At 36.7% G+C, this 57,522-nt stretch overlaps 8 protein-coding genes and 1 long non-coding RNA gene across 13 annotated transcripts; 4 read left to right on the forward strand and 5 right to left on the reverse strand.

Annotated features, from left to right (window-relative positions):
* Window positions 1–5,348: 5,348 nt before the first annotated feature.
* LOC125213804 (mitoferrin-like) lies at window positions 5,349–6,776 on the forward strand. Its single transcript, XM_048114547.1, has 2 exons — window positions 5,349–6,062; window positions 6,674–6,776. Exons 1-2 carry the CDS (start codon window positions 5,454–5,456, stop codon window positions 6,695–6,697), a joined length of 633 nt encoding a protein of 210 aa, XP_047970504.1. The 5' UTR covers window positions 5,349–5,453; the 3' UTR covers window positions 6,698–6,776.
* Window positions 6,777–7,076: 300 nt separating this feature from the next.
* On the forward strand, window positions 7,077–7,815 carry LOC125200960. Its single transcript, XM_048098816.1, has one exon. It carries the CDS (start codon window positions 7,121–7,123, stop codon window positions 7,619–7,621), a length of 501 nt encoding a protein of 166 aa, XP_047954773.1. The 5' UTR covers window positions 7,077–7,120; the 3' UTR covers window positions 7,622–7,815.
* Window positions 7,816–7,861: 46 nt separating this feature from the next.
* Window positions 7,862–10,701, reverse strand: LOC125195086 (malonyl CoA-acyl carrier protein transacylase-like). Its single transcript, XM_048093287.1, has 7 exons — window positions 10,306–10,701; window positions 9,701–9,786; window positions 8,976–8,979; window positions 8,698–8,832; window positions 8,455–8,631; window positions 8,294–8,380; window positions 7,862–8,197 (listed from the first exon to the last, which is right to left on the reverse strand). The coding sequence occupies exons 1-7, from the start codon at window positions 10,603–10,605 to the stop codon at window positions 8,135–8,137; spliced, it is 852 nt and encodes a 283-aa protein (XP_047949244.1). The 5' UTR covers window positions 10,606–10,701; the 3' UTR covers window positions 7,862–8,134.
* Window positions 10,702–15,683: 4,982 nt separating this feature from the next.
* Window positions 15,684–16,129, forward strand: LOC125207477. Its single transcript, XR_007174016.1, has 2 exons — window positions 15,684–15,904; window positions 15,979–16,129. It is a non-coding gene; the product is annotated as an uncharacterized LOC125207477 (long non-coding RNA).
* A 3,935-nt stretch (window positions 16,130–20,064) lies between these two features.
* Window positions 20,065–22,394, reverse strand: LOC125203260 (laccase-3-like). Its single transcript, XM_048101571.1, has 6 exons — window positions 22,278–22,394; window positions 22,043–22,194; window positions 21,701–21,945; window positions 21,505–21,633; window positions 20,471–21,412; window positions 20,065–20,397 (listed from the first exon to the last, which is right to left on the reverse strand). Exons 1-6 carry the CDS (start codon window positions 22,368–22,370, stop codon window positions 20,267–20,269), a joined length of 1,692 nt encoding a protein of 563 aa, XP_047957528.1. The 5' UTR covers window positions 22,371–22,394; the 3' UTR covers window positions 20,065–20,266.
* Window positions 22,395–23,684: 1,290 nt separating this feature from the next.
* On the reverse strand, window positions 23,685–24,323 carry LOC125195094. Its single transcript, XM_048093294.1, has one exon. The coding sequence runs from the start codon at window positions 24,321–24,323 to the stop codon at window positions 23,685–23,687; it is 639 nt and encodes a 212-aa protein (XP_047949251.1).
* Window positions 24,324–25,763: 1,440 nt separating this feature from the next.
* Window positions 25,764–28,152, reverse strand: LOC125200649 (laccase-3-like). Its single transcript, XM_048098349.1, has 6 exons — window positions 28,013–28,152; window positions 27,768–27,919; window positions 27,424–27,668; window positions 27,225–27,353; window positions 26,192–27,127; window positions 25,764–26,113 (listed from the first exon to the last, which is right to left on the reverse strand). Exons 1-6 carry the CDS (start codon window positions 28,091–28,093, stop codon window positions 25,983–25,985), a joined length of 1,674 nt encoding a protein of 557 aa, XP_047954306.1. The 5' UTR covers window positions 28,094–28,152; the 3' UTR covers window positions 25,764–25,982.
* A 2,676-nt stretch (window positions 28,153–30,828) lies between these two features.
* Window positions 30,829–39,796, reverse strand: LOC125200648 (N-terminal acetyltransferase B complex auxiliary subunit NAA25). Of its 5 annotated transcripts, none has more exons than XM_048098344.1 (20): window positions 39,524–39,796; window positions 39,256–39,415; window positions 39,064–39,182; window positions 38,912–38,986; window positions 38,459–38,552; window positions 38,229–38,347; window positions 37,440–37,510; window positions 36,738–36,873; window positions 36,491–36,663; window positions 35,829–36,031; window positions 35,322–35,452; window positions 34,676–34,752; window positions 34,032–34,106; window positions 33,643–33,835; window positions 33,407–33,526; window positions 33,196–33,334; window positions 33,018–33,058; window positions 32,539–32,802; window positions 31,452–32,179; window positions 30,829–31,161 (listed from the first exon to the last, which is right to left on the reverse strand). In XM_048098344.1, exons 1-19 carry the CDS (start codon window positions 39,668–39,670, stop codon window positions 31,493–31,495), a joined length of 3,024 nt encoding a protein of 1,007 aa, XP_047954301.1. In that variant the 5' UTR covers window positions 39,671–39,796; the 3' UTR covers window positions 30,829–31,161; window positions 31,452–31,492. The 5 variants fall into 5 exon arrangements, with proteins under 5 accessions (XP_047954301.1, XP_047954302.1, XP_047954304.1 ...); XM_048098345.1 differs by having other exon boundaries at window positions 30,829–31,178; XM_048098347.1 differs by lacking the exon at window positions 30,829–31,161 and adding an exon at window positions 31,205–31,321.
* Window positions 39,797–46,849: 7,053 nt separating this feature from the next.
* Window positions 46,850–51,071, forward strand: LOC125201200 (sorting nexin 2B-like). The gene is made up of 5 exons (XM_048099218.1): window positions 46,850–48,056; window positions 48,232–48,441; window positions 48,667–48,927; window positions 50,376–50,462; window positions 50,738–51,071. The coding sequence occupies exons 1-5, from the start codon at window positions 46,980–46,982 to the stop codon at window positions 50,813–50,815; spliced, it is 1,713 nt and encodes a 570-aa protein (XP_047955175.1). The 5' UTR covers window positions 46,850–46,979; the 3' UTR covers window positions 50,816–51,071.
* The last annotated feature ends 6,451 nt before the right edge of the window (window positions 51,072–57,522 follow it).

The following is a 57,522-nucleotide window of genomic DNA, read 5'->3' on the forward strand; positions in this document are numbered from 1 at the left end:
CGTGGTAGAATCATCGGTCATCTCCAAATCGAGGGCTCTATCCGCTGAAGTAATGCAATCGTCCGTTAAAAATCATCGGTCATCTCCAAAAAGAGGGTTTCGTCCGCCAAAGTAAGGTAATCGTCGCAGTCGACAACAAGGAGTGTTTCTAAAGTTCTGATTTTTGGAAAGATCCACTTCTGTACTGTCGATTTTCGGCTTTAAAACACTACATAGTCGACGATTCACAGTTTTGTAGCAACCAATTTCATGTTTTGCACAAATATTTGTTCGATTTTTTCTGTAAATCATGAATTGGTGTTCATTTGTTTTAGATTTTTGACCATTAATGAAGTTTTTAGTTGATTACTGATTTAGATTTGTGTTTTGTTCGATTTTGTTGAGGAAACCTTACTGATATTAGGTTGTGGTTGACTCTACTAAACGATTTTGCATCGAATTGTGTTTTGTAATAAACGATTTCACAATTTGTTTTATAATTCTGTCCATGATTGAATTTTTTAGTTGATTACTGTTTTATATTAGTGTTTTGGTCGATTTTGTTGACAACATCTTACTGCATTATATATACAGTTTGGTACATTATTAATCATTTACGGTTTGATATACATATCTGTCTTTCTTGTTGCATCAATTGATGGAACGTATACATTATTGTATGAAGATTTGTGCATTATATTTTTACTGACCTTTGGTTTCTGCATTACACAATACTCATCTGATACAACTCTGTTTCCTATTCTGGACAGCATCTAAGCAGCGCCGGTTTGAGTTTGACGAAGCGGTTGATGATTTTATTCCAATCGCATTAGCCAGAAGCTTCGGCAAAGATTAGCCGTGGACAAAGCTGAGACTAGTACAGCCCGTGAAGGCGCAGAGAAGAGGAAGCCGAGGGGAAAGAAAATCGACCACCTGTACTGTCGATAGACATCCACCGAGTTCATTTCATGTATATTGTGTTTGCTGTAATACAAGCATTATATATAAAGTTTGGTACATTATTAGTCAGTTACTACTCATTATATGAACTTCTTGGCACATTACTGCGTTGCATGGGAAATTTAAATATCTTTTGATACATTATTAATATATTGTCTTGCATTATGTGTTATTTATCTTACATTACTGACCTGTTATATTAACCATTACTGTTGTTGCTATTGTTAGGTTTGGTATACTGAAAAGCATGTTTCGAGCAAGTTTCGCTCGAATAGAATCTTGTTTGTATACATAAAACTCTATAATCCATTTTTAACCCGATTCAGTATTATTCGAGCAGTTTCGCACGAATAGAATCAGTATATTATTACATTGTGTTTGCTTGTGCATTTATAAGATGTTTTATAAACATTTAAATGTATAAGAAGCAAACAAAGTCTAAGTCTTTTGCTTAGTAGACTGGTTGTGGGTGTCGTCCACTTTAAGGTAACACAGTCGGTTCTATGCAAAGCTTTGCAAAAGAAAAAGAAGAATTTCACAACCCGGATAGGCTTAGACTACCTATCGTGAAAGGTTGCAATGTCAGTCCGATTATTTCTAAGCCTTACTAAAATAAGATGACGTTAGTGTGGTATAGCACTGAATGGATCTAACAGCAAGACGTGTCTTTATGCTATCTACTGAAAGACTAAGTCTTGATAAATAACTATTTCTTAATCTACATACGTTAGCATTGAGCATACGGTATTGATTATGCACTACTTTGACTTATCAAATGGTGCGGGTTTTTCACAACCCAATAATCCTGATATATTGGGTAGTGGTGATTAATATCTAGCGGTGCTAGGATTGCTATTATGTTGAATCGTGCGCGAGGTGAGTCTCGTTTGATAATGTCCACAAGAGGAGCTTGAACAAGGTTTTATTATTCGGAAACTAGCCAGTTGGAGTTTTATTACTCTATGAATAATAAATAAGTGTTTCTTGCTAAGTCCACTCTTGGAATTGATAAGATGTTAATTAATTAAGTTCATAGCAGACATTAATTAATTAATGGAAATTTATATCTTAAGCGCGGGAAATAAATAATTTAAATAATGGAAACCCGGATTACTTGTAATTTCAGATTTGGATGGGGAGTGCAATATTACTTCTGTAGTGGTTGCTCGTAATATTCCAATTAAAAGCTTATATTAAATTGGGGTTCAATTTAATTAGTAAAAAGCTAATTGGAGGAGCCCATATCCAAAACCTTCCATAGATCCCTGACTGGGCTCAATATGAACTTAATATAAATAGGAGAATAAAGGAAAGACAGAAACACAATTATTAGTAGAGGAAATTTTCGCCCCCCTCTCTAATTAGTAGAGGAGTTCGAAAATTCTTCAGCTCTTCTCCGTGAGGAATTTTCTGTCTTCTTTATTCGAGTCCTAGTATTTTGATAAGATCAGCCCACCCCGATATCGAGATACAGTTCGGGAACCAGTCAGAAGATCCGTGGTCTAGTATTGAAGATCATCACGTGGAGAAGGCGCGAGCAATCGACGATTCTTTGGAGAATCAAATCGGTAACTCTAAACCGTAGAAATCATGTTTAGGATTTATATTTTCTAAGCATGAATTATTTGCGTTCTAGCATGTAATTATCTGTTTAACATGTGAATTGATTAATCGCATAATCGGTCAAATAGATCCGTGTCTGATTTATTTGTTTTGTACAAGTCTTCCGCTGTGCAAGGGGCTCCAAACCCCAGCAGCTATTACACATGCATTATACATATATTTTTGTACATTATTGATCTGTTACATCATTGATACATATAATTAGTTTTGCTATACCAGAAGGTGTTGGGGGAACTTGGCAGCAATGACAATCTCAATTCACCAAACTAGGAAGTGTTGGAGGAAGATGAACCAAGTAGGCTTGTTTGGAAATGCTCATGCCCATGGATCAAACTTCATTCCTTGTGCGCTGCGGCGGCAGCGGCGGCTCTGTGGCGGTCCCAGTGAGAGAGGATTTTGCAGCACCTAGTCGAAACAAGAAAGACAATAACATGTATTTCAGGAGGTGTCCAACTGATTTAAAATAGATTTGTAGGGTATTTCGTCTAGATTTATGATGATGTAAAGCACTTGGGATGGTTTGAATTCAATTTCCTTTCAACGTTATTCTCTTCAAGTTGTACATCTGATACGAATGTGCTTCATTATATACTATTTGTACATTATTTACTGTACCAAATCTTAAACGTATTAAAAAATAAAATTTAATTCATATGGTGGTACTATACTCTAGCCTTATGGGTTGTTAAACCCAAGGGGAATGATTCAAACTCTCTGCCCTTTTGCCCTTTGATATGGTTCCGTTTGTGAGTGGGTACTACAACCTAGCCCCATAGATTGTTAAATCCAAAAGGCATGAATTCAATTTCCTTTCAACATTATTTTCTTCAATCTGAAATTGAAGGCGTGAATTATGGAAATGCATTAACTGCCGCCTATTTACTACTCCCCTAAATGCCCTTTTTGAATTTTTTTTATTAATTCATTAAATTCATGTGGCATAAAAATCAGCCATTAGATTTTGAAAATGAAGGGCCGAGATTGAGAAGGAAAAAGAACAAAAGATGCAAAAAGGATGTGAATACATCCCTGAGACATTATAATGAAATTTAAGATTTATCCGATTCTAGATCCGCCATTTATAGCCTATGAGTTGGGCTGAAATTGAATATATATTGGAATAAACACTCCCTCAGTCCACCCCACTTACGGTGTAGTCTAGCAAGCTGCAACGTGAGCGTTGGCCGCACCAAACTACCAATCAAGCGGGCGCACTGTCCACGCAGCCTCGTACTTGGTGATGCCCACTTTGCCCTCTCTTGCAATGCGTGGAGCTGGACTATACCACCATATTCGTGGCCTAGTTCCATTTTCCTCCCAAGATAAGGATGATTTGACATAAAATTAATTAAGATACTGATGTTAATGTGCTCGGGACTTGTTCAAAGTACACATCCACGTGCCCAGTGCCTAAGTGCGACATTATGACTGTCATGACCACGCGTCGTTTCTCTCCCATGCTTGCAAAAGCACGTGAATGCGTCGACCTGTGGGTGGCTTACACGTGGACATCCATTAATATTTTGCCCAAAAATTAACTTTAAAAAAAATGTGTGACTAGTCAAACAACTAATTTTTTAGTTTATCATTCACAATTTTTTCTTTTTTTATTATGTGAATGTCTATGCACTCCGAATATATTCTACACAACTTATGATCTACTTATTGCCATTCTCCATTCCCATCACACAGTTTATTTCACTTTCATTTTGTCGACTCAATGGATCCATTCACCAATGACGATGCTTCCTAGACATCAACTATAACCAATTTTTCTAGATGACCTATAATGCAGGTGTGGGAGCGATGCATGATTTGCGCAAGAAGCCAATGAAAGTCGATGTAAGACATACACACATCAGGAAAGAGAAACGACGGATCAACAAATAATTTATTAGCGAATCCACAACGGGACCTAGAATATTTCAGCACGACAACACTCCTCATGAGTTGACGTGTAATAAAAAGCAACATGACCAATTGTGACAAGATCTAGTTAATGAAATGTAGGCACACTTTTGCCATGTCGATGATGAGTAGAATTACGTAATTTTAATCATATTATATATATATTTTTATTATAGTTGTCTAATAAAATCATTATTTTATTAAGTTAATAAATTATATTTCAATATAATAATAATAATAATAATAATAATTAAAAAAATATATAACATAATCGCCCTTAGTTATTTCACAAATTATGTGATATACTTTTTAAAAAAAAACATAATTTAAAAATAAAATTACATAATACCCTCGGCTCTCACTCCTCTTCCTCGTCCTCGTCCCCCGCCCGTGCCGCTGCCGCCTCCGACGTCCCCGCCCCCGATCTCGACGCCATAATCATCAATGGGTGGCATCCCTAAATCGCGTCGACATTGGTCGACCACTTCCTCCAATCCGGTGGGAATCGAGGGTGTGTTTCCTCCGCTCGTGGTGGGGGAGTTCCTATTGTATTCCATTGTAATAGAAATAAAATTTGTAGATTTAGAGAGAGAAACTTGTCAACACAAGTGGTGTGAATGAAATGAAGTTGGGGGAGCCCTATTTATAGAGTTTATTAAAAAAAATTAAAAAATCTCGGACGTCCGACCTTCGCTAGTGTGGCGGACGTCCGGTCGGATGTGCGCGCGAGGGGCGAAGCCATGGGAGGGGCACTCGGGACGGGCGTGGGCGGACGTGCGGTCAGACGTCGCCGACATCCTACCGGGACATCCGCCGGTGGAGACGCTCTAATGGGATAGAGGGAGTATTAATTTTAGTTAAAGTGGTTGGCATTCGAATTGGAATCCAATTGTTGACTCCTTCCAAGTTTCGTTCAATCACGACTCTCCTTCTCTTCTCTATATGGCCAAATCCCAATCCCTTCTCCCCAATTCCCACCGCCAATGGCCGCCGACACCTCCGCCCTGCCTCACGACGGCCTCAAATTCTGGCAATTCATGATCGCCGGCTCCGTCGCCGGCATGGCGGAGCACATGGCCATGTTCCCCGTCGACACCATCAAAACGCAGATGCAAGCCCTAAGTTCCTGCCCGCTCAATTCCGCCACCGTCAATCAAGCCATCCGATCCATCCTCAAATCCGAAGGCGCCACCGGCTTCTACCGCGGCATCGCCGCCATGGGGATCGGCGCCGGCCCCGCCCATGCCGTCTACGACTACGAGGCGTGCAAGTGGAGCTTCTCCGGCGGAAACCCTAGCAGCCACGCCGCGGCGGGGGTGTGCGCCACCGTGGCCAGCGATGGATATGGTGAAGCAGCGCCTCCAGCTGAGGGGATTGGGGCTTTTTTCGTCTCTTATAGAACTACTGTGGTGATGAATGCGCCCTTCACGGCGGTGCATTTTGCGACGTACGAGGCGGCCAAGAGAGGGTTGATGAATGTGTCGCCGGAGAGCGCCGGGGAGGAGAAGTTTGTGGTTCATGCTACGGCGGGGGCTCTGGCTGCTGCCGTGACGACGCCGTTAGATGTGGTCAAGACTCAATTGCAATGCCAGGTATTTTCGTTGAAACTTGAAACTTGAAAGAGATTAATATAGGAATAGTATTTAGCTGGAAAGCAATTTATGTGAAAAGCAAGGCTCTTTGAAAATTTGACTGATTTGTCTTTTGATTGAAGAATGTTTTTAATGCTGCGCTTTAAATTGTTGAAACAAAAGGAAAACTAGCATTGTACCTTTTGCTTTTGTCATTATGTGGCTAGTGGAAGGATTGAATTAGTTGGAATAAGAAAAAGTTTCTTAATTTGATGTCAATACTAGGAGTATTTGGCAGGGAAAAGAAAAATTACAAAGTAGTTTCAAATATATATGAAATCTGATTCCCTGTTGACATGAGTACGTTTTTGAAGTCTAGCAAAAGGTAAGAGTATTTTTCTGTTTTGAGCTAAAAGTCTTGAGCCCAAGTGCAAACAATATCCAATCTCAGATGTATGTAGCAGACAGAGTTATTAGAAAATTGAAATGAATAATGTGATGATACTTAGTATTGTAGATAAGAAGTAGTTGGATTGGCATTTGGCACATTTAGTTGTCAAATGTAAAGCAGAAACATGTACTAGTAAAAATGTAAACTTTGGAATGACTATTTCCTGTGTTTTTGTTGGCAGGGGCCAGGGGGTATGCGGGTGTGATAGATTCGAGAGTGGTTCGATACAAGATGTTTGTGGAACAATAGTAAAGAAGGATGGGTACGTGGGCCTCATGAGGGGAATGATAACCTAATAATCATCATTTTATGGACGAAAAATATCATTTTATGCATACTGAAAAAATAATATTTTATTGTGTATAAATATCATTTTTAATGAGTATATACTTTTGACCCATAAAATGATAGGATTATTAGATTATCACATAAATATAAGTTATGATATGATCGAACCCCTGAATGTAAATACGTAAGTTTTACTATCTAGTATATACTCAATTCACTCTCATTAACAATTTTTTTTAAAATATCTCAATCTAACACATTTCCTTTTTTATTTTCAAGTGGGGTATATTAATTAGAGTGTTTTACCGATTTGGGGGTTTTTGGTTGTGGAGCTGCAGCGATGAACGCATCAGCTGATTCGCACGAGGATAACGGCGTCTGCGGAAGCGACTCGGACTCCAATGCCGACGATTCAAGCGACTACTACCAGCCTATTTCCTCCGTCGATAACGGCGCCGAAGACTCAGACGACACCGCCGGCGAAGGAGATCTATCCGATCGAGATCCGAATTCTACTTTCCATCAACTACCAAATGGCTGGCTGGAAAACGGAGTATCGTCGCTTGACATAAGCGATGACGATGACGATGCAGAGAAGGAAGTCGAGGAGGCGACCGAATCTGAGAGGGCGATTGAGCGAGCTTTCAGAGAGGACGAGGCGCGTCGGAACGCTCCTCTCACGGCGGAGAACACCGGCAGGGTGATGGATGCGATGCGTCAGATCTCCTTCGGCGGCGGCGCTCCGGACTGGGCAGGCCAGATCCCCGAGGATCAGTGGATTGACCGGCTCCGGAGGTTGCGGCCGCCGTCCTCCGCCGCCTCTGCACCGATTGATCACTGATTTTACCGATCGTGTATATTGTTTGCTAAAAATTGAAGCCCCTAATTGATCAATTTTCATTTATTGCTTTTTGATGAAATTGAATGCCTTTGTTAGACTATTCTAATGTAGAATTCATGATCGGCTGAAAGTGTTTGCAATTGCAGGAATTCTGATTTGAATCCATCATTTTCACCACTTGTGTGATTGTGTTTTCTTCTCTGTTGCAATATACTAGTAACATTAAACAAAAATAAAAACTTGGTGCCAAAAATTGCCAATAATGAAAAAGGGTGGGTAAAGTTAATCATCCACAAATAACTGTCATGAATTTCAAAATATCAGTACCATCTATTGCTTCTAGGTTCTAGCTAAATTTTCAAATTTGAAACTACAGATAAATCTGGTTGGGTCTCTGAAATCACAACGTTGGACGTTGGTCTCAAGATCCTATCTGCTGTACGAAGTCTTGTTTGTATACGCAGAGAGATTTTGGCAAAAATCGTCTTGAAGAAGTAGCATGGGATATTATGATTAGGCACCAATGTTCTCAATGTCAGCACCTCTGTCCATCCTTTTCACAATGCCAGCAATGACCTAAAACGTACATCAAGATTGGCTCAATATCGAAAATCAAGTTCGTAGTATGTTTCTTATCTTGAGACCTATAAATTCTACAGTGTTGAGTTCTACCTTCCCAGGTCCTAATTCATAGCCTTTTTTCAAGCCTCTGCTCAACAATGTCTTCACGGTTGTCTCCCATTGGACAGGAGAAGTCACCTAGAATTGTCAATAGACATGAATGATTGAATGTAATCTGGTTCCTGAAGATAATTAATGGAAGCCATGTTTACCTGGCGAGTAAGTATTTTCTTGATCGTCTCTGGGTCTGCATGTGGTTCTGCGTCAACATTGGATATGACTGGTATTCTGGGTTTTCTGATTACAGTCGATGCCAAAGCGGCTTCTAATCTTGATACGGCAGGCTCCATGAAACCTGTGTGGAAAGCTCCAGCAACTGCTAACCGGACCTAAGTTCATATCTGAGGTCAAAAATCTGGTGACCAAGAGCAATTCCAAGAGAAGGAGAGTATTACTGTCATTCGAGCTTTAAATGCTTTCGCCTTTGCTTCAACTGCTTCAATTCCTTTAAGGCCTCCAGAGACAGCATAGTTTCCCTGTGAGAACAAGTAATTTGTGAGTATGACCAAGGTAAGGACTAAGCAGAGTGACTACAGTAGAGATGGCAGTTTCCCCATCCGAATGGAGGGCAGCTAGGAATTCTTTTCGGTCCAATTATGGGTAAAAGGGAATGGGATAGCAATGGGTATCCACACCAACACTTGAACCCAATTGACTTATAGTGAGTACATACATATCTATATTTAAAGACTAAATTCAGAAAAAACAATACAGAAATAATTATTTTTCTTTAGGATGAATTAATTCTAAGACATTTACTGTATTACTAACTTTAGTTGTTTAACATTTTTTTAATTCTGACTTTTCTTTGCTTATTATTATAACAACATATAGGTTGTGGGTGGTCATAGGGAATTTGGGTAGGATAAGAATAACAGACCCTCTGTCTGGACTGTGGATGGGGACTTTGGAGTGTGAAATACTACGTGAATCTAACCTATTGCCATCTCTATTTAAATATGAATCCGCCATATAAAAACTTACTGTGCATAAGGTATCAACAATTAACACATTTTAAGGGAGCACCATGTGGGAACATTGTCAAGTTTCAACTTCTTAGATGCAGGGGTTTCGCTGATGCACTGTCACATAGACTCTCACACAGTCACATTTCAACTATGGCAAGAAGATCTATTGGTAACGGAAGATTGGACCAAGATAAGTAAGGTATCAACAGTTAACACATTTAAAGGGAGCACCATGTGGGAACATTGTCAAGTTTCAACTTCTTAAATTATTCAACAATATAATAGTTGTCTAAGAGTAATTTATGTAATTCCTGGACATAAAATGAAAAAATACGACAGCAGATTAGTGTAGCCAATTTAGGAAAAACTTAGAGCAGGGATATAACATTTGGAAAAACAAAGAACTACTACTTCATAGTGTTGAGCTTACCCTAAAATATCATTAGCTTTCTTGTACAATTCAGCTGCAGCAGGCACCTTTTGAGCTTCCAACCCCATTCCAACGGCTTGCGCACCCTTCAAAGAAGTACAAATATGAGAAATAACACAAATACGACCCAAACAGCTAGCATATCATTTCAATGAAGCATCAACAGATACACAAGAACAAATGTCCTAAAAGCATTTCTACAAAACAGTGACATTTTTAATCTATACACATTTATTTATAAGTAAACCTGAGCATAACTTTTTGTGTCTTTTGTCATTCTTCTTTCACAGACATATTACTCAATTCCAATATACATATTACTCAATTGAACTATTCAATCACACAGTTATAACTTTGATTGTAGCACTTGCAAGGAAATACTTATTGAAGGTCCAGTAACAATAAAGGAAACTAACAAGCAACTTGATCATCAAATAAACACTTTTTGCAGTTCATCGTGCAACATTAAACTAGCCATTGTAAATCAAACAACAATGGAGCTATAAATTGAAGTACTAATCCAAAACTTAATCAGCGAATCTAATCTGTAAGACATTAACCGCAGAACTAAAACCAAACTGCAAAAGCTTAAATCAAACACTGACCTGGCCGGGGAAGAGGAAAGCAGTAGAAGGCGTGTAGTCCTTGAAGAGTGCGTCATCAACGACCGCCGCATCCGATCCGACGGCGACGCTCATGAAAACCCTATATTTCCCCAAATTCGACCGCGAAACCCTCCTAGTCTCATTTCTGAAGCTCAGAGAGACGGAGCTCCTGAAGGAATTGGGGTCTCGGAGAGAAATCGAGGATAGCGCGATTGCGGAACTCATTGCGGCGGAGCGAGGAGTAAAGCGAATGAGGTGAAGGGGGAAGCGGTTGTTGTGGTGGTGGAGAAGAGCATGCATCAAAATAAGGGAGTGTTTGGCGGAGTAAACGAAGCAGCAGCTTCAGAAATGCCGTCGGCTCCAACGGCTATCCTTCTGCACACTTTACCACCTAAGGTAGTTTTCTTTTTTTTCCACCGTGCGGTTATTAATTTTAAAAAGCATTAATAGTTTATAATTCACAAATAAATCACTAAAGAAGATCAAACAATGGTCCGTCCTGTACTTTTTACACATTAAATTATAAAATCACAAACTTTTCTACGTGTACCCGAGTATAAGCATGTGGCTATGTTAGCTATCGTCGTTAGGATGATACATGTTTATATGGTGGGTGATATACATAATATCGACTATTAAATTCTGGCGTATTTCATCGGAAATAAGATGGATGGATGAATTGCAAGCTTCGTTTGTTATAATTCATTTTGTGAAAAATCAGTACGAACCAAAATTTAACATATCTTCACTATTTATATTCTTGCCTTATCTATCTCTCTTACATTGAGCTAATTTTATTTTTTGGTCAATATAGTGTACATAAATCTAATTTTTTTGAAATTTAATCGTGAGTGTAAATTTTGTTCACAAAGTTTAGTAGTACTATGAAATTTGAAATTAATGTGTAAAAAATCGTTAGATGCATATTTATTTCGGAATAAATCGTGTTATATGACCTATTTATGATTAAAACTATTAAATATTGATTAAAACTAAGGCGTCATCGTACCTTATTGATTAAATATTAGATATTATCAAATATTGATTAAAACTATTAATTTGTTATTTAATACTAGTAATTTTAATAATTAAAAAAAATTATTGATATTTAAAAATTGAAATTTAAAATTTAATTTTATAAAATTAAATCTAATATTGAAATAAAGAAACAAAGTGAAGGATAACAAAAGGAAAAAGAATGATAATTTTGAAATAATATCAAATTTAGTATATCACTGAAACAATATCAGATTTAAAATGTAAAAAGAACAAACTGCCCAAAACTCCCAAAAGGGTATTTTCGTCACGAAATTGTGAAAAAGGACCATTTTTGAGATAAACGCTTAGTCCAGAGTTGTCTGAGGATATTTTTAAAGTCCAGGATTTATTGACGAGATAAACGCATAGTCCAAGGACTATTTTTATAGTTCACTCTTTAGTTTATTTATTGCTTGATACAGTTTAATGGAATGTAACTAAAAATAGTATAAAAATTTTAAGAAAATTATTACTATTCTTATCTTCATTCAATCTCATCTTCGTTCTATTCTACTCCTATATATGAAGAAGGACCTTAATGTTACAGCCACAAATTCTATACTATATTTAGATTTATTGAAATAAGAGTACTATTTGTTAGAAACTGAATGCTTCAAAAATACGGATTCGATTTTAAAATCGAACATAAAATGAGATGAATCATTGATTTACATTTATGATGGGCATTTCATCCTTTTACATCAAGAGGGTAATGGTCAAAATAATGTAATGCTTAAAATGGAAAAAATGGCATAAATTGTGGAAAAGCCCACGCCTCGATGGAATCATGGCTAGACCATTTTTGGTCAAGCTTCCAAACATGAAGTCCAATTATCAGCTTCATATAATCACGTTTTACAGCTCTATATATTTTATTTATGTTGCAAGAACTAGGATGGGGACAAAATGATATGCTGACAGCTAATACAAACTGATGAATACAAATCGATCAACTTGTGTCGACAGGTTCTAATTTATTTATTTCTTTGCCTAATTTTTGCTTAATCTCAATTTTGAGGTGAAGATTTGTCTATCAAGTTCAAGATTCAAGATTTCAAGTAAACAATGCACAGAGTTAATTGTAACAAAGAATACAATTACTTGCTTTGTAATTGTATACTAGTCTCTTCGTACACAATTTAAAGACTCATTTTGACATTGTTTAACTGTGTAAAGAAAAGTGATGGGAAAAATTATAGGACTATTAATGAGAGTGTGTATTGAGATTGAATATGAAGGAACTAACTCGTAGAGAATGAGCAAACAATCGTCGTTGTCTCAATTGTAGATTTTTCTAATGTGTGTCTCTAGTAAATTTCATTTTTTGTACTTAATCAAAACATATGTACGACACCTTAGATAAATTTTTGGTGTTAGAATATTCTTCGATGAACACTTTCCTTCAATTTGTTCCGGTTCAATGTTTTTATAAGACAAAATCAAGTAAATGCCTCGAACGTTGAGATAAAATTAAGTAAAAAGCCCCTAAACGACATGACATAATTAAGTAAAACTAAAAATTTTTCATAGTACACCACAAATGTGTATTGTCACATGTATAATGATATCTAACTTCGGCTACTATATTAATATTTCGATCGTTGAAATTTTTTTCTATTGATATTTTATTCTCAACATTTAAACTACTATATTAGATATGTAATGAGGATTACCATAATGATGAGACATTTATAAGTGAACACCACAAACAATAGGACAAAATCTACTTTCAGCCTATATATCAAGATTAGTGTTTCAGTAGTGTACGTGTGCTGGCTTAATGGTTAATATCTAATTAGATCAAATGTGTCACGTGCGAATCACTGTTACACGAGCTTTAAAATTATATTCATTTATCGCACTGTTACACGAGCTTTAAAATTATATTCATTTATTAGAAAAAAGAATAGGTACTTCAGCATTGTGCAACATAAATTTAATTCTCAATGTATTAGGAGTTGGAAACCACGTAATTCAGGAGTAATAAGGTTAGCATGATTACTCTTGAAGTAATATTCGATTTTTACAATAAACGATACTATGTTGGGATAGTGACAAACAAGATTAGTATGATTAGTTCAAATAATTTGTGTCTAGCATCCGAAATCGTAATTTTCTAATTGCTCAATATATTTAATATGGACATTCCATAACAAAAAAATAAAATAAAATATAAAAAAGTAATGCCAACATAAACTATATACTATTACGATTTACATGGCAACTGTGTGGTGGCTATACAAAGTCTTTCGCTACTGTTTTATCTTTATTTGTTTGCTTTTTATTACTTAATATGGTAAATCAGATTCACTTATATCATCATTATTGGTAATGGTTAACTCTTGATTAAATAGTGGAGTAATTCTAACAACCAATCTTCTTGAAGATTAAAGTAGACAAATTTCAAAGAAGTGATATAAACTATTCTCATTAACTTCTAATATCAGACAAGACAACAATATAAATATAATAATAATTAACCTAACAAACATGTTAACATGATAGGTGGGACTTAAATAAGAAGCTTCTCAAATCCCTACTTTCAATTGGTTGAGCTAAAAAGAATGCCTTACCATCATCATGAAAGTAGAATAATTCATACAACTCCAACAATAAAGATAATATAACCCACTCCGAATACTTTAATTTATAGTTCAATATGTTCAACTTTATAATATAGAATATATAAAAAATGTTTTAATGAAGTCAATTAAGTCATTTCAATATATGACACGCACGCTATATTTCACATGTATATCCACCACTGAGCCAAAAATTGTCACTAGAATCCAAAAAGAGTTTCAAATTAAAATTATGGAGTGTATATATTTTATCATTTTCAAAAGTAGAGGTCATAACTTTTGTGCCTTTCATAAATGTTCCATTCAATTAAAGTTCTGTAATTTTGTCATTTAAATCATAAAATTTGATTAATTTCTGAATTAATTTGCTATCATTCTAAATTATGGTAGTTAAATAATTATATATGTGGTGGCAACATAATAACAAAAGATATAAAAATCACAACAAATTTCATCATAATTTAATCGTATGAGACATTTGTAAAATATTTGAAAACTGGAGTATAGTTTAATATGCTACTCAGTACTTATTAATTAACTATAAGTAAATCAAAAATTACAATTTAAATTATAAGGTTTAAAAGTACTCCTAATATTTACTACTTTAAATCTTAATGTTTAAAAGACAAAAGTCAAATATAAGCACGTTAAAATACTTGTCGGTACATACATCTTATATATAAAAAAAAATCAATGATATTATAAAAGAAATAACGTCATCATATAAGATACGATGATGGTCACGTATACGTATAGGATTGTATTCATTGTCGAATTAATTTTAAAAATCGAACAAGAGACCAAATCTTAACTATCCATTTTTATAATGCAGTGGATAAAATAAATCAAGCAAATGATACACTTCTTTTAGATCATTTTACTTCATTTTAATTTGTACGAACTTTATTATTTAATCGTTTTACTTCATTACAGGAAAATAAAATTAGAATGGTCTTAAAATAAATTATGTGTTTTCTTATATGAATCATATTTTAGTTCGACATTTGGCATTAAGAATAAAATGTGCTTATATCACAACCCTTTTCTTGAAAATATCAGGAAATTCATGTGACCAAGGGCTGTCCATCCATCTATGCTACGAGCACATTCCAAATATCTATAGTTTCTTTTAGTTTGTTTTGAATTAAAATGTTACCTTTATTTTTTTTGAAATAAAACATGCATGTCTTTTTACTGATTAAAAAAATTCAATTATTATTTTTTCTGCACTTTGCTATCCAATAATTCTACCTAATGTTCCATATCATTTACTAAACCATTAAACTTATACTATGATAGTAATGTACACTTGAATATATGCTACTTTATTAATTACAATTAATCACATCACTACCTAATTAAATTGTGATCTGTAGTTAGCATATCTATACATATTTTTTATCCCGTTTAATTGTAAGACTATGAAGTCGTCCTATTCAAAATTACTTTTCCTCTAGTCCATAATAGCATGCAAGGGGTAGATTGAAATAAAAATTCAAACACAACTTAGATCAACTAAAATTTCTCATGCATTGGTTGATAATTCTAGAATTTAATTTAGCATTGATCAAATCAAGTCGGCAATGCACGTTAAAGTAACATGTTCTTTTTTTTTCTCAAAATAAAAGGAGATTGTAACAATTGCAAAGGTGCATGTGATGAAGATAATACCCAATTAAATATACTCTATATAAAAAAGTAGTGGTGTATTGAAATAAAAAGTTTTCCACCTATAAATACACACCCTTTCTACTACACTACACCATTCATGTAAATGCTTGAAAACGACCAAAACTCATGAGAGAGAGAGAGTAGAGAAGTAGAGAAGGAAACTGTAAAGCTCAGGAGGGATAGCGCCATGGCTAACTAGCTAGCTAGCTAACGAGCATTTCTTCGAGTATGTCATAGCGCTATCCATCCTGAGTTTCACGGTTCCTTCTACCTACAAGCTTCGTTGTCTTCGTCGTCGTCTGATCCAAGTTATTTTTTTACAGTGTAAATTTTCTTTGTTGGATGAAATTAATAATTCTTGTTTTATATATTTTGTGTGTAGTTTGTTTAATTGCAGGCTTTTAGTGATGATTGTGGGAGTGGCCATGTTGACAACTTGAGTCCAGACAAGAGAGGAGAGCCCTTTTCCACGTTTCTCGCACTTTCCTTTTCTCTTTCGATTAATTTCCCAAAAATCAAACAAAAATTAGCCTCTCTCTCTTCTTTTTCTTACCTATGTCTACACGAATGCGTGTGTTTTTTATAGTACGGACGACCAAGATTCAACCATCGATATATTTATTTGCAAGAATGAGATTACAGATCAAAAAAAATAAATGATTTAATTAGTTAATTTATGCTTTCATTATATATAATGTTGGAATTAAATTGTTTGAGAAAGTTCTTATCAATTTTTTTTGTCCTAATAGATCTCCGTTTATGTTGATTTTTCTTCTCTAGTTTGATGAATAATTAATTACCATTTACCAACACATTGATACAACCATATAATTGTCCCCAATTTTTGTATTTATTTTTGTTTTTCTAAATTGTAAAGAGTCACAGATCCGCATAAGCCACGGATTTGAAATTGTAAATTTAATAATTTTTACATCCGCAACTATTGTGATAATCTTACAAATATATGGTGTAGTACTCCTATATATTGATAAAAAGTATAATGCGACAAAAGAATCCTATTGTACATGTATAAAAATAACTATATACAAAAATGTGTAGATAGCAAGAAACTCATGATTGCCATTGTTTTATGATTTATCACAACCTCTTGTACTATCTACTAACTGAGATATGCATGTTCTTGATCATCATGAGTTGGGGATTTTTGTACATGTATCCATAAATTCCTTGCAGAGAAATTAAATTTCTCCTTTCCTTTTTATAGACAAGTGCATTAATTGTAATGCAGAAATCTGAGGAATATATGATGAGGAAGAAAATGATTTTGCTGGTGAGGCATTCATTTGATGAGAGTTAATGCAGTGGTCAGCCATTTCTTTCTGTACAGAGAGAGAATTTAAAGAGTTATGGGCTAGGGTTTATATTGTTACGCCTTTTGACTTAAATTCTTTGCAGGCTTTTTACAATGGCCCCATCAATTTCTATAGCTGTGGATGTTGACTCCCTTCTCTTATTTATTTTGCACCACCAACCTCTATTTTAATTTAATTACTTATGTTTTTTTTTTCATTTTTAATACAATTGTGTTTATTCATATTAATTATCAATTCAAGACTACTTTTTTTTTAAAATTGTACTTGTATATAGTTGTATGTATTTTAAGATATTGTTACACTTGATCTTGATGCGTGCATGTGGGAGATAGGAGACCAGGAAGAATGGGGGGACGCCTAAAATTAAAATGCCACTTGTAACATGGAGATTGGTTATGGATATAGTATATTTTAGAGAAAAGACAACACTTTAGGGCACAACTAAACCAATACTACTGTATTAATTTGCCGGCGACATCTAAAATTTGTGTTACTATAATGAGGATTGATTTTGCAAATCTTACTAGTTAGTGTACAACGTGATTCCACATACAAATACTCACTATACAAATGGGTATATGTATGATAAAAGGCTACCAGTATTTGAATGCATAACTAGAGAATACGAATATGGTTAATTATAAGAGCGATTTAGTTCATAACACGACTTTGATGAAAACACGGAGTAAACAAAACGCTATTATAGTGAACTTAATATTTCACGGAGTATATAAATACTTCACTATAAATCATAGTGAATTTGTGTTATTTAATTTTGCATTTAAGATTAGCCATACTTTGATCATTCCGTATGTACAGTGGCCGCATCGTGTAATTAAGAATGATTAACTAATACGGAATACTACTTACTTTAATGAATTTTAAATTTGAATTTGTTTGGCCATTTTATACTTTAATACTCATCAAAATGAACAGCCCCTTAAAGTCTAGTTATCTAACTGTGGTATACAAATTCTTCTAGAGTAAGATTTAATCGAATTATAAAGGGTGATCGCATGGTACAACCTGTGACACGGTAGTGCGACTACATCAGCAAAAAGTGTATCTTTATCCTCTAAGATTTAATCTATACATTTCGGTTGAAATTCATAATTAATTGGTCAGTCGTACGCATATTATATTGTGCGATTTTAATTTAAAACAGATTATAATATAAAAAAAAATCAATAATATAAGAGCATAAGGCATCTGCAGTGTTGTTTCTATCAAATCTATACGTAGTTATAACTACAGTTATGCTTTCTGAAAAAATCAAACGCAACTCTGCATTTAATAAGAGCATATATAAGGCCAGTAGTGGTATATAACCTGATTTTTTGGCAATTCATTTATAGTTAATTTATCATGTCATGTAATCTCATTTCAATCTTATCATTTGCAATACAATAACTTACTTTAGTCACAATTCAATTTTTCAAATTTATCATTATTTTTATTATTTTATAATTTTATATATTTATTTTAATTGTAAGAGCAATAAAATTAGGGGTGAGCATTCGGGTTTCGGTTCGGTTTTTCGCCAAAACCGAACCAAACTCGAAAAATCGAATTTAGTTGAAAATCCAAACCGAACCGAAGCGAAAAATCGAAAACCAGAAAAACGAAAAATTTGAAAACCGGAAAACCAAAAAAAATAGTATATATTAATATACTATATATATATAAATTATTTTATTTTATATATACTAATAGAAGGGGAGTGATCAATTGCTAACTTTCTTAAGTTGCTAACTTGCTAACTCATCAACGCAATGTATTAAAAATGTTAACACGATGACATTAAAATGTCAACACATAATTTTGTTGAACTTCAATTTAATATGTTGATATTATGTGTTGACATTTTGATGTCACTGTGTTGATATTTTTAATACACTATATTGATGAGTTAGCATAGTTAGCAATTTAAATAGTTAGCAATATAACACACCCCACTAATAGAATATAAATATATATAATATAAAATTAATAGAATATATATTATATACATATGATATAATATATTAAATTAATAGAATAAATATATATAATATTATATTTAAAATATAATTCGGTTTTTTAGTTATTTTTTTCGCCCGAACCGAACCGAACCGAAAAACCGAAATTTTTGTATTTTTAAAACCGAACCGAATTTCAAAATTTTGGTTTGGTTCGATTCGGATATTCGGTTTTCGATTTTTTTGCTCACCCCTAAGTAAAATCAATAGAAAAACTAAAATTCAGAAATTAGTTGATTAAAATTAAAAATTTACAAGATTTAAAACCGTCGGACACACTCGCACCCCCATTGTCTCGGGTTTTTTACATGAATAAAAAACTAAACTCATTATCTCGGCGACATGGAGGCTGGCATCAAATAAGAGCCTCTCGCATCTAGCACAATCGTTCATTGCTGGAAAACGCACCGCATCTTGCCAATGTGTTCAGAACGCGAAGAAATAGAGATTTGCACATGCGAAATCGGCCCCATAAAACATATACTCCCTCCGTCCACAAAAAATATGACACATTTACTATTTTTAGCCGTCCACAAAAATTAGAGCACATTCATTTATGGAAAGTTTTCAACAAAATAATAACCCTACATATTATTTTTTTTACCACTTATGCCACTAGAATTAAAACTTCTCTCTCACATTAACACTACTTCTCTCTTATTTTTTTTCTTCTCTCTTATTTTACCAATTCTACATTAAAATTCGTGACATAGATCAATTGCCTTATTATTTTTGGACGGAGGGAGTATGCCCCAACTTAGCTTCAACAACAATTATTTGTTCTCTCTTGTATAACTTCATCATAATTGAATATTGAATGCATAATTGAATTAGTACTAAATAGTCAATGAAGTTAATGTCCTAAAATTTCCTTCTTTGATGATTAAACCTCGTTTTCCTTCTATTTTCTTTAAATATTTTATTTATTTATGTTCTTTAGTATATAAAAATCCATCAATAAATTCTATGCTCTAGATAGTACTTGGCGATAAACTTGAAGTACATAGAAACGAACTACTATTAATATGATTACCCATAGCAACGCTTCAATTTTAGTTGAACTGAATTCTATTTTGCAAGATATGTTACTAGTCCTTTTTTATGTGCTGACTTAACTTAGTAGAAAACCATTCAATTGCATATGAACAAGATTTGGAAGGAGAACAAAGAAGGTAGCATGACATTTCTTTCACTCTTTACAAACTACCAATACAAATTCTTGATTAATAAATACAGACAATGAATGTAAGAACAAGAAACTTAAAGCTCCAAGAAAATTCTACAATCAACACACATTACATGAATCACATATTTCTCCTTAACAAGGAGGCAGATCAGGTGGAGGAGGTTGGACAGACTGCATCTTCCCCGGTCCGTTTTCGACCAAGAATGACATGGCCAAACCCCATCTCAGATGTGAGTCTATGTGACAGTGCATCAGCCACACCCCTGCACCACAACCACCACAATTAGTACTCAACAAAAAATTACATAGACATGTTAAGTTGCAAGCTACATTTACCAGGATTATCCGCAACAAAACGAATCACGGTCCAGCCTCCAACCGGCACATTGATGGTGTTGCGAAGAGGTGGGTCGACGAGGTTGAATCTCGCAGTGTCTCTTCTCGGATTGAAGTTGCCGAAACCCTGCCCTACGACGTAGAAATGGTAGCCATGGAGATGCAGGGGATGGTCCTCTGTTGAGACGATGGCAGTGTCTTGCAACACTACTTGCACGTTTGAGCCGTACTTGAGCTTGTACAGCTTAGTCCCGCGGCGCGGCTGCCACAGCCTCCTGCTCACGTTGCCTGTGTAGTCGAACGCAATAGGAGGCACCGGTGGGAAATCCGTGGTGAAAACTCCTGGAATGTTCTGGTAGTATGCTTGTAAGAGCGAGGTGGTTCGTGGAAGCACGAATGAGACGTTGTTCATGCTCGCAGCGAAGCGCGTGTTGTTTGGCCCCTGGCAGCGTGGGCCGGGGATGCAGTTGACGAGGCCTAATCCCACGGTGAAGAAGAGGTTTTCATGGATTTGAGTTGGGACTCTGTTGTTGTTGGATGGCAGGCTTCTGAGCTGGCTGGTATAGGTGGTCGCTGAGTTTGTGTCGTTGAATCGCGGAAGCGCAGGCATCAGAGGCCTTGTGGAAGGGGGAGGAGAAGAGTAGTACTCCAAGACTGCAGTGGTGGTTGTGTTGTCAAATGCTGCGTTTTGAGCGGTGGCGTATGCGCGTGCAGCCATGTAGTAACGGCCGGCTAGCTGGTCCGCAGTGAGTAGGACGTTGGTGGTCTGCCCGGGGCCGATCATGATCACTCTAGTGGCGAAGGGCTTGTTGTAGGCGGCGTCGTTTCCAACCACAGTTAGCATATGGTTGGCAACGGTGAAAAATAGTTCTTGGTTGAGTGCAGCATTGATGATTCTCAAGAGAACTGTCTCCCCAGATTTGACATAGAATTTTGCAGTTTCTGTGTTGAAACAAACCAAAATATGATGAACATAAGTAGAGAAAAATATGTAATTGATCAATGTAGGAGTTGGTGATATATTTTAAGGTAACCTTTTCTTGAGCATCTGTAGAGGTCTCCCGGCTGGCCGTTGATGGTGTATGCATCAGAGACGTTAGGCGCCGCGCCAGTGAAAATCGCCTGTCGTTGCACACTGATGATGTCTCTATCCCACCATTCCCCTGTTGAGGAAAAATCATGTGAGTAGGGAAAATTTTGTCATTTTTGAGTGCAAGCTTAATTGCTTACCAAGAAGTATAGGAATCTCTGTCATTGGCTTTTGGAAGGGGTATTGAACATTGAGTTTGGGGTGAATAATGAGGGCCCCATAGACTGTAGCTCTAAGCCATCTGCTATGAGCATGCCACCACAAGGTTCCTTCCTGATTCTCAATGGTGAATCGATAGGTGTAGCTCGCCCCGGGCTGAATCGGGCACTGAGTCACGTACTCAGGCCCATCAGCCCAAGGTGTTCTCATTTGGCGAATGCCGTGCCTAGTAAGTAGATAAGAAAATAGATGAGAAATTAAGGTACCATAACATGATGGCAAAGATATGATGACATGTACTAGTAAAGTGAAAAAACGGTTACCAGTGGATGGTGACGTTGTATCGAGCACTGTTGATGACTTTGACGACTAGGGTGTCGCCATCTCTGACCTCCAAAGTTGGCCCCGGGAACTGTCCGTTGACGGTGATTATGTTGTGAGTTCTGCACAGCCTCTTCACTGGAGTTGCCTGGACCTGAAAATTATATAGTACATGCATTCCTAGTAAATTGGAAATAATTGAGATGTAGTAAAACTTTGTAATGAGAAGAGACATACCACAAATTGATGGTAGTGAGTCTCGGCATTTGCTAGAGAGATTGAGAGAATAATAGCAAAAATATTGGCAAGAAAATGAATTGTGCGTTGCATGGTGGAATTAAGATTGGAAGAAGATATTTGTTTGTGTGATGAATTCAGAATGAAGTAGACCTTGCTATTTATACTGCAAATTAGAGTTTGTGTCAACTAAAGCTACTATATATTGAGGATTTGGTGCAACCATTGTTTCCTCTCATGTTTTGGTTGTTTTATAAACAACTTTTGAGGTGATTATTTGCTACCTCTCATGTTTTGGTTGTTTTATTTTATAAATATAAGAATGGTTTTCTTTTTGAGGCAAATAATGATATTGATAGTGCATAGGTTGACATCCGAAGGCTTTATTCAGTAGAAGTATTAATATATGCAAGGATTAGGTCAAATCTAAAGTCAAAGTACCTAATATGCGTTTGAAATAAATAAAAAAGTGAATGTGTATAAAAGTAAGTAGAATCAATTTAGTTAACAATTCAAATTATAATAAGTTCAATAGTAGCATTTGTTATACAATCTTGTTTCTGATTTTATCCCTTTTAACCTCATTATGTGTTAAACACTAACTTAATTAACATTCATTATTATGGTCTTTATCGTAAACATACCATCTGCAGCCGTTAATCACATGGGATAGAGGATCATCCCATCCGTCAATTAAGCCACTGCAAAAGTATTTCAAGTTGTATATGCAAATGAATGATTTTTTTCTATATGCATATAATTAAAACTTTTTCTTTGAGGGATGCATATTATCATAATCAGATAAATAAAATATGCTTATGCGGCAAACCCTGGGCATAGGATAACCATTAATATGATCTAAATTAATAAAATCTTATTGATAATTTGTTACTTCTACTTAATTGGGTCATAGTTAATAGGACTATACACGAAACTTTAAACGAAACTTTAAACTAAGGTAATTTTTTATTTTCATAACATAACAAAGATATTGATGTACTCACGTATTTTCTTGAGAAAAAAAATTGTTCTCTCTTACACGTCAAATATTATAAATTTATAACCTTAGACGTTTCACCTAATATATATAGAGAAGACTTAGGGTATCCACTATAGTTGGCCGGTCAAACCACAAATCATGGCCAAGCCATAAAACTTGGCCGAGCCACCAAAAAACTTGTTTTACACTAGGATGGACACGTCCAAGTCACCAAATAAATTATTTTTTTCATTTTGTGTATATTTTAATTTAACTATAATAAAAAATATTGGACTATAATAATTTTAAAAAATGCATATTTAATAAAAACAAAAATTAGAACCAAATCTTTGTTGTATTATATAGAAAGGGGTAAAATAATACAACGAGGATTATCGACATCACATAAACTACACCGCGAATGCATATCACGCTCTGCCCCCTCCTCCCCTACGATTCAAGACCTCTTCGACCAAATCAGCCTCCAGTGTCGTATGTGATGTTTTCCTCCGCATATCGGTGAACCGTTGGATCAAGTATGCATTACTACGCGGTACATCCATCTGCAGTGGGGCGGTTGCAATACCGTGACTCGTACTAGCACCCTCATCCGGTGTCCAACGCTCTGCAGAATATCCTTCGTCATCTATTATCATATTGTGCAATATGATACATGCATACATGATGTAGGCGTCATCATTTTCGTGCCAAACTCGTACCGGGCACCGTAGAATGGCCCATCGCACTTGGAGGACACCAAAATCCCACTCAACATCCTTCTTAGCACTCTCTTGTTTTGCCGCGAAATAGGATTGTTTCGGCCCAACCGGTTGCCGGATCGTCTTGACAAACACAGGCCACCGAGGGTATATCCCATCGGCCAAATAGTATGCCTTGTTGTACTGCATGCCGTTGGCCACGAATCTGACCGTCGGACCCTCACCCTGACACTCGTCATTGAAGAGATGAGACGAATGTAGAACGTTGATGTCGTTGTTCGACCTTGCTACACCAAAATACGCATGCCAGATTCGCAAACGGTAGTCAGCAACAGCTTCCAGTATCATCGTTGGTGTCTCCCTTTGAATCTAGATGTGAATTGCCCCTTCCAAGCAACCGAGCAGTTCCTCCACTCCCAGTGCATACAATCGATGCTGCCCATCATCCCCGGAAAATGGTGCACCCTCCCATGCATATTTATCAATCTCTGACACTCATCGGCATTTGGCTTCCATAGATACTCCGGACCGAAGATGTCCTGGATACCATTACAAAACTATCTCAGCGTCGTTAGGGCAGTTGTTTCACCCAGCTGCCTAATTGCAGCGGTACACTTCTGATATGTTGACAATCCGGGTCGGCCGCTAGCATCACGGCGCAGTGTGAAGCACCTGTACCGCTGCACCAATGTCGTCTCTATATGGATGAATAGCCGTTGCGACATTTTGAGCGGGGGTTATCGCCAAAGTAGTCTTCCATCAACCGCAGGTCGGCTCCGACATGGTCACGGCGGATTGTCCGCCGATGATGGAACGACTGAACGACTGTCGCCGCCGCTGCCTCCTCGTTAGCTTCACGTTGCATCTCTTCAACCAGTTCATCGAACTCCCTATCGAACAATTTTTGAAACTCATCGTCGGAACTCATTTTTCCAAAGTAGAATTGGAGATAAATTGAAAAGAGTGTATATTATTTGGAATGGGCTAAAAAATAGAGAAAAATAGGTATATTTATAGAATTAAGAAAATATTAAAAAAAATTGAAATTAGGGAGAGCCGCGGCTCTTAGCCGCTGCAATAGGAGAGCCACGGCTGGGCCGCCGGTGTGCTCCCCCCCACCCCCCCACCCCCCACCAATCTTCATGGCTCTCACTATAGGGAGCCGCGGCCGGGCTACGACCGAGCCGCGGCTCTCCTATAGTGGACACTCGTACTCCTCCGTTCTTGTCCAATGGTTTAACTTTATTCTGTGCCACCATATTTAAAACAGCAAATCTTTGTTTGGTGTATTTGTCATCTAGAATAAAAATAATTGTAAAAATTGAATTAAGCTCTAATTAAGTTATACTCCATAAAATATAAAGTTCAAATATTTAATTAAAAAAAAAATAGTAATTAATTTCATACAAGTACTAAGTTACTACTTACTACTCATAAAGTTAAAGGCTCCCTCAAGGATCAAAATCCACTTATCAAATGTGAATAATTGGATACCACGAAACATAATCTTTTACTTTACAGACATGACTTTAAATGGGGTTCATCGTAAAATTTTAGTTTATTTTACTTAAAAATGGATTTTAATAACTAATATTCAAATTTTCAATTAAAATTCATTTTTCATAATTTAAAAATATATTTATAAATATAATTTTAAAATTGGATAAAATAATGACCATTCGCACATCCACGAGTGGGCATCACGATATGTGGTGATCGGCCTCCAATGCGTACCAAACGCGACTCATCCTCCCGAGACATGAGGGGACCCACCCTAATAGTTGTGGATGCTCTAAGATTACATAGCAATGCATACAACTGAAAGCATGTTCAACTCAATTGAGACAATACAAAGCATACGTAGGAAACGAAAAAAACCAAACTCTATGCTTCTAGACAAGCGCAATGTAAACTTGAGTTACATGAGACAACTCAATACAATACATTTCTATATAATGGTTACATCATTTAAAAACTTGATTTAATACGAAAATGGGAATAGGCACTCTAGCACTTTGGCAGATCAGCCGGCGGCGGCTCGACGGATTGCGACGGCCCTTCTCCATTTTCGACGATGAATGCCATCGCTAAACCCCATGTCAGATGTGAATCTATGTGGCAGTGGAAAAGCCACACGCCTGCGACACGTGTTCCATATGAGTTTACTGTATATTTAAATATAGTAAAAATGAAATGAGATATTTAATGAACCGTACCAGGATTGTCCGCGTGGAAGCGAATGACGGCCCACCCCCCGTCCGGAACATTGATAGTGTTCCGAACCGGTGGGTCCACGAGATTGAACTTAGCGGTATCCGTTGCCGGGTTGAAGTTTCCGAACCCTTCACCGACCACGAAGAAGTGGTAGCCGTGAAGGTGGATCGGGTGGTCCTCCGTCGTCACGATGGCCGTGTCCTGCAGCACGATCTGCACGTTCGACCCGAACTTGAGCTTGTACAGCTTGGTGCCGGAGCCGGGCTGCCACAACGCCCGGCTCACGTTGCCCGTGTAGTCAAATTTGTGCGGAGGAGAAGGCGGGAAATCGACCGTGTAGATTCCCGGCGTGTTTTGGTAGTAGGCTTGCATAAGGGAAACAGTTCTTGGCAGCACAAAAGATACATTGTTCATGCTTGCGGCGAAACGTGTGTTGTTAGGGCCTTGGCATCTTGGGCCGGGATTGCAATTTATGAGGCCTAATCCAATGGTGAAGAATAGATTTTCGTCTATTTGTGTTGGGACTTTAGCTAGGGCTCGTACGCTCCTGAGCTGGCTCGAGAATGCGGTGACGGTGGCTGTGTCGTTGAAGGCGGGTAGCCGGGGCAGGACAGGGTTGGTGGCGGCCGAGGCAGTTTTGTAGTGGAGGATCGCGGTGGTGGTGGTGTTGTCGAAAGCCGCGTTTTGCGCGGACTGGTAGGCCCGCGCGGCCATGTAGTAGCGCGCGGGTGGCTGGTCGGCTCTGAGGACGACGTTGGTGGTCTGCCCTGGCCCGACCATGATCACGTCGGTGGTGAAGGGCTTATTGTAGGCGGCGTCGGACCCGACCACGGTCAGTTTATGGTTGGCCACGGAGAAGAAGAGCTCTTGGTTGAGTGCAGCGTTGATTACTCTTAGCATCACGGTGTCACCAGGGTTTACGGAGATCTTGCTCGTGTCTGCATGGAAGCATGGAGACATGTGTGGTTAATGTTGAGGCAAATCCATCATGACACGACCTTTAAATTTATGTTCATTTTATTAAAAAAAACGTACCTTGGGCAGAGCATTTGTAGAGATCTCCTGGTTGACCGTTGACCGTGTAGGCATCTGAAACATTTGGGCCAGCTCCAGTGTAGAGGGCTTGTTTCATAACTTTGATGATGTTTCTGTTCCACCACTCCCCTGCATTTTGTTACCATTAGATATCATCAATGTCTAAATATAATAAGCAAAATGTGTGAGTGAAACTTACCAAGAATGACGGGAACATCAATCTTGGGTGCAGAGAAGGGATACGAGGAGCCCGATTTTGGAAAAATAACGAGGGCTCCATAGACCGTAGCTCGGAGCCACCGGCTGTGGGCGTGCCACCACAATGTGCCCTCTTGATTCTCAATCTTGAAACGGTAAGTGTAGGTTCTGCCGGGCATGATGGGGCACTGTGTCACAAATTCAGGACCATCGGCCCACGGGGTCCGCATCTGTCGTATACCGTGCCTAGTGCCACGATCCAACAATTAGGCCAAGTGCATGTGAGTGTTTTGATTTAAAATAGATCTATCTCAATTTTGAATTATTGGCGGTGCATAGACTTACCAGTGGATGCTAATGTTGTGACGCACTCGATTGGTGACTTTAATGGCTAGTGAGTCTCCATTTCTTGCAGTGATCGTTGGACCCGGGAATTGTCCGTTCACCGTGATTATGTTTTGAGTTTTGCACAGCCTTTTCACCGGTGTTTCTTGGACCTGCGCACGGCGGTTGATTCTGTCGTGTTAGAATTTTAACTAAAATATGGAGGGAAAAGTTATGTAATAGTAAAGCATTAATTTAAAACGTACCACGAACTCATGGTAGTGAGTTTCCGGAAAAGAAGTGGCGACAGATAGTATGCCTAAAAGAAAGATGAGCAATACATTCATTTTTGCTTCTTTCGTTTTCTATAACTTGTGAAGTGTGTGTGTGTGTCTTTTATTTGGCCTTTTTGGTTTAGTGAGCTTGAAGTGATGAAGGTATAAGATTTATACTAAACTGACAAGGGATTGAAATTTTATATTATTAGTGGTTTTTGAAAATTATTTGAGGAGAATGAAAACTATTGGGGTTCGAGAATGTGATGACATAGTCAAATTTATTATTTTCACATATAATTGTTATAGATTTTAAATCGATGGTAGTTGGTAAGCTTTATTGATTTATAAGCAAGCTAATTAAATGAATGAATCCTTCCCATTTATGCATAACTTTTATGTGCATCATTATAGACTACTTTTGTAAATCTAGCTTTAAGATTTGAAATTAGAGTTTTGGACTGAGATTGTTGGCTAAACGATAAACCTTCTAATGCTCAAATTAGTATGTGTAGTAAATAAATAACAAATGAATTTGTTGCTATCATTTGCACAATCCAGCGTTAAAACATTGGGCTTTTGAGGCAGAAATAAATACAATTCATGAAAATGAAAGATAAATACATTCCTTTCAGTCTATGGTAGTTTTATGGTTAAAACACGTGACATTCTTTTATAGCAATGATAATATGAAATGTAACTGAATTGGTAACAAAAAAATCTCACATATAACATCTTATATTTGTAATCATGCTATCATTAATGATAAATTTACATCTCAAAATAGTAATTGAAGTGTTTTTATTCAAATATTAATTAAATTAAATGGCGCGTAAAATAAAAGAGTAGTTAGTTAGCCAAACAGTCGAATATATTAATAAAGCCAATCTGGAGAAGACAATTGCCACCTGAAATGTGTTACTATGACTTATGAGTTTATTTAGTTATAAATTGACTCACTTTTACTTTGTAACTTATGGCATTGAATTTTCTAGTGTGAAAGATAGGATTTTGTTGGCGAGTTAGTGAAATTAGGTTGAATATGTACTAGGTTTAGGTGATGTTCATATTTTTACATCTCTTTCGCTTGACTTAGTTAATACAGTAGAAAAGTTTAGAATAAAAAAATCATCTGACCTACATGGCTATATCTTAAAGCTAAAATATACTCCTACAGTTTTAGCATTGATTATATGTCAAGGTTGCAGGTGTATTCGGATTTCTATCGGATATTTTCCCAATTCGAAATATCCAAATTTATATGAAAAATAAACCTGTTCCAAATTGTTCGAAAATCCGAATATGGAATTCTGAACTATGAAATCCGCTCCGGTCCGAATAAACCCGAAATTACATAAAAATAGTATAAAAATAAGAAAATTCAATATTAAAATCCAAAAATTTGCAAATTCACTACCGAAATTCGAAAGTCTAATACCAAACATCATTAGAATTTTTCAAACACATATTTTATATTCGTTAGGTTTATTTTAATAATAATAATAATAATAATAAATATACTATTTCGGATCACTTCCGATTTTAAAATATCATTCGGCATCCGCATCCGAAATTTTTAAAAAAATCAATTCAAAATATTGCCCGAAAATCTGAATAGAATTTTAAATTCAATTTGGTTCGAATTGAATTTTCGGATTTTGGTCACCCCTAAGAGTTGGGGTTGGTCTTGATTCAATACATATATAATCCGATTTATTTGTAAATTTTTATAACTTCAACTCACTTTAATGTTTTGCCTTGCAGGTTTTCGCTCTCATAAGCACTTTTTTTTAACTTTTCGCTCTCATCTTCTTATTCTCTAGCCTAGTATTTCATTGCAACAAAAGGCGATTTCGTCATCTTGGCGGCCCCCACACTAAGGACCGACATCATTGAGGAGGTTCAATCAGGATACGCAGTAGCCCATTAATGAGGAGGTCTTTAATCCATTGGCTGCCAGAAGCCCATCTCCCAAGGCATCACACCTATGCCTGAAAGATGGAAGCAACTACACACGATAGCAGTGAGATTTAAACCCAGACTCATTGCAACAAGATCTGCCCTTCTGTTGCCAACTACGCTGCCCCTGTTACTTTGTTTCCTATCAGGATTTGGATCTAGCCTAGCAATTCATGGTTTTTTTACTTTGTTTCCTATCAGGATTTGGATCCCTATTATGGCTGAATGCCAACAATACTACTCCCTCCGTTCCATATTAGATGTCACACTTGGAGATGTGCACGGGATTTTAGGTGGTGGTATTTTGTGTGTTAAGTGGAAAGAGAAAATAATATATTTATATTAATGTGAGAGAAACTTTTTCCAAAAAAGGAAATGTGACATTTATTGTGTGGCAAACTAAAAAGGAAAGTGTGACATCTATTATGGGGCGGAGAGAGTATTATTTTAATATTAAAATTTATAATTAAATTATGAGTGTATGAAACAGTATCCATACAGCATTTACCAACAAGAAGAATCCAAACCCTCCCTATAATCCACGCTCTGTCAGGGGAGATTCTCGATAATATACTAAATACCTTAATTTACTGATGCAATCTTATGTGGGGTGGCATCATTTTGCATATCACTCTTAATTTACTGATGTAATCATATAAATACATTTATCTATATTCATAGTAATAGGGTTTTCTTGGGCTGGTTATTTTCATCTGGCTGAAAAACCATGCTCATGCTTTAAAATAATCATAACCAACTAAATTAGGTGGCTCCACTTTTAACAGCTTTCCCTTGTCAAAGATGAAAAGAAACAACAAGCACATCTACCACTAACGAAAAAACATTGATTTACACTGTTAATAATAGTATATAATTAGTGTTTGACTCTACATAGGGTCTCATACAAAAAATCTGGACACCTTACCATCAGAGTAGTTAATGATGAAACCAGCTTCAATCAAGGCACTAATTTGGAATTAATCAAATAAGTTAAAAAAAATAGACAATTGAGGTCAGTTAGTTTGTTTACCAACGACGCTTTATCAACGAAATCGTTGAAGCTGCAGAACACACTTATTTTCAATGATATAGGCAACCAACCAACCAAAATAAATACAATCAAATTTCCAACTTCTTTTAACTCTGGTTTTTTAACACTTCATCAAGTCAGATCAGATCCTCTGTTACAAAATAACGTCTGCATTAATAGAATGAAACACAAAATTAAAAGAAAATTTATCGACTCTAATATACAACATAGTGAATTCAACGTTACATACTAGTAAAAATGTAAATTAACCTCAACAAACAAGTTTCTTGTAATTTTCTTCCATACATTTTCTATAAAAAAAAAATGAATGGAAATAAATTTAAAAGCAAAATGACCCAAACTACAAAATTGTAACAAATTATTATTTTTATAAAACAAAGAAATAATCCTCAAATCAAACAGAACATAAGGAATCATTACCTGAAAATGATTCAACTCACTCTTGCATTTGAAGTTTTGAGCTACAACTGAATCCTCAGAGCCTGCAATGATTTGATCCTCGATTCGCAGATTTTGAGGAGCTCCAGCAGCAGGCCGTCCTGCCCGGCCACAATCTTCCTCACGACATCAGCAGGGTCCCAAGAATGCAGCGCCTCCAGAATCCTATCGCCAACCTCAGCATCCTTCATCGCTGACACGGGAGATCTGAGTATCTTGAAGACCTTCCCTGGCCCATCACACGTGTCGTCTCTCTGAACCATGGAATACATGGTTTCGAATTTCCCGTCGTGGGGTTTCTGGAGCTGATCTTTCAACCATTTTGTGACAACCTCTATCGTATCACGGAGAGACTGGATCGAGATCTGAAGCTCATTCAGCAGCTGGGAGTTTGATTGCTCAACAGATCCACCTTTCTTTTTCTTCTTTGCCGAAGGATGCAAGGAGCGGACACAGGACTGGAGGATTAGAGCATGCCAAGCTAGGGGTTCGGTTACGAGCTGCACCAGAAAAGAAAGGTCGTTTCCTGGAGACGAAACTACGGGCCCTGCAGATTTGATCATCTCCTCGACATATTTCCTTAGAAAAGTATTTGCTAGCTTCCAAGTGCTACGGCCAGAATCGCCTTGGCCAATCTCATGAGACTTTAGATTCCAAGCATTCAAAAAGACAACGAAATTAGTCCAGTCAATAATATCCATACTGGGTACCTGCATAAGGAGATACGAATCATTATTTTTCAGGGGATACGAATCGTTAAGGGGTCAAAAAACCTATCTTGCAACATGAATCAAACATTCAATCATGTTTGAAAGATAAAGCATCAAAATTCACAACAAATACACGCAGATAAATCACTATTTAAGCCATGTTGGCATTCTTTATCCCCAGCTAATAAAATGATAGCCGAAAAATAGGTGACACATATGCAATACGTCTATAGCCCTCATCTACTAACAGAGTCTGTGATAAGTAAACATTATGCAGGATTGCTTAGCCACAACAAATGGCAAGTTTTAGACAAAAAAAAAACAAATAAACCAAAAGCTTTAGACGAAAAAGAACACACCTCTAGGGACTTCTGGCCGCTTGATACCCCAAAGACAAGTTCTACAGCATCTCGGAAGGGAAACTCCAAGATCTTTGCGTAGCGTTCAAGTAATATTTTCAGCTCCAATGGGAGCTTTGGGTCAACTGTGGAACCATTGGCTTCAATGTTTTCCTTCACTGACACTGAAGCAGAATATATGGATAGATATATCATTCGTGGAAGAAGGGATCTCTTTTCAATTTTTTTAACTGCATCCACTTCTGTTTGCTTGATCAGATTTTGCTGCAACAGCCATGAAACATGTAATAATCAACTATACTATAGTTTTGATAATAACTCCATATTCTTCCATTAACAAAACTAACAGAAAACTATCTTCTACTATAAACTTTTTGAGCCATTGAAATTGGATATCTATTTGCGACTTTAACAGTAAGAACTAATATACTGAAAGTTAAAGCATCAGATAGATACTAATTAACAGCTTAATTCATTACCATGTTTTCTTTAGGACAATATGATGGTCCTCCAAAGGGTCCTGCAAACACCATTAGAGAAAGAATTTTACCAGTTAAGAATGAATTATTATAAAACTATCATATATATACAGCAATTGAATAATCACTGTCATTAACAGATATTTATAATGAAGCAGCCACTGCAGAACACACTAACCTAAGAGATAATTTTTATCATAAGTTGGCGTCCACCAAGGCCGTAAATTGAAGTCTTCATTAAAGGTCAATGATTTGCTTCCGATCTCATTTGAGAGGTCAATAAAGTGAGTTCCATATCCCAAGCTCTCCAAGGTGGACTGAAAGATAAACTTTACTTGAATAATCATGTAAACAAGAATTGGAAAAGCACAAAAGCATACCACAGTTACCTCCTCTTCATCAATATTATTTGAGTTCTGTTTTATCTGTAAAATTGGCAATTCAATCTTTGCCATTAAGTACTGACTGGAACGTTGCAATCTTTCTTTGAATTGGACAAATTCAATTGCCTAAGACCATGAAGACAAGAGGAACATTAAGCACTTCGTTGTTCAAGAGAAATGTGACATGCCACTGAGATGCTAATTTAAGTATAATAATATACAATCAAGAGCTGCCTTCTTACTTTTGAGTAATTCCTGTGGCGATAAGCAAGGAAGGTGAGATCTGCTGACTCTCGGAAGTGATCGTCCATGAATCTTAAATAATCACTCAACAGAATATTCAAATCTGGCCAGAGTGGAGATGCTAACATCTGTGGTAATATGTGGTGAGATACTGTCTCCAACAATATATTCTTTACATCCAAGGATTTATATCTACAGAGACATGGAAAAGAACTCAAGTCAGGATTAGGAGAAATATTTTGAAATGGACCTCAAGCCCAACAACCAAGAAATATAGTAGGCTTGATGCTTTTGTATGGATGCGGGTTTCTGTCTGTGTGTGTGTGTGTGACAGCGAGAGGGGGGGGGAGTAGAGATGAAATGTGCTGATGCAACATCTTCCAATTACCGTTCATAAGCTAACGGAAGGGAATTCCAATAGGAATAAAGATGAACTAATAAAATTTTGTACTGGAAGACATATCTGCAAAAAACCAGGGCAATTAATAGTTAGATTCATACATGGTTATAAATAATACACACAGTATAGTTTATTAATTATCGAAACAAATATAAGTCTATTCTATTAAAAAAACATGGTTTCAATTGACTAAAACCACTCATCTCATCATATGCTTAGATGAAGAGGAAGTACAATTCTCCTTTCTCCTATGGACATGTCAAATTAATAAAATAAACATTGTATGCTCATATCTTTCTTCTTTACAATAATGGGAATAAAATTTACTTCTAGTAATACTTCCACAACCATGATTAATACTCCATCTGTCCCATTAAATATGCAACATTTGGGAATCGGCACGAGTTTTTATGTAGTGTTGTTTTGTGAGTTAATGAAGAGAGAGTAAAGTAAGAGAAATGAAAAAGTAGAGATAGAGATGTTTCCATTTTAGGAAACGTTCAATCCAAAAAGGAAAAGTTTCATTTTTAATGGGACGGAGGGAGTATACAATTATAGTTTCATGTTTGCCAACACTAGGGTGAGGTAAACTTATGTAACAAGATAAAAATCAGCAAAATTAACTTTCTAACCTTCGGATAGCTAATCCAAACTCCAGAACCATAATAGCCTCCACCAAATAGCCAAGATCCCTTGTCCGCCAGTAAAGCTGAGCCACCATGTGAAAATATTACAAGCAGATTGACATAAGTTTTGATCTTCTACCAAGCTACAAATATAGATAGCTAAAAACAAAATCTTGAGAGAGTAGATGAGCAAAAGGAGCAAAATGAAACTAGATGTTTTAGGTTCATCAATATTCAGCTAACTCTATCAAAGTTCAATACAAATAATATATAGTACTCCCTCCGTTCCTTCATAGTTGAGTCATTTTTCCATTTTGGGAAGTTCCCTCATAGTTGAGTCATTTACATATATAGTAACTTTTTCCTCTTTCTTACTTTACTCTCTCTTACTTTATTCTCTCTACTTTATTCACTTTTTACTTTATTCTCTCCACCTTTTTCTCTTTCTTACTTTTTTATCTATTTATTTAACACACTCAACATTCATTTCTTAAACTCCGTGCCGAAAAGTACCGCCTCAACTATGAGGGAACGGAGAGAGTACTACTAGTATATAATTTCAGGCTTACCACTGATGCAGCAGAAATTCCTGAAAACTTGAGCACATAAACAAAGCGAAAAATACACTTTTTCAGTGAACATAATTTAGTACCTGAACCAAAATATTACATGCCATTGGTAAAAGCTCTTCACCATACATGCTCTCTTGTGCATCCAAGTCTTTTGACAGTGGAAGATTGTTACAGAACATTTGTGTCATTTGTACAGCCTTATTCTCGAGCTCTGTCAGATAAATAAATGATTTGTGGTTACCTCAAAAAGCAAAACAACAGAACAATATGGCTATGCTTGCAACATCAGAATTTAGAGGACGTGTGATATAAGAATGGCAGTGGCAACATACACTAGTATTTAGGGGGGGGGGGAAAGAAAAGGAGAGAGGTTGGGAGAAAAGCTTCTATAGTTTAATGAAGCAAATAATCCATGAGTAAGCATCGTCTGGAAATGCTTTAACAAGGTAAAGGAGCAAAAAGTTGCTTTCTCAACAACTCAGTGAAACGCAAAAAAAGAAGACCACTATGATTGAAAGGCAATTAGTAGAGTATAAAAGAAACTGCTGGACAGATAAATTTATTAAATGAAATGGCATCAGGCATACCATCCACTGGTAGAGCTATTAAATTTCCAATTAAGTTCTGGACTTTGAATACAGTTATGGACTGCCCAAGAGCTTTAGCTGGCACGATTGTGGTCGCTTCATTCTCCTTCACTATGTTTCTCAAAAACTCGCTCTTCTTATTACTATCAAGTACTTGAAGAAATTCTTCAACGTCTGAAGCGAAACACGCCAAGTGACCAAACCTGTCCCGGAGAATAAAGTATTCAATTGTATAGTCAATTAAAATAAGTATGTAAATGTCAAAAAAAGCATCTCGTATACACTTCAACTTGTAAATTATTGAAAGATTTAGATAACTAGAGCCCTTTGCAATTGCTCATATTCGCCCCGGGTGAAAATTAGAACATGTTGTAAGTTGAACTCATCATAAGTGTATGAATAGAATCATAGATCAACTTTTACACAAGATCGCAGTGAAATATCATAAAGAAAGTGAAGGCTGTGAAGCATGAGAGTGAGAAGAAAGAGTTCGAAGAAGATAGGGGAAGGATTGCTGTCGAAGGAGATTACAATGTATTGGATCAGTAATAACTTCAGTGCAACATGTTAGAGTTCGAAGAAGATAGGGGAAGGATTGCTGTCGAAGGAGATTACAATGTATTGGAACAGTAATAACTTCAGTGCAACATGTTGAAACATACCTGATAAAATATTGCATCAGACCCTGAAGCAATTTGTCAGTATCACCTTTCTGAAACAAAAGCTTCCGTCTTTCAATTTCAAGAAGTGCCAGGTATGGACCTCTTTCAGAATTACTACTGGCTTCCATTAATTTTTGTATGAAGTTCACGGCTCTTGACATGCGTGAATCAAACTGCATAGAGAAGTAAATGAGTCAAACGTTGTAGAAGCATAGCCTTAAGTTTAAGTGAGTTTTCAGGAGCTTACAACTTCCCCGGACATATGAAGATTCTTGCACTCGATAGATTTTGTTGTGTGAACAGGACCATTATCTTTGACCGAGATACTATCATCTTCCAGCAGAGAGCCAATGTATTGTAGGGAACATTCCCAGTCATCAGGACTAAAAGTTCAGAACAAAAAATATGTGAATATTAAGTGGGGATATGTTTAGAGTGCATCAGTGAAGATTGTGGAAAAGTAAGTTAAAACAATGGTAAAGTAAAAATCTTCAGCAGTTAGCTAATGTTAGATACTAGTCATTGAGTTTGACTATAGACAATTGAAACTACTAAAGTCTTCTGAAAGTTGTTTCACTTCCAAAATAAAAAAGGCAAGGGTTCAACAAGTATGCTAACACAATTCATAGTGGGGATAGAAAAAATTAGTTTTCATGACATTCTGATAGATGGGAGACTCCAGAACTCACCAAAAGCCTTGTATGGACACCAGCCAAAAGAATGCAGAGTTTTCTTGGGTAATGGTTTAATTTTATCGCCTTATAAGTCTGAAGTTAGTAATATATAAGCTATTTATTTTTTCTGAAGAAAAGCTATGGCTAGCTCAACTGCATGTATTATTTGGGATGACGCTCAAACATAAATCCGAACAGAAATGACTGTGCTATTACTACTAATTAACAACAAAAATAGAATTCTATACTCAATGCATCGATGTTTAGTAGCATACCATAGTTCTAAAACACTCTGAAACACATCAGCTGCAGCAGCAAAGTCTCCTTCCCTAGCAAGAAGCCTTCCCTGTCAACTTAAAAGTTACAGGAACAAACTTAAATAAAGACAAACAGGAACTAACAGGACACCATGGAATCAACAATTCATAGAATAATAAAGGGTTTTTGGCTTTTTAAACCAAAACCTTTCCCCGAATTCCGGTTTTTCCCATGAACTATGAGATTTGTTTTTAAAACCACGAACTTTCATTTTGTTAGGATTTTCCCAACCCGACCCGAATAGCACATTTCCGACCCGAATAGCATAATTCAAAATGTTAAAGTTGTGTTTTGTTTATTCAAAAGTTGTCATTTGTTATGTAATAATTGTGACTATATGTAATATTGTGCCAAATAGGATCCAAGTAATCAATTTAGTGACAAATGGGATTAAAATTGACATGTAGACAACCCGGGTTTCGTCGTTGACCCGCCGGGGGAAAATCCTAACGAAATGAAAGTTCGTGGTTTTAAAAACAAATCTCATAGTTTATGGGAAAAACCGGAATTCGGAGAAAGGTTTTGGTTTAAAAAGCCAAAAACCCAATAATAAAATATGCAAACACAAAGGCCTTTTGCTCACAACTCTTCTGTGAGATTTTAACAACTACTGTGAATCGATCTCAACTCAAGATCAACATGGACAATAGTTTAATATCAGAGATTCCGAAGCCATGATATATAATGAAAAAGGAAAAACTTTATACTGATACACGTCAACTGGAGGAGAATGTTCTGCAATATACCTTTAGCCGCAGTTTGTCTACTTCAATCATCATAAGAGATCCCAAATTCCCAGAAAGAATCTCCAATGCATCATTATACTTATTTTGTTCCTCCAGGAGAGATATATAAACACTGAGAGCTGCACATGACATAGTTCTTTCAGTGGCTAAAAAGTTAACAATCTTACAAAATAATAAAACCCATTCCTTCAAATCACCAAAACATAAGGACTAAGAAAAAGATGAGAAACCTTCAGGTTCATGTAAGCCATGAGTAGCTATATGTTTCTTGAGTAAACCTTCAGCCAACTGAAAAAGCTTCTCTCCTCCATTGCCACAACAAACCTTTTTTACATTCAAATAACAAAATACTGTCATTATCAATATAATATTGAACCATCCTGGAAAAATGTAATACCATCTGCAGCTGACAACTAAGGAACCTATATAGACTAAATTTAAACAGTCGTTGCATTATGAGGTATGATAACTTATAAAATTAAGCAGCTTATGTGTCATTACAACTCTGTGTGCAGAAATACATATGCTTGGTATCCATTGTGTACAACTACTAGCCACTATTCTGAACCATGCAAAATATTACAACTTTTTAAGCAAACATAGATTCTTTGAAGCTTAAATTTTGGATCCACCATGCCATTATTAACCAGTGAGAAAACCTATCACAGATAAATTAGACGAACCTGCAACAGAATGCTGCTAACCGCCCAAAGCAAGAAGCGTTCTTCGCCAGCAGTCTTGTACATCTTAATAGCTATCTACAACAAGGCACACCCATTAATCACAGCACAACATGCAATGAAGAAATCCCATGGAGAGACGTCATTACACCAACCTGCTGCTGTTTCACAAACGAATATTCTCGAACATAACAGTTAAAAAGGCCCATCATCAGCTCAAGATTGTTCGGGCACTTGGTGCAAGCATGTTCATAACAGCTGGTCGCCATATCCACTGCCCATCCCAATCAAAGATTTCAATACGAAGCACTAATTAACTAAAGAATTGAACAAGTAAGAGCACTAACAGTGATCGAGCCTCTGGAAAACAATCTGCAGAGTACTCAAAGTGAGATCGTCCACAAACACATTAGAATCATTCGTGCACAAAATCTCCTTGGCATTTAAGCAAACACCTAGCGCCTCCTCGTTCTTCCCCATCCTCTCCAAAATCAAAGCTTTAAGCGCCTGCGCAATAGCCAACAACGATTCAAGCAAACAAACAAAAAAAATCAACTCATCCACTTAGCTAATAGTAATAAAAACACAATCTTGAAACACCAAATTTGCACTCACTAGCGCGTAAGGGGAGCTGGGGTATTTGGAGAGAAGTGCGGTGGAGAGCTTGAGTGCGTTCTTGAACTGGCGAGAGTCAACGGCATCCCAAATGGGTCGGACCCGCCGCTCCGGTATACCGCCCGCTAAACCGAATTTGGAGGCCATTGGTGAAAAATGTGTGTGAGAAGGTGTGGAATTGAGCTTCCCCTCTTGTGAGAGAGAAGAGTCTGAGTGTGTATGAATAGGAACGGAGCTCAACGGCTGAAACGGGATTTGTGACGTAAAACCTAGCTAGCGATACAAGAGTGTGTCGCACCAGTTTTCCATCATTGTATTTATTCTAATAATTTTACTTGATTATGATTATTTTTTATTAATTATAGATCTTCGTTAACACTTAGATTTTTTCCTTTTTGTATAACTTGAACGGCTCAAAAATTATTTCGGAAAAAACACATTCAAACCAAAGATATAAAGGGTAATTTTATTTTTTTTATAATACCCCCTCAGTCCCATAAAAATATAATATTTGGGACGTCACGAGATTTTATGTATAATTGGTAATGTGAGAGACATATAGAAAAAAAAAAAAATAGTATTGTTATTAAAAAAACAGAGCTATCTTATTAGAGAAAAAGAAAACACCAAAAATAGAAGGGATTATTTTTATTGTATGACTCGAAATGAAAAAAAATCAATCACGGGAGGAGTATTAATTATAATTTATAAGTGATAATTGCAAATTAAGTTCATATATTTTGTCTTTTTTCCAAGAAGATTACTAGAAAGACTTTTACATTTTTGGTACTTTTTTTAGTCCAAAATACGGCTATAAGGTCACTCGACCGAAGTAAGTCTTCGTAACTTATATGTTGCCCACTTTGTTGGATGGTTTTGCTTATGTGGTTTCATCCGACTAGGTGTCACCCAAGGACGGACGGACCATGGCCCAAGCCAACACTCCAGCGGGGCTTGAGCGTTGCCAAAAGCTCCACCGATGGTTGTTCTCTGTGCTGGCTCCCAACGCCCGACATCGATTTTAAAAATATTTTACTGAGAATTTTCGCTCAAAAATAGTGAAGAAGAAATAAAATGGGTTTTATTTATGAAGTTCAATTGGGCCTTTAATTAATATACTAGTATCACACTCGCTCTACGCACAGTCCATTTTATTTTCTTCATATTATGAAATCATTTTTAAAATTAGAAACAATAGTGAATTTATATTTTACCAGTTTTTAAATGTGAATGGAAATCTTTGCATATATTAGTTGGCATTAGAATTTTCCTTTGAAATAAAATACTCCTAGTTAAGTATTAATAAATCCCAAATAATATACTTCATCCATTAAAAAAAAAAAAGACTAGTTTTACCATTTTTGGTCACCCACCGAAATTAGACCAATTTCTAAATTTGGAAAGTTTTAAACATTCATGTGCTATTCATAATGTAGATCACATCATCCACAAACACTACTCATCTCTTACTTCTTCTCGTCTATCTTACTTTACCACATATTAAAACTCATGTCATACACAACTATGTCTATTTTTGGTGGACGAAGGGAGTAAAATATAAAATAAATTTAATAACCACTAGAGTAAACTACCTAAATAGTCCATGATCTTGTCAAAAAAATGCACCAATGATCCCTAAAAAATTTTCATAGCCTTTTTGGTACTTGTCGGTCTTTATACCCCTCTGTGTTCGAAAAATCCCCTAAAGGCATTTTGGTCTTTGGAAATCACAATTTCGCTACCTCTTCAGTCTTGCAATTTTTTGGACATATATAAAAGCACATTTTTGGGCAGAATTTTATTATTTACATTTATGGTACTAGTTGATTTCATATTTTTACAACAGAAAACATTTTCTTTTGAATTATAATTCACTTAAATTTTTTTAATAATTATTTGAATAACGTATAGATTAAGCTTTATAATAAAAAAGTTACTTTAGTTTACTTTAGTATTTTTATTAAAAATGTTACTTGAGTTCGCTGTAATTTATGTTAGATATAATTCACTTAAATTTTAATTATTATACTTAAAAAATATTTTTTCAGTATACTATATTTTAATTAACATCATTAAATTATTTATTTTTCACTTAAGTATAGTAACATTTAAATATTTAAGTAACATTTTTTAAGTAAAAAATTACTATAGTTCACTATAATATTTTTCCTTTTCAAATTTTAAAAAATTAATTAATTTTTAAGTAAAATAAATCCCACATGAAAAAAGAGTTCTCTATATTTCACTTTAATATTTTTATTAAGAAAAAGTTACTATTGGATTTAATTTTTTCTCCGTATAGATTGAATTTATAATGAATAATATTTAATTTGAAAAATTAATAAAGTATAATTAAACTATTTTAAAGTTGTATTTATTTTTAAACACATTATGACAATAAACTATTTTAAGTGAGCTGCCCGTTTACCAAAGCGGCGGTTAAAATTGAAACCGTAATCGCCGGTTACGGTTCTGAACCGAAACCGTGAGAATTTATACGAACTGAAATCGTTGATTTTTTAACCGTGGTTCGGTTCAGGTTCAAAAATTTTTGAACCGAAACCGTGCCGGAACCGCAAAAACCGGCGGTTCAGAACCGTAAAAAATCATAAAAAACTGCCGAAAAACCGCCGATTCGAAACCGAAATCGAAACCGACAATTTTTGAACCGTAACAGTAACCGCGAAACGCCCTCACGGTTCAATTCCGGTTCGGCAATTTCCAAAACCGGAACCGGCAGTTTCGAACCGTAACCGCCAGTTCCGGAACTGTGGGCACCTCTATTTTAAGTAGCTAAAAATACAAAATAGTATACTAGTATTTAAGGTCCAAAATGACCTCAAACATTAAAAATTCACATTTTTTGTGCCAAGGGTTACTTTAGTCTCATCATACTGAAAATGCTATAAAAAAATTTTAAGGACCATTGATGCATTTTGTAACAAGATCAGGAACTATTAAGGTAGTTTACTCTAACCAATAAGCCCATATGGGCTATGGCAGGAATAGGACCACCTCTCTGGAAATTGCATCATCCATGCGTTTGGAGGTGCAACAATGATGCTTATGCCAGTCTACTTGCAAGGGAAATTGCAGAAAATTGGAAAATGAGGAAGAAGAACTCTTCTCCTTGGTCTATTTCCAGACTTTATATAAATGATTTGGTAGCCTTTGGCTTCTTAGAACTTTTGGTTAGGGATGTCAATGTAGCCCGCATCTGTGGGCCGGTCCGAATAACCCGCCAAATTTATAAGGTTAGAGCTGAAAATTTCTAGCTCGATAAAATTACAGTCCGATTAACCCGCACCCGATTAACTCGCAACTCATTAGGGCCAGACCCGAAAGCCCGATGAGCTGGCCCAGAAACCCGATAAAATTTCTATCGTTCTATTTGTTTGACTGTAATTCGACACTTCATTGCTTATTTTATAATATAGATTGCTAAAAAAATAACTTTCAATTTTATATATTAAATATATAAATTAGTATATTAATTTTTTATTAACATAATAATAGGTAAATAAATTAGAAACTTCAAATTCACTAAAAAATACTCCCTACGTCCCATATTTGGAGTCACATTTAGTTATGGCACGGGTTCTAAGGAATTGGTGAAGTGTGTAATTAATGAAGTGAGATGGTGGAGTGTGTAATAAATGAAGTGAGATAATGAAGTATGTAATAAATGAAGTGAGTTGGTTGAAGGTGGGTCCTTTTTTGACTTTTTGGTTTTTTATTTTTGTTTTGATTTTTTTTAATGTAGATAATGACATTTTGATGAACAATGAGGTAAAATTGTATGACCAAATATGAAAAATTCTAAATGTGACTCTAAAACTGTGACGAACTTTTATGGCAAAATGTGACTCCAAAACTAGGACGGATGGAGTATATTTGAATTTTTAAAACCTGCTTCAATATTTCTTGATGTTTATGTTTTATTTTGCATAAATCTCAAATATTAGTATTTGATCATATTTATGTTTGAGTTTAAGCATATATCTCAAATTTATCAAAATTAAATATTTTTACATTTTATAAATATAACTAATTTTCACCACTATTTATTGGATTGATCGCATGTTAATTTTATCGGTAGCAACCCGATGGGCTAGCTCGAAACCTGAGCTTTTAGTGTTATGGTTGAACTTTTATAACTCGAAAAAATCAAAACTCGATTAGCTCGCAACAGATTGACCTGCAACCCGAATAGGGTTGGCCGGAAACCCGGTGTTGGCCCAATTGGCATCCCTACATTCGGTAGCCTTCTTCTCATAGAATTTTGGTGATACAATTTATTTGTAATTACCATTCCCTCCGTCCCACTAAATATGCAATATTTGGGAATCGACACGGATTTTCATATAGTGTTGTTTTGTGAGTTAAAAAAGAGAGGGTAAAGTAAGAGAGGTGAAATAGTAGAGATAAAGATGTTTTCATTTTAAGAAACGTTTTAGTAGGACAATTCAAAAAGAAAAACGTTTTATTTTTAATGGGAATAAAAAATTATTTAGAAGCCTAATGTTATATCATGGCATCAAATAAAGAATCATGTTGTCCTGCCTGGACTTGCGAACTTTCCAAAAAATTGCAAACGAGTCGCTAACACCAACCGTCCTCCGATTACAACCACCGACTCCCGAGTTTTTCAAGTAAAAATTCTAAATTAATTATTTGATAATATAATCATATTGAAGTTTGATGTTATATAATGGTATTCTATTATTCTCTTCTCCTAAGTCTATAATATTTTTTTGTTATTGAAACTTAGAAACAAAATACAAGGATTTTTTTATAAAAAAAACTAAGGAATGATTAAGTTCTAGTATTCCAAATGAGAACAATATTTTATTTTTGAGATCGATTATCAACCATTACAAAAATCAATGTTTCAGTGCAATATAGAATGGAGACTATTGAATGAATGATATCTTAATTATATATAGTGAGAGAGATATTTTTAATTTTTTTTAAAATGAGACTATTCTTTGATTGTTTCAAGGCATGGCGATTCGTCGAAAACAAATATCATCTAGGGTCCTATTAGGGATAACGAATTCTGTGTGGTCCTGGAGACCCTTCCATATGGGTAACGCTCTTAGTATTGACATGGATAATGGGTAGTGGAGAATATTGTTGTGATTTTTAGGGTGCAATTTGAGTACACAAAATAAGTTATAAATCCCTAAAAATACTACTTCTGCAAGTATTCAGACGCGCAATGTAGTATAAAAGGTGTCGAACCCACAAGGAGGAGATTAATTGCTAAAACTATTAAATCTAACTAAAAAGCGATAAATTTGTAATTTTATGGGTTTGGACAAACGACTCAAACAGAAAGATCGAGAAAGTTAACTTGAGATTAACACGATAAAGGGGAAGAACTACTCCTAATTTGGTTCGAATTGTTTTTTCACATAACTTCTATTTCCTAATATTTTTCCAATGCTTTTAGGGATCGTGTTGATTTTTCACTCACTCGCAGCTGATCACTGATCGAGGAATTGTATACCTAGGATAGGCTGATCACGTCTCCCAGGCTCTACTCACCAACCCCTCACTCCTACAGTCGCATAGTAAGCTCGGGATTAGCTTCTAACACAATTCAACACAAAGGATCCACCCCCGGTTTATCACCTAATCGGTTCTAGCTCGAAGGTTCCTTACCTTTGTTTGCTCCTTATTCTAAGTTAACGTTAACATAATGCAATAAAGGACTACAATTTGATTCACATCAAATATGTTTTTGCTAAAGCCATCATTATTGTCGAGACTGGACTATGATTCCTTAGTCGTATATATATTAATATAACTATGATAATTCGTCAACTCAGTATATTAAACTCTTATATTGTATTTTAAAATTTCAGCTCCAACTTATTTATATTTCGAGTTTCATCACTAGTGTAACCCTCTTTTTGCTATTTTGATCTGAACGCTCGTTCTTAACTCCGAGCACAACATCCTCTAGTTCTTTGTTGATTCATCTTCCTTTGTAAAGCTTCAAAAAAGAGTTATTGTCGCATCTTAGAGGTGACATACTGTCATGTCATGACCCTTGTTCGTGGTCGAGGCAAGTCCTTCAACAAAGTTGGAATATGATGTGCGGCATCCATGGTTGCATCATATCATTTCCCCAGTCACAACAAACCATGAGCAACAACATCCAGTTCATCATTGCTTTATCAAGTGACCTACGACAAAGAAATCATGGTCCAGTCTTGATGATGATGATGGTTTTAGCAAAAACTTATTTTCCAATGTCCGTTATCCATGTCAATTCTAAGGGAGTTTACCAATATAGAAGGAGGGTCTTCAGGACCACATAGAATTCGTTCTCGAGAGCTAGATGACATTCGCATAATTCATCTACACAACATAAGCAATATAAATTAAAATAATTATATATATAAATCTATTTCACTAACTTTAACTTTACACACCACTTGAACCCAATTTCAATCAACTTCACTAGAGAAATCAACACCTTTTGCTAAAACACCAAATTCAATATATGTTCAACAAAATATAATTCAAACCATATGCATCAAGACACAATTCAACACATTACAGACTAGAAAAGTAAAACCACACATGAAAAAAAATTATATAAAATCAACCTAACTCAACCTACTATAATCATATACTACTATCATAAACTATCCAACGTTGTTAAACTATTAAAATTACACAAAATCGAGAATTTAATCTTATTTACTGCAACAAGAATAAACTAAATGATTATCAAAATTTCTCTAATATTGGTCGAAAATAATACATTCTTAACGAATAGGATAACTAACGCGTGGAAGAATGAGCCCAATTTGCAATCTTCTATCTCAAATCGAGGTAGAGAGAGGGCTAGGGTTTCGCGCAAATGATAGAAAGACAGGGTCTCGGTTCTGATTGCAGGGAGAAAATGATCCTAATTTATTTTTAAGGAAAACACGCTAACATGATCAGCGTGTTTCTGTTTTTATTTTTAAATTAAAACGCTAATACGAGTAGCGTTTCACGCTTCCATCTCTGATTTAAATTAAATTAAAACACTCCATGCACGTTAGCGTGTAGATAATAATAAAAACACGAACGTGGTTGATGTTTTTGCCCATATCTAAAATATAAAGAAAGGTAATTATAGAATGTACACTATGAAATCAACCAAAAACCGAATTTTTTCTTACTTATTTTCCAATCAAGATGAATAAAGGACAAAGTAGATCAATTGTAGATCAACTTAATAAAAATAAAAAATGTAACTCAATTTTATTACTCCATATATACATTTGTTTTTTTAAAATTATAGGAGTATAAATTACTGAACAAAATCTGGTGTTGATGCTGGTGGACGAAGATGAAGTGAAAACGAAGTTCATCACTCTTTCATCAGCTATTTGATTCAAATTCTCCCGCAATCTGATCAAATCCCCAAAATTGCAGATTCACTGAAAGAATCATGGGATCAGAGAAGAATCCTGAAGCAAATAATGGCGAAAAAGAAGAAGAACGACATCAATTTCTGCACCCCCTTTCCGCCGACGATAAATCGCAAACCCTAACCCTCCCCACCGACGGCGACAACACCTTCAATGGCAAACTCTCCACTTCCGATTCCTATTCGCACTATCGCAGTGCCATGACAACACTCTCCTCCTCCTCCTCCACCGATCAGCCTCTCTTCCCTCCGCCTTCTCCGGCCGTCTCGGATCCCCTTCTATTCCCCCCTCACAACCCCTCTCCTGATTCCCCATCCTACGCCGACGTCATGTTCGATCCCTTCCTCGACAGGCTACCGGAATCCAACGGCAACGGCGAGATCTCTGCCGCGGACGAGCTTTCTTCGCCGCTGTCTCAGTCGTCCAGCTCCGATTACCTCAGAATCAGCGTTTCCGATCCGCAGAAGGAGTCTGAGCCTTCGAATTCGATTGTTCCCGGTGGGAATACTTACATTAGCTATCTGATCACGACGAGCACCAACATTGCGGACTATGAGGAGTCAGATTTCAGCGTGCGGAGGCGGTTTAAGGACGTAGTCACGCTGTCAGATCGGCTGAGTGAGGCTTATAGGGGGTTCTTCATCCCGCCTCGGCCGGATAAGAGTTTGGTTGAGAGCCAGGTGATGCAGAAGCAGGATTTTGTGGAGCAGAGGAGAGTGGAGCTGGAGAAGTATTTGAAGAGGCTGGCGAGGCATCCGATGATCCGGAAGAGCGACGAGCTGAGGGTGTTTTTGACTGTGCATGGGAGAATGCCGCTGCCCACGAGCATTGACATGGCTTCGAGGATGCTTGATGGGGCTGTGAGGCTGCCGAAGCAGCTATTAGGGGAGTCGAGCAGCGTGATTGAGCCGCAAGATGTGGTGCATTCGGCTAAAGGTGGGAGGGATATGCTGAGGTTCTTTAAGGAATTCAAGCAATCTGTTGTAAATGATTGGGGCAACGCGAAGCCCTCTGTGGAGGAGGAAGATAAGGAGTTCTTAGAGAAAAAGATCAAGTTGAAGGACCTCGAGCAACACCTCACAAATGCGTCGAAGCAGGTTTAACTGCATCCAAGCCTGTATTTTTATTACAGTTATTGTGAAAATTAATATTTTTGGGGTCTAGGAGTTAAGTTTGAGAAAGTTGCACTTAGTTGCCGAAAGAGTTTTAGCTTAGGTTTGATTTTCATGTTCAACATTCATGTCTCCTGATTTTTGTATTATGAACTGGCAGGCAGAATCATTGGTTAAGGCACAACAAGAAATGGGGGAAATCATGGGAGAATTGGGATTGGCTTTTATTAAGTTAACCAAGTTTGAGAATGAGCAGACAGCATCAAATACCCAAAGAGTGAGGGCTTCTGACATGAAGAATGTAGCAACTGCAGCTGTTAAAGTGAGCAGATTGTATCGAGAATTAAATGCATACACTGTGAAGCATTTTGTAAGTGTCGACAAAGTTTCCCTTTCTCTTATCAAGTATCATTCCATTCTTGTTAAGGATGATTTTCCTGTTTTTGTTACTTATTTCTAATATTTCCATTTTGAGTTCCTTTTTTTCTTGGCTAAAGCTGTCCCACCAACAATATAAGAGTTAAATACCTTCCGATATTTTCCTGTAAAAATTATAATTTAGTTTTGAACTCTAATCTGTAATTCTGTATTGCAGGATTCATTGCATGAGCACATGGGAATGATGTTAGCTGTACAGAATGCGTTCACAGATCGTTCTAGTGCCTTACTGACAGTGCAAACTCTTATATCAGAATTGACTGCCTTGCATTCAAGAGCTGATAAGCTTGAAACTTCATCATCTAAAATTTTTGGTGGTGACAAGTCAAGGGTCCGCAAGTTGGAGGACATAAAAAATGCCATTAGGGCCACAGAGGATGCCAAAAGTTGTGCCATCAAAGAATATGAAAGGATTAAGGTATAAATTATTGGACTGTTTCCTGAAAATTTCCAAACTAGATTCATTGCTGTTTTTGGTATAGTGAACTTTTGTTGGTATATTATACTGTATTAAATTTTTATAGGGTGCCTATTTTCAGGTTTTTGTGTTGAATCACTTGTTTTTTGGAGTGGTAAACCTGATCTTGTGGTCCTGTACTTGAGCTTTCGTTTGTCTGTGTAGTTTACAATGGCCTAGCTTTTTGGATCTTCCTGTCTAATAGGTTTAGTTGGCAGCCATGTATTTTCCTGGTTTTCTCTACAAATATGGTGGTGCATCAAGTATCATTGGTATGGTATTATTATTTTGTTTTTAAAGGAATAATTTAATTATCTTACAGATTTGAATGAGAAAGAATTAGGAATCCTCTTTTTGACTCTGACATTCCACTGTAGTTGTTTATCCACTTGTCCAACTAGAGAATCTTTAAGAGAGACATCAGCTACTGGCTTATGCGTATTACCTGTTCCTTTTCGAGGGATAAATTATTTTGTTTAGGATTCAGTGCTGCTACACATGAAATATCTAACTTGGTATAGCATACTATCTTTATTTCAGAGCTCTTTTTTTATTTATTATGGAGACATTTGAGGTGTAGGATATGTTTGTACTTATCATATGGACTTTGATTGCAGAAGAAACTGTAGTTTCTGTCTGTTATGACTCTCTACTTTAGTTGTTTGCTTAGAGCTCCATTATTTTCTTTAACTGTGGTCATTTGCAGACTTGAAGTGTTCCCTATTTTCCTTCCTGTTAATCAGATAGCAAACTTGCATAAAATGTGAGATTTCATTGGATGTTTAATGTGATTTTGAAGGATGAGATGATACTTTGTAGATATTGTAAATCCTACATGAAAATCTGGTTTTAAGTTGTTCCCAGAAGTGCTTACTTTGGTGCTTCATTAGAGTATTTGTACTTGAGCAATATATCCTTGTGCTTATGGGTATTCTACGCTTATGCACTATCAAGAGATAGAGACCTGCAAAATGTTATGCTGAAGATATTCCAAATATTACATATTCTGAAAGCTTAGTAAATACAGGAATCAATTCTCTTTCATGTGCATTGACTTCTTGTGCATTATAGGTCTGAATTCCCCTGAGTCTCAAGAGTGATTGCAGTGTTCTACAACATTATAGTTTAATGCTGAGAACAATGCTAGCTGTTTGAACCGACTAATTCATTGTGAAGTGAAGTAATGGAGTATTAGTAGTTGGTTTATGTAGAATATGGGAAAGCAAACTCTTGGCCTGAATATTATTCCAGTTACATGATGTCTTCTTTTCCTGCTATCTTTCTATCTTGATGGTAGTTTTTTTCTAATTTTTGCGATAAATATTTGTTTCTCCTACCTAAATGTTAAGAAAGTGGGAAAGGGTAGCTTTTGTCTTCTTCCATTTAACTGCTCCAGGGTGTGATCACAGGAAAACAATCGGACTGAAATCCAAAGGCTTGATGAAGAAAGAAAGGCTGACTTCGTTAACATGCTGAAAGGATTTGTAAAAAATCAGGTAGTCTTCCTAGTGTGGCTTGATTTCTCTGCCTTTTAAAATGCATCATCTGAATAATACATGCGGCTTCCTGACATTTGGCAAGGTTGATGTTACGATTACTGAATGCCGATCTATAGATCATGTCTGGCAGGCAATTGAAACGACACTGACACAAGCTAAACACTTCTTGAAAATAGTTGTTCATGCATAGTCGAATCCAAAATGCATGATTCTTGAAAATGGATCTCTCAAGTCTCAACACGGAGGCTTAACTTTTCTCATGGTCGTTTCAGGTCGCATATAATGAGAAAATTGGAATCGAGTGGACTAAAGTGGCGGAGGAGACGAGCAGATACGCTGAGACCAGGTAGAGAACTTGTATATTACTCGATTCTTCTTTGACTTTTTTCGCTATGAGGTGTGAACTAGTAGCTTAAAGAGGACTGATGGTTCGTAATAAACATCATACATAAAGTAGTCTTAGTTTTATTTCTCCATTTGTTGGACGTTTTTCTGGTTTTAGAAGAGATGTTTGTACGTCCTCTTATGATATAGTGCAAAACAAGAATATCATTTGTTGGAGTCATTTCCAATTTTCGTGGTGTAAAAAAATTGGATGTTGATTTTTTTCCTATGCTTTAAATTTTAATTACAATAGTTAGTGAGAGGGACAACGTTTCTATCATCACCCATGTAAGTCAAAGCGATACCTTTTTTTATTTTTATGGGGTCGAGATTATTAAATATACAAAAATTATTGTTGGGGACTTTTTTTTCCTTTTAAACCTTATTATTTGAGCGACTATGCAAAATAAATAAATAAATGGCATGTCAAAGAGAGAATAGAAAGTAAACGGAAGACTTGCACCGTTTCATTCATGGATGGCGAAATTTTCAAGCGACGGTGCGACCTCGTCATATTTGTCTTATTGTGATATGGTTAACAATTTAACTGACATCTGTCTTATTATGCAATTCAATCATAAAAAAAGTAATCAATTTTAAGAGAAGAATGTGGCTCATTCTTTATGATGTGCTAACAATTGACTTTTGGGGTGTGGAGGTTGTTTGTTAGGTAACAGTTCATTGACTTGGTCTAAATGATCAGAAAACTATTGTGAATACGTGATGTTTAGTGGGGTCAAACTTTGTCTTATAATAGTTGGTAGGATCATTTTATTTTTATCGGTTTTGAAGATAATATTAGTGGACTTAGTCCACACTACAAATTCAAAAGTGAGAGCTTATTTCTCTTACGATAAATCTACTCGAGATCAATGCGCCATGTCACACTATTAAAAATACTATTGTTAAATAAAATTCAATTACTATTGTGTTAGTTTTGTTAAATAAATGCAATTACTCCATCCTCTCTAAAATTTTGTCACATTTTTCCTCCGTCTCTAAAATTTTGTCACATTTTTCCATTTTAGTCTGTTCCACAAAATCTGTCACATTTCATTTTTAACCATTTTTGTGTCGTGGACCCCACGTTCCACTAACTTATTCTCACTCACATTTTATTATAAAACCAATACTTTAAAAGTAGGACCCACATCCTATCAACTTTTTCAACACACTTTCCATTACATTTCTTAAAATCCGTGTCCGATCAAACTGTGACAAAATTTGGAGGACGGAGAGAGTACTATTTTGTCAGTTATACGTCGTTATAATTGGTGAAATCGTTTTAATTTAATGTAACAATACACAAAATTTAACGAGATAATTGTGTCATGTAAAAGTATCTTTATTTTGCTCATAAATGGAATCTGACCGTGAAAATTTGCAGTGCAGTCTGGCCGGTGCGTTGTTGGGTACTGAAAGGGACAATCCGGGACGTGATGGCAGTGCGAGACCAGGCTTGAGGTGTTGTCCCGCAGTGGCTGTGTTGCGAGGTGGGATCGAAACTGCACTACTAACTATTTTTTCTCTTTTATTTAAAAATTCATTTTTAAATATATATATTTATTCACTTTTTTCCTATTAATATATCACCATGCCATCACAATTCATCTTTATTTCTAAATTCTCTCTAAAATTTCATGGATCCCCACAAAGAAAATGATCGTTCCAATGGTGAGGATGATATTGTTCAGTTGATGTTAGAAGCTAATCGTATGGTGGAACTTGGAAGGATATGTGACAAATGGATGTTGTTCCAAGGCCTCGACAAACATGGATATGTGAATAAAATTTGTATAAAAGAATACTCCAAACACCAGTGATTTATCTCAGATGCTGTAGAGATTTTCAATTATGAATTCAAAATTAAATTCTATAAGCTAGATGTGCACGTTAACAAACAAATAAGAATTATAAAAATCATAAACCATGGCTACTAAAGGACTAATATTTATACCTTTGAAAAATATGTCGGTTGCTCGCACCTTTTTCTTGAGTTGGTTCCTTCGATTCAACCTTGGAACTTTAACTTATTTCAAACTTTCACTTAATACGTATTATTAGACAATTATATAATAGTTCTAGTTAAAGAGAGAAAGGAGAAAAGACAATGCAGATTTTTGTTTCAAAATAAGAGCTTTAGAGCATAATTACCCCGCTCCGGATCCAGATTCCAAGTTCTCTCCACATCATCATTCCCCTAATTTTCAAGGCCAGACCACAATTCCCATAACCCTGCAGGCTCCATCCAGACTCCAATTATTAAATTGCATTATTTACAACTACAAACTATTTTACGAGTAAAATAGAAAACGTTGACCAATTATAATACGCAAAAATTCATTCGTTCATTCGAAAATTAAAAATTACAAACATAGAAATTTAAAATTAAAAAAAATACATAAAAAAGCCAACCCATTAAAATTGAACAAGTACTTAAATACTCCCTCTGTCCCAAAGGATATGAAGTTTGGGTTCGACACGAGTTTTAATGCATTATTGACAAAATAAGAGAGAGATAGATAGAGAAAATTTTTTAAGTATTGTTAGTGGATAATGGGTCCCACCTTATTAGAGAAAAGAGAGTTTCTAAAATTAAAATTTTTATACTCTTTAGGGACGGACGAAAAAGGAAATAGTGCATACTCTTCATGACGAAGGGAGTACATAAAATTGAAATATAGCCCAGCCCACTAAATATGTTCAACTTAAAATTTTCTCCTTTCTCTTCTTCCCCTCCTCTCTTCCCACGCAGTTATCTTCTTCTCCTCTCTTTTTCATTTTCTTCCTCAACTTCCATTTCCGTCAACCACTCATCTCCTAAACTTGAGAATACAACAGATATGAAGGTACGTATGTTCAACAACACAACAAAATTCATTTTTTTTTAAAAAAATAAAAATAAAATTGAATTGCGGTCCGCCCCGAGAGTGTGCAACGCCGGCCCGGGCACGGCCTCGGGCCTCTCCTCCGTCCCCAGGCGTCCCTCCCCTCTAACGCGCAGGGCAGGACCCAGGTGCGATCCGGCCCGCCTGCATTATCGTTAACTTTTCTTTCACAAAATAAGAGCAAGAGCTTTTCTAGTGTAGCATAATTGAATTGGTAAAGCTATATAATACTCCCCTCCGTCGTACAATAGGAGTCACTCTTATTATGAGCACGAGTTTTAAGAAATGTATAGAATAGTAGATTGAAAAAGTTAGCGAAATATGAGACCCACTTTTTTTTATTAGTTTTATAATAAAATGTGAGTAAAGTAAGTTAGTGGAATTCGAGACCTATTTATCATTTAATATAAAAATAAAGTGTGACTCTTATTGTAGGATGAACAAAAATGACAAAGTGTGACTCTTTTATGAGACAAAGGAGTAATAAATAAACAACGCGTAAAACATGATTTCTAGTACTCCATCCGTCCCAGATAATTTGAGACACTTTGACCCGGCACGGGTTTTAAGAAATCTAATGGAAAGTGAGTTGAAAAAGTTGGTGGGATGTAGGTCCTACTTTTAAAGTATTAGTTTTATAATAAAATGTGAGTAGGAATGAGTTAGTGGAATATGAGGTCCACTACCAAAAATGATAAAAGTGAAGTGGGACGGACCGAAATGGAATACTGAGACAAATTATCTGGGACGGAGATAGTACTATATAATTCTAACAGTACGTGTATGAGAATGTGAAGAAATTGCCGCAAGCCTCGTGTCCAAGATTATTACGACGATGATCCCCAAGTGTGATCTAGTTGTGTCTAGGCGTCATGAGCAAATAGTTGTTTATGCGAATTGATAACAAGTTGATAAGGCCTTATGAATAATACTCCCTCCGTTCTATAAAAATATGTGCACTTTTTATTTTCGTTCGTCCCATACAAATATAGACAATGGGTATGGTACAGAAATAAGAAAAAAATTGGTAAAGTAAAAAAGATGAGAAGAATGGTAGTTAAAGTAGTGTTAGTGGAGGTGAAATCTACATTATTAAATTGATATATAACTTTCTAAAAATGGAATGCACATATTATTATGGGACGAGCGAAAATGAAAAATGCACATATTTTTATGGGACGAAGTATTAATTTAATAATGTACCCTTCTCTCTTACTTTACCATACCATTCTTCTCTTCTCTCTTACTTTACGAATTATGTCTTCATTCTCTTGTCAGAGCATCCGCTGCACCACTTGTTTTAACTTGAGTTTTCTCTCTCTAACTTTTTGTTTCAAGAGCATCATCGAGCGATGGATCATGCGGGTGGTAGCGGTAGCGGTAGTGGTGGGGATCCTGAGGAGTACGAGGAACGGAGGATGAACGAGGCCATGGAGGCCTACATGAACCGCGGGATGGAGCGGTACATGCGTATGGTGGAACGGCAGCAATGACGATACTCTCGCCCTCCACGAGTTAGCTCCACCACCGAGCGGTGATTGATCGGGATCACGTAGCCATTGCACATGTGGCGGAGGCAGCATGGGGACTACTTTGCAGAGTACCCGCGGTTTCCCGCCAACATGTTCGGCGGCGTTTTAGGGAATGCGCGGGGAGTTGTTTATGCGCATCGTTAGGGCATTGGAGCGTGTCCCGATATATGTGTTTCAAGCTTCAGGCACGATGCGGTTGCTGATCCAGGCCTCCGACCCACCCTTATCCAAAAGTGCACTGGCCCGGCAATCGGGCGGTTGGCTGCGGAGCGCGGCGGACATGTGGGATGAGCCACACTCCACATCGGTGAGTCGTATCGGCCTGAAATGTACGAAGGAGTTCTGTGGGGGCGTGATCAGCCGTTTTCGGTGAGCGGTACCTTCGAAGCCCTACTCCCGAAGATTGTCAGGGTGAGTACGAGATGCACGGGGAGAAGCATGGGTTCCCCGGGATGTTAGGCGGCATAGATTGTATGCATTGGGAGTGGAAGAACTGTCCGACTGCTTGGAAGGGGGCCTACACGGCTACAAGTTCAGAGAACCCCACGATAATCCTCGAGGCCGTAGCTGAGCTGGACTGTGGATCGGCATGCGTATTTTGGGGTAGCCGGGTGGTGCGACCTCGTCTGAGGCACCGTCTCCCTCTTCCAGCGAAGTGCCCGAGGGCGTCGGTCCCGGCCGTCTCATTAAAATGTGCCCTGACCTTAGGCATGATATGGGCTACTACTTAGCGCGGATGGGATATACCTCGGTGGCGGTCTTTGAAGACGATCCGACAAACAAGTGATGAAAAAGAGCCTACTTTGCGCACCACGGGAGTGGCGCGCAAGGGCGTGGAGCGCGCATTTGGTGTCTCCGTCTCGATGGGCGGCAATCGTGGCCCACGCGTTTGTGGGATGTCGGATGCGTTTCCGAGATAATGTACGCCGCATTATCACGCACAACATGATCGTCGAAGACGAAGGCGTACAAGCCCGACTAGTTGGGTCGTGCTGATGAAGCCGGTCCAAGCCATGGAACGGCCACCCCTAGTGTACGGGTCCTCTCGATGAAGCCGACCGACTCGGAATTACCAGCATCGCCAAGTGGATGCTCATATTCAACTCAAAAGGATATAATTGAAGAGTTGTGGGCACGGAGGACACGACGATAGTTTTTTTCTTTATTATGCATGTACTTTTTTTTATCTATGTAACTTTTTTAAATGCAATTAATGAATTTTCCATACACGTGTCTAAATTTAATTCAGTATTTTAATCGTAATTTTAATTGTAAATGTAGTATATTTGAATTGTTTTTATTGCGGTGGCCTTATGGTGCCTAAATCTAAGTGATTGGTTTTAGTGTTGCGACGTGGCGAGGAGAGAATGTTTGTTATTGGCCTACCGACCATTGCGGATGCTCTCATATCCATTGTCTATATTTTAATGGGATGGATGGAGTAATATTTAAACATTAAAATAATACTTTAGAGCGATGAAGCCATAATAAACGAACTAAATGAAGTTAAACATTTAATAATAAAATAAAAAAAAATAAGTGAGCATTAAATGTACTATCATTGAATTTTATCACCAAAAAGGAGGAAATGCCAAAAATGACATCACCACACCTGTCTGCTTCGCCACAATCAAACTCTCTTTTACGTTACTTTTACTTTTTTTTTTCAGAAATTCATCCCTTTCTCCTCTTTTCCGTTCAATTTAATTTCCTTTTTTCTCTCCGACTCCCAAAAACCGCTCCCCACCACCACTTTGCGTCGTGTCCCCATCTCTCTTTCTTTCTCTGAATTTCCCCATTCCAAATTTTCGCCTCCTTTTGTTTTTTGTTTCGGTGATTAGGGGCGGGATCATCGCATCGGGGACAGGCTTTCGTCCCGGGAAAAGGGGGAAAAAGGTGAGGGGCTCATACCGTCGCACGCCACATCGCCAAAACCCCCGGCCACACCGACACCATGACCGACGACATTTTGAAGATTTTCTCCAGCTTCGACGGTAGGCTGCGCGAGAAATTGGGGGAAGCTCTCCGACGACGGAAGGAACAAATCCTCGATGCAATCGACCACCAGATCACCAACATCTCCTCCGACCGCCCGATTTGGTCTGCCGGGGCGATCCCGGCGCCTTCCTCGATTGGTCGACCCTTGATCGCCGCCGTGCGCGTTGGGCGCCTAGCGGACGATAAGAAGATTCTGCCTGCCTCGACCGCGCCGAGGATCTACTCCAGCATCGATGTTCCGCCTCGGGGGGAGTT

This window comes from Salvia hispanica, chromosome 1 (assembly GCF_023119035.1).
Source record: "Salvia hispanica cultivar TCC Black 2014 chromosome 1, UniMelb_Shisp_WGS_1.0, whole genome shotgun sequence".
Taxonomy (NCBI): Eukaryota; Viridiplantae; Streptophyta; class Magnoliopsida; order Lamiales; family Lamiaceae; genus Salvia; species Salvia hispanica.

What these genes read in the sequence shown, in the direction of transcription:
- LOC125200648 (XM_048098344.1), bottom strand. Translation starts at nt 39,670, where the DNA reads ATGGCCTCCAAATTCGGTTTAGCGGGCGGTATACCGGAGCGGCGGGTC. An exon ending in TTTCCAGAGGCTCGATCACT is followed by an intron (nt 39,183 to 39,255) that starts GTTAGTGCTCTT and finishes TGGGATGGGCAG; the next exon opens with TGGATATGGCGACCAGCTGT. An exon ending in TTCATATGTCCGGGGAAGTT is followed by an intron (nt 36,664 to 36,737) that starts GTAAGCTCCTGA and finishes TTCTCTATGCAG; the next exon opens with TTTGATTCACGCATGTCAAG.
- LOC125203260 (XM_048101571.1), bottom strand. Translation starts at nt 22,370, where the DNA reads ATGCAACGCACAATTCATTTTCTTGCCAATATTTTTGCTATTATTCTC. An exon ending in CTCACTACCATCAATTTGTG is followed by an intron (nt 22,195 to 22,277) that starts GTATGTCTCTTC and finishes TATAATTTTCAG; the next exon opens with GTCCAGGCAACTCCAGTGAA. An exon ending in TTTTGTTGCGGATAATCCTG is followed by an intron (nt 20,398 to 20,470) that starts GTAAATGTAGCT and finishes GTTGTGGTGCAG; the next exon opens with GGGTGTGGCTGATGCACTGT.
- LOC125195094 (XM_048093294.1), bottom strand. Translation starts at nt 24,323, where the DNA reads ATGATACTGGAAGCTGTTGCTGACTACCGTTTGCGAATCTGGCATGCG.
- LOC125195086 (XM_048093287.1), bottom strand. Translation starts at nt 10,605, where the DNA reads ATGCATGCTCTTCTCCACCACCACAACAACCGCTTCCCCCTTCACCTC. An exon ending in CTTTCCTCTTCCCCGGCCAG is followed by an intron (nt 9,787 to 10,305) that starts GTCAGTGTTTGA and finishes ACTTCTTTGAAG; the next exon opens with GGTGCGCAAGCCGTTGGAAT. An exon ending in CATTTAAAGCTCGAATGACA is followed by an intron (nt 8,632 to 8,697) that starts GTAATACTCTCC and finishes ATATGAACTTAG; the next exon opens with GTCCGGTTAGCAGTTGCTGG.
- LOC125213804 (XM_048114547.1), top strand. Translation starts at nt 5,454, where the DNA reads ATGGCCGCCGACACCTCCGCCCTGCCTCACGACGGCCTCAAATTCTGG. An exon ending in AGACTCAATTGCAATGCCAG is followed by an intron (nt 6,063 to 6,673) that starts GTATTTTCGTTG and finishes TTTTGTTGGCAG; the next exon opens with GGGCCAGGGGGTATGCGGGT.
- LOC125201200 (XM_048099218.1), top strand. Translation starts at nt 46,980, where the DNA reads ATGGGATCAGAGAAGAATCCTGAAGCAAATAATGGCGAAAAAGAAGAA. An exon ending in TCACAAATGCGTCGAAGCAG is followed by an intron (nt 48,057 to 48,231) that starts GTTTAACTGCAT and finishes ATGAACTGGCAG; the next exon opens with GCAGAATCATTGGTTAAGGC. An exon ending in AAGGATTTGTAAAAAATCAG is followed by an intron (nt 50,463 to 50,737) that starts GTAGTCTTCCTA and finishes TGGTCGTTTCAG; the next exon opens with GTCGCATATAATGAGAAAAT.
- LOC125200649 (XM_048098349.1), bottom strand. Translation starts at nt 28,093, where the DNA reads ATGAATGTATTGCTCATCTTTCTTTTAGGCATACTATCTGTCGCCACT. An exon ending in CACAACATTAGCATCCACTG is followed by an intron (nt 27,669 to 27,767) that starts GTAAGTCTATGC and finishes TCGTGGCACTAG; the next exon opens with GCACGGTATACGACAGATGC. An exon ending in TGATGTTCCCGTCATTCTTG is followed by an intron (nt 27,354 to 27,423) that starts GTAAGTTTCACT and finishes AACAAAATGCAG; the next exon opens with GGGAGTGGTGGAACAGAAAC.
- LOC125200960 (XM_048098816.1), top strand. Translation starts at nt 7,121, where the DNA reads ATGAACGCATCAGCTGATTCGCACGAGGATAACGGCGTCTGCGGAAGC.